At 40.0% G+C, this 62,042-nt stretch overlaps 1 protein-coding gene across 1 annotated transcript; it reads right to left on the reverse strand.

Moving 5' to 3' along the window:
• Positions 1–23,453: 23,453 nt before the first annotated feature.
• On the reverse strand, positions 23,454–60,495 carry LOC140878059 (uncharacterized). Its single transcript, XM_073281660.1, has 3 exons — positions 59,598–60,495; positions 59,287–59,546; positions 23,454–23,807 (listed from the first exon to the last, which is right to left on the reverse strand). The coding sequence occupies exons 1-3, from the start codon at positions 60,493–60,495 to the stop codon at positions 23,454–23,456; spliced, it is 1,512 nt and encodes a 503-aa protein (XP_073137761.1).
• Between the last annotated feature and the right edge of the window lie 1,547 nt (positions 60,496–62,042).

The raw sequence follows: 62,042 nt of genomic DNA on the forward strand, positions 1-62,042 counted from the left end.
TGCGTCTTCATACTTTCAAATAAAATAAATACAACATCATGTAATAAAATACTTAAAAGTAAATCATGCTAGCATTTACCACATGTAATTCAATCATGTAATTAAATCATAGCATAATAAAATAAATAAGCAAGGTTGATGACTCGATCTACCCCACTTACTATCTAACTCAGTCCAGAATTTTCTCGTTCTGATACCACCTGTTGTGACGACCCGAGTTCTAATCTCTCATTAATCAAATCTTCGTAATTAATAGTCAAATAATCAAAGACTAAACAAAATAATTTTTTTTTTTTTAAAATTTGAGCACCTCGCTCGATCGGTGAAAAGCTGCCGATCGAGCGAGCACTTTAGCCCAATTCTCGGGTGCAATTAAAATATGGCCTCGCTCGATCCGTGACATTTCACCGATCGAGCGAGCCACAATCACCAAAACTTCTGTTCCTGCAACAATGGCCTCGCTCGATCCGTGACATTTCACCGATCGAGCGAGCCCATTTCCAAAAAAACAGCAGAAACTAAATTGCTGTCAAATGAGTTCCTTTCCTTCATTTTTTTTCATCTAGCTTCAGTTCACACATGATCTAATCAAAATCAACAACTAACATGCATTCCAACATGCTATACAATTGATGGAACTAGATCATAACAAGGCCTTACAATCATAATAATAAAGGCTCACAAAACATGCAAGAAGCATTGTTATAAAATAAAGATTAAGCTACATCATGTTGTCTTAAGGATTTACACATCATCTCAAATCCTATATACATCAACAAGACAACAACTTATTAACCAACAAGTCTTGGTACAAGTAGCTATACATGACCATGTTTATGAAACTCAACACTATCATTGACAGCTCACACAAACCATCTAAAACTCGGATCATCACGCTATTCTCACATTCCTTGTTCTTCAAGATCGCTTTTGTCCTGTTCCACTTCCGCCTATTGCCATGACACATACAACACAACAATAGCCGGATAACACCGGTGAGAAATATATTTCCCAGTAAAAGCAACTAAACATGCATATAAAACATATATCAAATTCATGATATAAAAGGAAATACAATGCATGTTTAAAAACAAGGTTCTCTAGTTCATCGTTTGGGATCCCGAGAAGAAGATATCATAACTAACCACCGACTCTCCCGATCGAGGTGGGGCTACTTATCTTGCTTCTCCAGACTTTGAAGCCATTATATATGTAAATCAGACGCTAGGCTAAATCAACCACCCAGGCCATACATATACAATTCCTCAAATCGTCTAATTGAACGTTTTCGTTCATTTCGAAATCAAGGAACAAGTCTTACAAGATGAATGCAACATATATCAACAAAATAGCATCCATTAACATCAAGACTCATTCACCCATTCATATAAAAGCATATAAAAGCAAATAAGCAAATAAGTATGTGATTTAGGGAACTCGATACAAACCATCTCGAGTTATAATCCCATTCAAGTAGTAGTCCACTTTTACCTTTCAAATGTGAGGTTTAAGGTGTCTTCTAGCTTGTCAAAATCTGTACAACATCAACCAAAAGCCTAATCTCAAAATCTGCTCAAGCTTCAACTAAACTTCAAGACAAAACACTACCAACCTTGTTCTTTCTTCTATCGGTTTTGAAGTCGGAATTCTCAAGTTGATGTGCCCTGTTTATGAACTGAAATCATAGCATAAAAACCAAGAAAAGATCAGCTAATACTCAGCTCAAGCAAAAGATAGCAAAACACTTCAAATCAAAAGTTTCGACGACATATCGGTATCATTCGGCAATCCCGAACTCAACTAAGTCATTCTAACAATCATATCAGTTGTATATCAACTCAAACACAACATATCAGCAAGCATATAAGTCGAATAATAGCTGGGAAATCATAAGAACTAATCCAACAATCCATTATTCAATCCAACTTCAACAAAACACAACATATAAGTTCAACACATCAATTCATATCAACTTCTGATCTCTGTCAATTTCGAATTCCCAAACCCTGATGAACTAAGAGAAAACTTACATCAATTCAAAGGTCTTGTTGCAAGGATTCCAGAACATCTTTCGGAATCGAAATCGGATATCCGGAACTCAAGATATTGCAATTTAAAGTTGAAGAATAAGCTTGGGTTTTCTTGCTCCTTTCTCTTGATTCTTTCCTCTGAATTTCTGATGGAATATGTGAATCACACGTGCATACTAAAAGAATTAACAAGTGTCCCATTCAAAATAAGGATTTTGCACTTTGTCCTCCAATTCTTGCTTCTTTTCAATTCAGTCCTCAAGTTCTCATTCCATTCAATTTCAATCCTAAATAATTTAAGAATATTAGAATTTAAATCAAAACTCCAAATATTCCCAAATTAAATATTCTCGGATCAAAATTTAATAATTCCGGGCGTTACATTAGACGAAGTCTTGTGAACTTTAGAAGCATATAACCTTAGTACTTGTTGGTTTGAAGTATTGTATGGAATTTGAGATAGTTATGCTTTCTATTAACCTTTGAATGAACCGTTCGATGTATATATATGCATGACTTGTTGTTCGAGATCTTGTTTATTTGTTGATGCAAGTTTCAAAACTTTTAAACCATGCCTTGTATTGATTTTGGTGACAAGAATTGATAGTATATGGTTTTGACAGAAAAAATATTTATGCAGAGTTTTCTGGAGTTGGAGGCCGCTCGATCGACAAGATTTCACCGATCGAGCGAGGCCTGTATTTTGCAAACAGAGTATTTGGATTTTCTTGGTCGCTCGATCGGCAGAAGTTGACCAATCGAGCGAGGCCAAATTATACTCAGACCCGAGAATTGTGATTTCTTAGCCGCTCGATCGGTAAGATTTCACCGATCGAGCGAGGCACTGTTTATTTAAAAAAAAAATTCCTTTGCTTTTGGTTTATTTAATTGATGATTAATTAATGTTTAATTGTTCATTAATTTCCTTAAGATGAGATTAGAAACCCGAGGTTCCCACAACAGGTGGTATCAGAGCATAAGTTTCTTGGACTGAGAATAGATGAGCGGGGTAGATCGAGTTTTCTAATCTGATTTATTTATTGCATTCATATTTTTATGGTATCTGATTCATTGTTTACAGATGTTAAATTGTCACGTGATGCTGTGATAATTTGCGAAGAATATGTTATACAATGTTTTGAATTACATGCTATATGATTATTTGATTGAAGTAATAGCATGTAGTGAATGAGTATGAATCAGAACTCGATATTTTGAGAAGGCATTGTGGACTGTAACAGACTTGTTCTATTTGAGATTGAACTGTACACTAATCTGTTTGATTATCAGATATGCCTCCCCGACCAGCGCCAAGAGTTAGACAGACATTGGCCATGAATCAACCTGAACAGACGAATGCTGCACAGGTCCCAGTGACAATGTCTGAACATGGACAGGGTAGTACTTCTACTGATGAGTTCAGTGATGCTAATCCGATGGAGAAACTTCTGAAACGATTCCAATAATTCAAACCACCGAAATTGCAAGGAACTGAGAATGCTGTGGATTGCGAGAATTGGCTGGAAGATATTGAGCAGTTATTCGAGTCCCTTGATTATACAGATGATCGTCGTGTGAGACTGGTGATTCATCAACTACATGGCCTTGCCAAGAGTTGGTGGATAGCGACGAAGAGAGCGTTGGAAAATCAAGGTACTATTATTACCTGGTCTGTATTTTGAACTGCTTTCTATCAACGATTCTTTCCTATTTCTTATCGGAAGGACAAAGGAGCAGAGTTTTCAAGTTTGCAACAGGGACAGTTAAATATCGAGGAATATGTTGCAAAGTTTACTATCTTGTTGAAGTTTGCTCCACATATTGTTGTTAGTGATGAAGCACAAGCCGATCAATTCATCAATGGCTTGAATCTTGATGTGTTCACTCTTGTCAATTCGGGAAGACCGAATACCTTTGCTGATGCTCTGAATCGTGCAAAGGGTGCCGAAGCAGGAATACTGAAACAAAGAGGAGCTCAGTTTGTTCCCCAACCTATGAAGCAACAACAAGAACAACCACAGATTCCACCGCCACCTCTATTTGAAGCTGGAGGTAGCAGTAGTGGAAAGAAAAGTTTCTTCAAGGGTAGGAGCAAACAGTTTAAGAGATCAGGTGGTAGTAGCTCTTCTAGTTCAGGTAGTTCCCGACAGTCTAGAGCTGGACAGAGGTCCGATGTTTATTGTACCAAATGTGGAGGTTGACATACCAGTGAACAATGCCGAAGAGTTTTTGGTACTTGTCACATTTGCAATCAGACAGGTCATTTTGCACGAGTCTGCCCACAGCGTGGTTCTGGAGGTGCACAGAGTGCTGGATAATCGAGACCAGTGGTTCAATCAGGATCTTCTGTGCATTCATTTTAGCCACAACCAGCAGCACAGGGTAGAACAGGAGGAGGAGGAGGTCAGTCAGTGAATCAACCTCCAAGGCAGCAGGCTAGGGTATTTGCATTGACAGAGGAGCAAGCACAAGCAGCACCAGATGATGTGATCGCAGGTAACTGTTTTCTTTTTGGTTATCCTGCCTATGTCTTATTCGATACTGGTGCGTCGCATACCTTCATATCTGAACAATTTGTTACGTTGTATTCATTGCCTGTTGAGTCATTAACTACTGTAGTGTCTATATCTTCACCGTTGGGAAAAAGTATAGTATCCGTGAAGTCTGTTAGAAATTGTGTACTACAGTACGAAGGTAATGAAGTTGAGCTTGACTGTATCGTTCTTGGTTTATCTGATTTTGACTGTATAATCAGTATTGATATATTAACCAAGTACAGAGCAACAGTTGACTATTTTCAGAAGATAGTGAGGTTCAGACCAGTGATGGCTGACGAATGGAAATTTTATGGTAAGGGTGCTAGATCTAAAATTCCCTTGATCTCTGTTATTTCTATGACTGATTTGTTACAGAAGGGAGCAGAGGGATTTCTGATCTATGCAGTTGATGTACTGAAGAATAGTCCGAAATTGACTGATCTACCAGTGGTGAATGAGTTTGCGGATGTATTCCCTGACGAGATTCCGGGATTGCCACCGTACAGAGAGGTAGACTTCGGTATTGAATTGATGCCAGGTACACAACCGATATCTAAAGCACCTTATCGAATGGCATCGATTGAACTGAAAGAACTGAAAGACCAACTCGAAGATTTGTTGGCCAAAGAATATATCAGATCGAGTGTATCCCCATGGAGTGCTCCGGTATTATTTGTTAGGAAGAAAGACGGATCGATGAGATTATGTATTGACTACCGGCAATTGAACAAAGCAACGGTAAAGAATCGCTATCCTTTACCTCATATCGATGATTTATTTGATCAATTGCAGGGATCGTCAGTATATTCGAAGATTGATCTACGATCCGGATATCATCAACTGAGGGTTAAAGACGAAGACATTCCTAAGACTGCATTTAGAACCAGGTATGACCATTATGAATTCATAGTCATGCCTTTTGGTTTAACGAATGCACCAGCAGTTTTTATGGGATTGATGAATAGAGTATTTCAAAGATATTTAGACGACTTTGTGATTATTTTTATCGATGATATTTTTATATACTCTAAGAATCTGTGTGAACTTGCTGTTGGATAACATGGCGATCAGATCAATTAGGATTGATACCCGGTGCAGCGAAAGTTTAAAATTTTTGTATGGAACGATTCCATAATAGGTATCAACCTTACGATTAAATTGTGTGTGTGTAAAAATTAAATAACGATTATAAATTTTTACCTCAATCTCGAATCGAGATTTTGGACACCAACAGATTGCTCTGCTCTTGTTGTATATCCCTGGAACTGATGGACGAACTGTTCTTCAATCAGGTCCACGAACGGATATTTAATCCCTCTGATAGATTGCACTAGAAAATCTATCAGAAGTTTCTACGAAGAGATTAACGAATTTGATCCGTTAAACCAGACTGCAAATTCAAAATTCACAGGCTGGGTTTTCGAGCAGAGAGGGGAGAGGGGGCGGCGGCCACTAGGTCTCAAAACCCTAGTTAATTTCGAAAATTATGCCTGTTGTTCTTAATTTCTGTACTGCAATAACTTATTTATAATGTAGGCCACTAACAGCTTAGGGCCCATTAGTCATAAGTTCAAGCCCGACAAGCAAAGCCCGCATGTTCAGAAATTAATATAAAATTCATCGTGACTCCGATTGATAAACCGATTTCACCAATGTGCACAGAAACCATTTCTGCACCTTTTAAAGTCAAGATAAATTTTTCTGAATCCGAATTCAGTGGTTTCCAAAAATGCCCATCCCTATGTCATTTTAGGAAATCTTACTCCTCTACTCATAATTAAGAAGTCCAACTTCTTTGTTCATTAAATTTAACTCTTTAAATTTAACTATCTCAACGGGGATTAAAAATCCATTACACTGTGTGACCCTCAATGGTTCAGGGATACAGCTAGCCGTGGGCTCACAACTCCTTGTGACTCGGAACAACAATTTCCGACTTGCCCATCGAATCATGGTATGAGCGCCTAGCAACATCGCCCCATGATTCCCTAGGTATCACTGATAGTGCCTACAAGAACCAATAGATTTTGGTTAGCGTACAGTACGGTCCCTTCATCCATATATCCCGATCGAATCAACAACCATTGGTATATCGAGAGTCGTTCGAGATTCGATAACTATGCAATACATCTTGAAGATCAAATAGTGACATCGCATGTGCTACTAACAAACCATTTCTTAAACCACATCATGTACTCTGGCCAGAGATTCGTCACACTAATATCTCCTCAGATCGCATAGGATATCCACACTCGCAAGTATGTGGTGAATCCTTGACAACAAAGCATCGACTCCTATATGTGTTGTAACTGTACCCAATCCCGACACCTGATGACCCCAATAGAGTCGGTAAACGAGTCAAAGCACAGTACTAGCATATAGAGTCTCAATGATGTTTCAAGTAGTAAGGACTAATGGTGTACAACCAAAACCGCGGACTATATCCACTCGATAAGTGATAATCACTTGGAAAGTCCGGATAGGGCAGTTCGATCATTCATCATATGAATATCCATTTGCATGCTTCGAACATCTCTATGTTCCTTACCAATGAAACGTGGTACTCCGCATTGCAAATGCTAGTCTCAAACTCGAGCGATCCTTATCCTTATTATCGGACGGCTCAATCGACTAGGAACAGTTTAGAATATACAGTGACTATAAGATGTGTTTCATGATAGACATCTCCATGTTCTACCACATCTTACATACACTATAGTATATTCAAGGTCTTTATCAAAACAACAATAGTATATCACAATATAACAATATGAAGAAAGATAAAGTCATTGCCATTAATAAAATTGTAAATTATATTAAACAAAAGATTGTTTATACAAAGAGTCATCAAAGCCCTTAGCCACAAGTTGGCTCACCGGGCACCCACTCTTTCACTTGCTGATCATTTCCGAATTGTACTGAGAACATTAAGAGAAGAGAAATTGTATGCCAAGTTATCCAAATGTGAATTTTGGTTGCAGAGAGTTGTTTTTCTTGGTCATATAATTTCAGGAGATGGCATATCAGTTGATCCGAGTAAGGTTGAAGCTGTGATCAATTGGCAGAGACCGACATCTGTGCCAGAAATTCAAAGTTTTATGGGCTTAGCTGGTTATTACCGTCGATTCATTCGAGATTTTTCATCGATAGCGAAGCCTATTACACAGCTTACACAGAAGAATGCACCATTTATTTGGTTTGAGGCGTGTGAAAGAAGTTTTATCGAACTAAAGAAGAGATTGACTACAGTGCCGATTTTAATAATCCCTACAGGTACTGGTGATTTTGTTGTTTATTGTGATGCTTCTCACCAGGGTTTGGGATGTATTTTAATGCAGAAAGGACATGTTGTCGCTTATGCTTCTCGACAACTAAAAGCACATGAAGTCAGGTATCCGATTCATGATCTTGAATTGGCTGCAATTGTTTTTGCATTAAAGATCTGGAGACATTACTTATATGGCGAGAAGTTTGAAATCTTTTCTGATCACAAAAGTCTGAAGTATCTGTTCTCACAATCCGAATTGAATATGAGACAACGACGATGGCTTGATTTATTGAAGGATTTTGATTGTGAAATCAAATATTATCCAGGTAAATCTAATGCAGCAGCAGATGCCCTAAGTAGAAAAGTGTGTGCTTTATATTTGTCTACGGTAGGTGTATCTAATTTGATTGAAGATTGTTGTATTTCTGGGTATGTATTTGAGACAGATAGAAGGCCGATGCGAGTTTATGCAATCAGTACTGAGCCAGAATTACTGATTCGTATCAAAGAAGCGCAGAAATTCGATCAGAATGTGCAGAAATCGATTGAAATGATCAGATTAGGACATCAGTCTGAGTACAAGGTTAGTGACGATGATATCTTGTATGTGAATAACCGAATAGTTGTTCCCAATATTGCATACTTGAGACAGAATATTTTTAAAAAAGCTCATTGCAGTCGCTTTAGTGTTCACCCTGGAGGCAGAAAGATGTACAACGATTTGAAGAATCAGTACTGGTGGAAACAAATGAAGTCTGATGTGACTGAATTTGTATCTAAATGTTTAAATTGCCAATAGGTGAAGGCTGAAAGAAAGAAACCAGGTGGCTTAATACAGAGTTTATCGATTCCTGAATGGAAATGAGACCACATTTCCATGGACTTTGTAACGAAGTTGCCACGATCATCTCGAGGATGCGATGCTGTTTGGGTGATCATCGACAGATTGACAAAATCTGCGTGCTTTATTCCTTACCGAATGATTTATCGTCATGATCAAATGGCGGATCTCTATATTCGAGAAGTGGTAAGACTACATGGTGTGCCAAAGTCGATTGTATCTGACCGAGATCCGAGGTTTACTTTGCACTTTTGGCATAGCCTACAGGAAGCTTTAGGTACGCGCTTACATTTGAGTACTGCTTATCATCCTCAAACTGACGGTCAATCTGAACGAACTATTCAGATACTTGAGGATATGCTTAGAGCTGTAGTACTTGATTTTGGTACTACATGACAAGATTCTATACCACTCGTAGAATTTTCTTATAACAACAGTTATCAGACGAGTATAGAGATGGCTCAATTCGAAGCACTGTATGGAAAGAAGTGCCGATCGCCACTGTATTGGGATGATGTTTCTGAGGTACCTGAGTTAGGGCCAGATTTGATTAGACAGATGACTGAAAAGGTGAAGTTGATATAGCAGAGAATGAGAACAGCACAACACAGACAGACGAAATATGCGAATGTACGACGACGGCCGTTATCTTTTGATCAGGGAGATAGAGTGTTTCTGAAGATTTCACCGTTCAGGGGCACAGTCTGATTTGGCAAAGGAGGAAAGTTATCTCCACGATATATTGGGCCGTATGAGATTCTCGAGAAGATAGGAAATCTAGCTTATCGACTCGCTCTTCCTGTGTCTTTATCTGGAATACATGATGTCTTTCATGTATCGTTGTTAAGGAAGTATATATCTGATGCGTCTCATGTGATTCGATCTGATGAAGCTGAGTTGGATGACACTCTTAGTTATTTTGAACAACCTATTCAGATTCTCGATATAAAGACAAAGCAACTCCGAACGAAGACCATTCCATTGGTGAAGATTCAATAGAGTCGGCATGGAGTTGAAGAAGCGACGTGGGAAGTCGAAGAAAATATGAAGCAACGATTTCCTTACCTATTTCACTGATGTGAGTTCTTATTCAGTTTTCAGTTATACTTTATTCTTATGAGCATGCAGTTTCATATCTATACTGTTTATGAATTCGAGGACGAACTCATGTCTTAGTGGGGGAGAAATGTAAGGCCCGGGATTAATTAAATTAATCCGAACTAAATTTGATTTTAATCCGAGTATATTTAATTTGAGAATATTTAGAGTTTTGATTTAAATTCTAATATTCTTAAATTATTTAGGATTGAAATTGAATTATAATAAGGGCCGAGGACCAAATTGCAATTATTGAAGAATTGAGGGACTAAATTGCAATTTCTATTGAAGTTATCTGATTTTAATTCTATTATCAGCATGATACGTGTACATGCCTTAACAAATTCAGAATTCAAGAACAGAGAGCCGAGTTCCTTATTGTTTTTTTGAATCTTCGATTTTCGATTTGCCGTAACTTTGGAACCGGTTATCCGATTTCAATTCCGTAAATTGTTCTGGAATCCTTACAATGAGGGCTTCGATCTCGTGTAAGTTTTATGATGTTTTATATGTATTTCGAAATCAGTTTGTGGCAGAGATCATATTTTAAGCTTTTGATTATGTTTATCGACGTTTATGCGATTTTATCTCGAAACCGGATTGAGGAGTTTGTATTAAACGTGTCCAAGCATGATTCCAGCTTATTATTGTTGTTTATAGCTGATATTATGAAGAGTTTGATGATATGGTAGTTGATATATGTTGTACGAATGATTGAAGTGAAGTTAGAAATGGTTTCGGGATTACATCGGTTATCGATTTTCAATCGCTACGCCGTCAAATCGAGTTTTTAGACTGTTTTGATGGTTTATATCTGAGCTGAAGTTGTTATCTAGATGTTGTGAATGTTATAGCATTTTTATTCTTCAGTTTCAGTTAAGTTTGGAAGGCCAACGAATCAAGACGTCGACTTTGTACCGAAGAAGGTTGATTGAGGTTTGAAATGAGATTGATTGATGGTCTTATGATGTTTTCGCCTCGATTTTGATACGATAGATTGGAATGAAGTTTGATATATATATTTTGATTGTATCTTTCAGATTTGAAGAGTTCAGAATCGAGATAAACGATGGTATAATGATGACATCGCGAAGTAGGGACTTTGAAACTCAAGAACGACTATTCTTGAGTTGGCCCACAAAAACCACATACTTGTTTATGTTTTCGATTTGATTGTGATGTTTTCGATCCATCTCAGGTAGTGGATCTTTAAATTTGAGTTGATATGATGCTATATTGAATTGATTCTATGCCAAGGTTGCTGTGAACCTTATTTGCGAGTCGGTTACGAACTCGTTAGATGGATATCCATGTCAAGATCATTTATGAATCTTGATGGCCTCGAAGTTATATGAATCAGTTCTTATGCAAAGCGTTAATTACTCTATTTGTTGAGTTGAGTTTTAAATAGAGTCGATATGATTTATTTAACGCTTTCTATATATGTTGGTTATACTGAGAATCGTTTCTCACCGGAGGTTATCCGGCTGTTGTCTTGTTTTGTATGTGTGCATGACAATAAAGAGGGCATGAGCTGATCATCGATGTCATTGACAGCTGGGAGAGAGTCTAGCACGTGAGGACTCGGGTTGTAGACGAAGTCTTGTGAACTTTAGAAGCATAGAACCTTAGTACTTGTTGGTTTGAAGTATTGTGTGGAATTTGAGATAGTTATGCTTTCTATTAACCTTTGAATGAACCGTTCGATGTATATATATGCATGACTTGTTGTTCGAGATCTTGTTTATTTGTTGATGCAAGTTCCAGAACTTTTAAACCATGCCTTGTATTGATTTTGGTGACAAAAATTGATAGTGTATGGTTTTGACAGCAAAAATATTTATGCAGAGTTTTCTGGAGTTGGAGGCCGCTCGATCGGCAAGATTTCACCGATCGAGCGAGGCCTGTATTTTGCAAACAGAGTATTTGGATTTTCTTGGCCGCTCGATCGGCAGAAGTTGACCGATCGAGCGAGGCCAAATTATACTCAGACCCGGGAATTGTGATTTCTTAGCCGCTCGATCGGTAAGATTTCACCGATCGAGCGAGGCACTGTTTATTTAAAAAAAAAATTCCTTTGCTTTTGGTTTATTTAATTGATGATTAATGAATGTTTAATTGTTCATTAATTGTCCTAAGATGAGATTAGCAACCAGAGATCCCCACAAGTGACGAAGAACCCATTTAAAGAAAATGAGTGAATATCTCAATGTGAAAAGAATAATGGAGGCTGGTCGTTGTGAAAAGGAATTAATGTCATGCGGGACCATATCTTATATTACTTGCAAGTAAATGAAAAAGGACGCTAGAAGCGTGAACGACCAATTATTTCAATGAATCCAATTTGAATTATGTTATTCTTGAAGAATAGCAAGTATATAAAAGATGAGAATTCACAAATTATTTATGTAACGTCCAAATTTCTCAATCGAAACGTTACTCAAACATACATACTTAAAATTTTGGTAAAAATAAAAAAAACTTTGCGGAAGCATCATCTTCTTTATTAAAAGAGCGTATAATAAGTGCACAAAAATAGAATAGCATCCAAAAATATTTGCCAAACATTGCCATCAACTTAAAAATTAAAACTTGTTTTTCTCTCATCAAATAAAAATGTTTAAAACATCTTCCATTCTAAAGCATTCACACTCATGCATTGCCCGTTGGACCGACCCCTGCTTCTTCTTCATGTCCGCCCACATAATCATCAATAAAAGCATCCACATCATCGTTACCTGCACCATTCAAATATAGTGAGTCGAAAGACTCAGCAAGAACATGCAGAAAAAGGATTTTCTAACTTTAAAAAAGAAAACATTAACTTAAACTTTCATGCAATAAACATAATTTTGATAAAGCCATATCATAAAAATATTTGGGGTGCTGAAGTATAAGTAGTGTGGCAACCTTCATAGTGAGCCATTCATAGATTCCTGTTGATCAACAGCTTATATGGCATTACACCCGTAAACTTTCATTCTTTGGATAGCCTCTTCGGAGCTCATCCCGAAGTGCATACCCCGTATAACCATCCCGTGATCCATGTTTGGATAGCCGCTCCGGAGCTCATCCCGAAGTGCATACCCCGTATAATCACCACAAGACACATAAGTCATCAAAATAGTTTTCATACATAAAAACATTCTTCGTATCATATCATTCTTCATGCACGTTATCATTATTCTTCCATCATCATGAACTTTCATAAACAATGTCGTGCATGCATAAACCAATGAGAGAACCATTCATGCATTAAATACTTCCTACATTTCATGATTTTCATGGAAAAATAATTTTCATGAAGGTTGAAAACATAAACATGCATTACATAGTATATTTGATCCACGTGAGTCGTTCCATCCGTCCCGGACATTGAAAACATGAAAATTTTGCATAAAAATTCTTAAAAATACTTAAAATAGCTTTAAAGACCACAAATATAAAATTAGGATTTCAAAACACAACCTTAAAAAAAATTTGGACAGCACCTATGGTGCAAGGACGCAGAAAACTTGCGCCCCTGCTCCACCAACGCTGCCCCCTAGTGCAGGGGCGCTCAAAAACTGCGCCCCTGCACCGGTGGTGCTTCCTGCGCACGCAGGCAGCTGGCGCGCAGGGTGCGATTTTATATTTTTTTTTTGCTCTTTTTTGGTTCTTTTCGACTCCAAATCAAATCTATTCACTCACCCATCAAAACTTATAATCAAACACATGAAATACTTCAAAATATACGCACATCACGATCCAACTTTTCAAAGTTTTGAATCAAAACTTCTCATTCAAAATCTCTTCTTCCAAAATTCTGATTTTTACAACATAAATGCCCTAGAATCTCAATAAACTTATACCGAAAACATCAGGAACGCATCACGCTTCGCGATTTTACAACATACTCATGTAACTTTCTAAAATCATGCATCAATCAACACCATAAATCAACCTAGGGTTCATATCAAACATATTTATACTCTTGAATGGGTTTCAAAACATTAAAAACTTGCCTGAATCGTCTGATTGGGATTAACCTGGACGGCGGAACGATCTAGCCTTGAGAAGTCAAAGAACCCTACCCATGATGCAGCGTTTGAGTGAGAGAGATTTGAAAGAAAAAGAGAGCGTTCAAAATGAGAGTTCAGAATAAAATTCTGAACGCTTATTTCTTTTGTGACTAATGGGCTTCAACACGGCCCATTAGTTACACTTAAAATCCTTTAAAATTTTACCCTCCCATTTAATAAAAAAAATACACTGCATCCCTTTAAACTTAATTTAAAATAAACAATTTTTTTTTACTCAAGCCAAGGCTAGGCTTGTCCCTACGACCCAAAATTAATACCAACCTAAAAAATTTAAAATCATACATATCACATAACATTTCAGGCATTTAATTAAATCACATAATTCACATAACAATTAATTTATCTAAATAACATGCATTAATTCATATAATTCAATCAATTAATCGTGATTAAGCTAGTGGACATTTCGGACCTTACAACTCTACCTTCCTTAAAAGAATTTCGTCCTCGAAATTTGACTTACCAAACAGTTCAGGATAGCGTGCTCGCATATCCTGCTCGGTTTCCCAGGTAGCTTCTTCAACCAACTGGTTGCGCCATAAGACTTTCACCATTGTAATCTCTCTTTTTCTCAACCTACGAACTTGTCTGTCCAAGATTTGAACTGGCATCTCCTCGTATGACAAGTCTGGCGTCCATTCCACTGGCTCATGGCGAATAACATGAGAAGAATTTGCCACATACTTTCTTAACATGGAGATATGGAAGACATTGTGAACACCCTCCAAGTTTGGTGGTAGTGCCACTCGGTAAGCTCGAGCCCCAACTTTTTCTAGGATCTCAAAAGGTCCTATATATCTAGGACTCAATTTACCCCTTTTTCAAAATCTCATAACACCTTTCCATGGTGACACCTTTAAAAATACATGGTCACCTACTTCAAACTCCAAATCTCTACGTCGCTGGTCGACGTAACTTTTCTGTTGACTTTGCGCTGTCAACATTCTGTCTCTGATCTTGGCTATCACATCTACTGTTTGGGTCACTATTTCCGGCCCCAAAACAGCTGTAGTGACCCTTACCCGGATCACCTACTAAACAGAACTTAGGCATGCAATTAACTTAATAAAACAGATATCAGAATAAAACTGCGGAATCCAATAACATTATACAATCCCAAGTAAAGGAATCTGTAATTATCCAAATAATATACAACCAAATCGAATAGCTGTATAAACCCAAACATCAGTAATAAAACCTAGACGAAGCTCCAGCTGGCCAACAACTGACTAGCCCCTCCTGGATCCACCCTCCTCGTCCAATCGCAAACCTGCCCCATGGAATAGGGTGTCCAGAAAATACAGAGTACGAGACGTGAGCATAAAACGCTCAGTGCGAGAGTATGAGTATACATGCATGCAAAGTGAACTCCCTATAGACTCGAGGTCAAGGATCAGATAACAGAGACAGACCAGGCCCCGGGTATGTAGCACGCTGTGCCGTCGCTTCAGGAGGTGGCTCCCATACCGAGATAACCGTGGATACGCCGGACCCAAATCGATGGAAGTCCATCCACTAACAGGATAGGGTACAACCCTACTACAGACATCTCGAAGGAGATACAGCAAGATGCAAATGAATGCAGCATAATATCATGGCATATAAATCATGCAGTCATATAATACATGCATACTCAGTCAGGATATCTCGAACAGTACTTTCGTACCTCAATACAGTGCAAGATCTACCAACTCTAGGTCCACGCCTATAGTCTGCTCTTCACTGCCAAATGATACTACTATCATTAAAGTGCTCTAAAAGCCTTAACTAAGCTATTGCATACTCCTAAATATTTATAGGGAGCAAAAGCTATACCTTCGTCCGTCGTTAGCCCTTTGATGTCGATGCCTCCAGAACTTGGGCACAACTCCGCTACGACTACCGAACGCCTCTCCGACCTTCGGACCAAGCCTAAGAAGACTAGAACAGCTCCAAAAGGACTAGAAAGGAAAGGAGAACTCGGAATTGGCAAATGAAAGTGAAGTCTCGGCCTTCTATTTATAGACAACGATCGGAACTTCCGATCCTTGATCGGAACGTCCGAACCTCGATCGGAACGTCCGATCCTGCCATCGGAGCTTCCGAAGATCCTGATCTGCCACGTGTCAAAATATCACTTGTTGACTCCGGATAGGGGTGATCGGAGCTTCCGGTCCTGATCGGAGCTTCCGATCCAACCACACGTCATGCCTGACGTAATAACATCGGTGCCTCCGATCGCTCATCGGAGCTTCCGATCCTGTTCGGAACTTCCGATCGTGCCTTCGGAGCTTCCGATCCGTCCGATACCCAATTCAATTAATTAGCATTAATCCTTTAATTACTCAATTAGGGTATGGGCTACTACATTCTCCCCCACTTAAGATATTTCGTCCTCGAAATCAGATCTTAAGTACCGAATGCAAATACAAAAATCAGAAACATTCTTTATTCAAATCAAACGTTTACAGAGTTTGCAACTGAATACAACTTAAAGAATGAAATCAAAATAACTCAGGATAGTCTTTACGCATCCTGTCCTCAAGCTCCCAAGTAGCTTCCTCAGTGCCTCGGCGCTGCCACTGAACTAAAACCAAAGGAATGACTTTGTTCCGTAAAACCTTATCCTTATAATCCAGGATACGAAGAGGTTTCTCAACATAAGTCAAATCCTTGTTTACCTGAACCTCAGATCGCTGCAGAATATGAGATTCATCCGCCACATACCGTCGCAACAGAGATACGTGGAACACGTCGTGAATGCTGGATAGATGCGGTGGCAATGCTAGTCGATAAGCCAAATCGCCAATACTCTCCAAGATCTCAAACGGACCGATAAATCTGGGAGACAACTTGCCCTTAAGGCCAAATCTGAGAATCTTGCGGAAAGGTGACACTCTCAGAAACACTTTCTCCCCGACCTCGAACTGCAAAGGCCTACGCTTGATATTAGCATAACTGGCCTGACGATCCTGGGCAGTCTTAATCCGTTTCTTGATCTGATCAACAATGTCTATCGCCTGCTGGATAAACTCCGGTCCTTCAGCCTGTCTCTCCCCCACTTCTTCCCAGAAGAGTGGAGTACGACAACGTCGCCCATACAACGCTTCAAAAGGTGCCATCCCAATACTAGTGTGATAGCTGTTGTTGTAAGCGAACTCGATCAACGGCAAATGATCCTGCCAGGCTGAACCAAAATCCATGATGCACGCTCTAAGCATATCTTCTAACGTACGGATAGTGCGCTCTGACTGACCATCAGTCTCCGGATGATAGGCTGTACTCAAACTGAGAGTAGTACCCATCGCACGCTAAACACTCTCCCAGAATCTAGAAGTAAACCTGGGGTCCCGATCGCTGACAATGCTCACAGGCACTCCATGAAGTCGAACGATCTCCTGAATGTACAACCGAGCCATACGATCCACATTGTACTCCCGGCTATAGGCAATGAAATGCGCTGACTTGGTGAGTCGGTCCACCACCACCCAGATAGCATCACAGTTCCTCGGGGATACCGGCAAATGGGTCACAAAGTCCATAGTGATAAACTCCCATTTCCATTCAGGAATAGGCAGACTGTGAAGCAATCCTCCAGGTCGTCGGTGCTCTGCCTTGACCTGTTGACACACCAAACATCTCGAAACAAACTGATAAACACTGCGTTTCATTCCCTTCCACCAGAAACGAGTACGTAGATCCTTGTACATCTTGTTGCTCCCAGGATGAATACTCAACTTAGTACGATGTGCCTGAGATAAAATCTCCTCTCGCAACTCTTCATCCTGTGGAATCACAAGCCTACCAGACAAACACAGAAAGCCATCTGACTGATAATGAAATCCAGACGAGCTACCCTCGTTAGCTAGACGAGCTAAACGCTGGGTCTTTGAATCAGACATCTGAGCATCTCGGATCCGCGAATACAAGGCTGGCTCAGATAATATCGCAAACATCTGGATACTCTGCATACCTTTCTTATGCTTGAAGGTAAAACCTGAAGTACAACAGTCACTGATCGCACTAGACATCGAACAAGTCTGAAGTGCGGATAGTCGCACCTTGCGACTCAAAGCATCAGCGGTGAGATTAGCAGCTCCCGGATGGTACTTAATCTCGCAATCATAGTCCTTAAGCAAGTCCATCCAACGTCTCTGTCTCATGTTCAATTCTGCCTGAGTGAACAAATACTTGAGACTCTTATGGTCGGTGAAGATCTCAAATTTCTCGCCATAAAGATAATGACGCCAGATCTTCAAAGCGAACACAATGGCTGCCAATTCCAAATCATGGACTGGGTAGTTGTCCTCGTGAAGCTTCAGCTGTCTAGAAGTGTATGCGATCACATGCCCATTCTGAGTCAGGACACAACCTAACCCCTGAAGAGAAGCATCCGTGTAAACTACATACCCTCCAGATCCTGACGGTAATGCTAACACCGGCGCAGAAGTCAACCGCCGTCGAAGCTCACGGAAATTCTCCTCACACTCGGAGGACCACTCGAAATCCACACCCTTGCGGGTAAGCTGCGTCAACGGTCGAGCTAATTGAGAGAAGTTCAGAATGAAGCGACGATAATACCCTGCTAGACCCAGAAAACTACGGATCTCAGCAACTGTCGTCGGACGCGACCAATTAAGTACCGCTTCAATCTTGCTTGGATCCACAGAAATCCCCTCCCTGGATATGATATGGCCAAGAAAGACCACTCTATCCATCCAGAACTCACACTTGCTCAGCTTGGCGTACAACTGCTCATCTCGAAGAGTCTGTAGTACCAACCGCAAGTGAGAAACATGCTCTTTCGTATTACGCGAATAAACCAGGATGTCGTCAATGAAGACCATGACAAACTTGTCCAAATACTCCCTGAAGACACGGTTCATCAAATCCATGAATATAGCCGGCGCATTTGTCAAACCAAATGGCATCACTAGGAACTCGTAATGCCCATAGCGAGTACGGAATGCAGTCTTGGCTATATCCTGATCACGGACTCTCAACTGATGATACCCAGATCTCAAGTCAATCTTGGAGTAAACTGACGTGCCCTGCAGCTGATCAAACAAGTCATCAATACGAGGCAACGGATACTTGTTCTTCACAGTGACTCGATTCAGCTGCCGATAGTCAATGCACAGCCGCATCGACCCATCCTTCTTCTTCACGAAGAGAACAGGAGCTCCCCAAGGAGACACACTAGGACGAATGTACCCCTGGTCTAAAAGATCCTGTAGCTGATTCTTTAACTCACGCATCTCTGACGGAGCCAGACGATACGGTGCTCTAGAAATAGGCGAAGTACCCGGCATCAACTCTATGCCAAACTCGACTTCCCTAGCAGGAGGAAAACCCGGAATCTCATCAGGAAACACATCTGGAAATTCATCCACAACAGGAATGCTCTCTATCCCAAAACTCTCAGCAGACAAATCAACTGCATAGATAAGGTAGCCTTCCCCGCCAGACTCTAGAGCTCGACAGGCTCTCAAAGCTGATACCAAAGGCATCGGGGGTCGCGCTCCCTCACCATAGAAAAACCAGCTCTCACTCCCCTCCGGATGAAAGCGTACTAATCTCTGATAGCAGTCCAATGAAGCTCGATAGATAGTCAACACATCTATTCCCAGAATGCAATCAAAGTCGTCCATCGCCAGGACCATGAGATTCGCTAACAGAATGTTCCCTTCGAACTCTAAAGGGCAACCCATCACTAGACGCTTAGCCAAAGCAGATTGGCCCGTCGGAGTAGAAACAGACATCACTACGTCTAGTGCAATGCATGGTAACTTATGCCTCTTAACAAAACGTGCAGAAATGAAGGAATGAGATGCACCAGTGTCAATAAGTACAAGAGCAGGTATACCATAAAGCATAAATGTACCTGCGATGACTTTCTCATTCTCCTCCACAGCCTGATCATGTCTCAGGGCAAACACCTGGCCAGAGGCTCGTGGCCTCATATGAGAACTCCCAGCAGACTGTCCCTGCGACCTCTGCTGTACGGTAGCCTGAGAACCCGATCCTGTACCAGAACCACCTCCCCCAGACATTGGACAATCTCTCCGGATATGACCAGTCTCTTCACAATGGAAACAAGCTCCAGAAGCTCTACGGCACTTGTCGGATGGATGGTTCTTCCCACAGTGATCACACTTGTCCTTCTTACCATAACGGACAATACCTCCAGAACCAGAGGAAGAAGAAGATCCAGACTTCTTGAAAGTTTGGGCACGGGGACCCAAAGAACTAACAGGCCTCGACTGAGGGAAAGACCTGTTCCGCCGAATGCTGTCCTCTGCCTGATGACAACGGCTCACCAAACCCTCGTAGGACATGTCGTCGCCAACCGCCACACGGTCATGGATCTCAGGGTTAAGGCCCTGAAGAAACAGATTATACTTCATCTCTGAGCTATCAGCAATCTCGGGGCAATAGGATAGCAGATCAAAGAACCTCTGCTGATACTCATCGATAGACATGGTTCCCTGTCGCAGAATCAGTAGCTCGCCTGCCTTCGACTGTCGGAGTGCAGGAGGAAAATACCGCTTTTGGAAAGCTGTGCGAAACTCGGCCCAGGTGGCCACTCCTCTCGCCGCAACGAAAGGTGTAGAAGTAAACCTCCACCACCTGCGCGCACGCCCATCCAGAAGATAGCCAAGGGTCTCCACCTTCTGCTCCTCGGTGCATTGGAAAGTCTGAAAAGTCGTCTCCATGCGGTCTAACCAGTTCTCCGCATCCTCCGGAGACTCACCTCCAACTAAGGTCTTAGGACCCATAGCTAAGAATCGACGCACAGTGAAACGCTCGTCGTCATGATGATGATGACGCCGTTCTCGACGAGGCTCCCGGTCGGCATCACCCCAACGCCCACCAACACTGCCATGAGAACTCTGGTCGTCACGATTTGACATCTACAAAAATACCTCAAGATGAGACTAAATCCCAAGAAATCTTTTGCATGCTCTGATACCATAAATGTAGTGACCCTTACCCGGATCACCTACTAAACAGAACTTAGGCATGCAATTAACTTAATAAAACAGATATCAGAATAAAACTGCGGAATCCAATAACATTATACAATCCCAAGTAAAGGAATCTGTAATTATCCAAATAATATACAACCAAATCGAATAGCTGTATAAACCCAAACATCAGTAATAAAACCTAGACGAAGCTCCAGCTGGCCAACCACTGACTAGCCCCTCCTGGATCCACCCTCCTCGTCCAATCGCAAACCTGCCCCATGGAATAGGGTGTCCAGAAAATACAGAGTACGAGACGTGAGCATAAAACGCTCAGTGCGAGAGTATGAGTATACATGCATGCAAAGTGAACTCCCTATAGACTCGAGGTCAAGGATCAGATAACAGAGACAGACCAGGCCCCGGGTATGTAGCACGCTGTGCCGTCGCTTCAGGAGGTGGCTCCCATACCGAGATAACCGTGGATACGCCGGACCCAAATCGATGGAAGTCCATCCACTAACAGGATAAGGTACAACCCTACTAAAGACATCTCGAAGGAGATACAGCAAGATGCAAATGAATGCAGCATAATATCATGGCATATAAATCATGCAGTCATATAATACATGCATACTCAGTCAGGATATCTCGAACAGTACTTTCGTACCTCAATACAGTGCAAGATCTACCAACTCTAGGTCCACGCCTATAGTCTGCTCTTCACTGCCAAATGATACTACTATCATTAAAGTGCTCTAAAAGCCTTAACTAAGCTATTGCATACTCCTAAATATTTATAGGGAGCAAAAGCTATACCTTCGTCCGTCGTTAGCCCTTTGATGTCGATGCCTCCAGAACTTGGGCACGACTCCGCTACGACTACCGAACGCCTCTCCGACCTCCGGACCAAGCCTAAGAAGACTAGAACAGCTCCAAAAGGACTAGAAAGGAAAGGAGAACTCGGAATTGGCAAATGAAAGTGAAGTCTCGGCCTTCTATTTATAGACAACGATCGGAACTTCCGATCCTTGATCGGAACGTCCGAACCTCGATCGGAACGTCCGATCCTGCCATCGGAGCTTCCGAAGATCCTGATCTGCCACGTGTCAAAATATCACTTGTTGACTCCGGATAGGGGTGATCGGAGCTTCCGGTCCTGATCGGAGCTTCCGATCCAACCACACGTCATGCCTGACGTAATAACATCGGTGCCTCCGATCGCTCATCGGAGCTTCCGATCCTGTTCGGAACTTCCGATCGTGCCTTCGGAGCTTTCGATCCGTCCGATACCCAATTCAATTAATTAGCATTAATCCTTTAATTACTCAATTAGGGTACGGGCTACTACAACAGCTCTCTCTCCAACTTCATCCCAGTGTAGGGGAGTTCTACACCTTCTCCCATACAACGCCTCATAAGGAGCCATGCCAATAGTTGCTTGATAACTATTGTTGTAAGTAAACTCCACTAAAGGAAATTTTGATTCCCAATTACCTCAAAAGTCGATCATACAAGCTCTCAACATGTCTTTGAGTATTTGGATCACTCGTTCTGACTGAACATTTGTCTGAGGGTGGAAAGTTGTACTGAAAGCTAGCTTCGTTCCCAATCCTCTATGTAAACTTCCCCAAAAGTTTGAAGTGAACTTAGGATCTCTGTCAGATACTATCCTCGCCGGTACTCCATGCAATCTGACAATTTCTCAAATGTACAACTCTGCATACTGATTCATGGAGAAGTTATTCCTGACTGGAATAAAATAAGCTGACTTAGTTAAACTGTCAACTACCACCCAAATCGAGTTCATCCTTCGCGGTGAAACTGGAAATCCTACCACGAAATCCATAGTGACATCTTCCCACTTCCATGTGGGTATTGGCAATGGTTTCAGGAGTCCTGCCGATCTTTGATGCTCGATCTTCTATTGTTGACAAGTCAAACATTCATTCACAAATTTTACAACATCCCTCTTCATACATGGCCACCAATATAAGGATTGCAGATCCTTATACATTTTCGTGCTTCCTGGATGAATGGAATACAGAACAGTATGGGCTTCAGTCATCACTTCAACTCTCAGTGAGTCTACTGCTGGCACCCACATTCTACCTCGGTGATGAACAATTCCATCTTTGACAGTGTACAATGTACCACCCTTGGCTTCATCTCTGTTCCTCCACAACGTCAACTGTTCATCAGAAGCTTGGTCTGCTCGAATTCTCTCAAGCAAACTAGGTACTACTGTTAAGGCTGCTAGAGTGCATACCTCCATTGGTTCGAATACCTCCAAACTCATCCGTTCAAATTCAGCAATCAACTCCTGCTGGACTGTCAATTGGTTCAATGTCGCAGACTTGCGACTCAAGGCATCTGCTACAACATTAGCCATACCAGGATGATAGCTAATGTCACAGTCGTAGTCCTTCACCAATTCCAGCCATCTTCTTTGCCTCATGTTTAACTCCTTCTGAGTGAAGAAATATTTTAGGCTTTTGTGATCAGTGAAAATCTGACACCTTTCGCCGTACAAGTAGTGTCTCCATACCTTCAAAGCAAAAACAACTGCCGCCAACTCAAGATTATGAGTCGGGTAGTTCCTCTCATGGATCTTCAGCTGTCGAGATGCATATGCTATTACTTTATCATCCTACATCAAAACAGCTCCTAATCCACTCTCAGAAGCATCGGTATAAACCACAAAACGACCCGTGCCTTCGGGAATTGCTAGCACTGGCGCTGACATCAATCTTTCCTTCAATTCTGCAAAGCTCTTCTCACATTGTTCTGACCACACAAACTTCACACCTTTTCGAGTTAAGGAAGTCAGTGGTAGAGCTATCTTGGAGAAGTCTTGAATAAATCTCCTGTAGTAGCCTGCTAAACCCAAGAAACTCCGTATTTCTGTAGCATTCTTTGGAGCAACCCAATTTCGGACCGCTTCCACCTTAGACGGATCCACCTCAATTCCCTTAGCTGAAACTATATGACCCAAAAATGAAATCTGCTCCAGCCAAAATTCATACTTACTGAACTTAGCATACATTTGTTTTTCTTTCAAAATCTGCAACACTGTAGTCAAGTGCTGACGATGCTCCTCTAGACTACGAGAGTAGATCAATATGTCATCTATGAAGACTATGACAAACTGTAAGGCCCGAAAATATTAAATTATTAATTATGGGATTTGAGAATTCAATTCCATATTATGGGCTCATATTGATTTGAGAAGTGCTGGAAATTATAGATTTAATTTTCGAGCCGAAAATATTTAATTTGATAATTTACGGATTTTGAGAATTAAATTCCGAGAATTCTTAAATTAAAAGAATAAATATTCAAATTGAATATTTATGGAATTTAAGATTAAATTCCATGTTTCGGGAATTAAAGAAGATTAATTTTGAAGATACAACCCGACCAGGGACTGATGTGCACATATCGAAGTTTGAAGGGCTGAAATGCAAAAGGCCGGGATTATTTAATTAATCTGAATTTATTAATTTTAATCCGAGTATATTTAATTTTGGAATATTTAGAGTTTTGATTTAAATTCTAATATTCTTAAATTATTTTGGATTGAAATTGAATTAAAACGAAGGCCAAGGACTGAATTGCAATTTGTGATGTTTTAGGGACTAAATTGCAATTAAGCAATACATATCTGATTTTTAATCAGATTATCAGCTTGTCAACGTGTTTGCTTCAGCTTTTATTCAGATTTTTGAGAGCAGAAGCCGAAGCCTTTTTCTTTCTTTTCATTTCCGATTTTCAAAACGCCGTAACTTTTGATCCGATCGTCCGATTTCGATTCCGAAAAGTGTTCTGGAATCCTTGCAATGAGGGCTTCGATTTGCTATAAGTTTATAATTATTTTGGCATAGTTTGAAGATCGAAATATTACTGAGATCAGATTATGAGTTTATATTTGTGTTCTTGAGCTTGTATGCACTTTGATATCGAACTTGAGTTGATGAACGGCTATCGGTTGTGTTGGTTATGATTTCCAGCATGTATTCGATTGTATAGATTATGATTTCGATGGATCAGGATTGATATGAACTGAATTGAAGTTATGTATGTATTGAATTGAAGTTAGAATGGTTTCGATATTAAGTCGGTTATCGATTTTTAATCGCTACGCCATCAATTTGTGTTTTTGGACCATTTTGATAGCCTATAACTGAGATAAGATATTCTTCTAGATGTTATTGACGATATAGCAATTTATTTCTTAGTTTCAGACTACTTTTGAAGGCTAACGACTCACGACTCCAAGTTGTACCGCATAAGAAGAAGTTGAGGTTTGAAATGATTTTGAATGAAGTTAGATTGATGATTTTGAACTGAATTTGGAATTATTGAATAGAATGAAGATTGATATGAATGTTTTGATGCTATGTTTCAGATTTGAAGCGTTCAAAACAGAATAAATATGAAGGTATAATGACGACATCGAGAGTCAGGGATTTTGAAACTCAAGATCGATTCTTCTTGAGTTGTCCCGCCAAAACCACATACGTATTTATTATTTCGATTTTATTTTGATGTTGTCGATCCATCCCAGGTAGTGGATCTTTGATTTTGAGTCGATATGATGTTGATATGATGATGATACGAATTGATTCTATGCCGAGGTCGGACGACGACCTTATTTTTGAATCCGGAATGATTTCGATAGATGAATATTCATGTCAAGATCGGATACGAATCTTGATGGCAACGAAGAAGTATGAATCAATTCCTGATCGATCGAAAGAAGCGTTATTTACTCTATTTGTTGAGTCGATTGAATAGAGTCATTATGATTTATTTAACGCTTTATATGTTGCTTATACTGAGATGATTTCTCACCGGAGTTTATCTGGCTGTTGCTTTGTTTTGTATGTGTGCATTGCAACAGATGGGGTAGGAGCTAGTTTGAGATGACGTTGATAGCTCGGGAGCGAGATTTAGCAAGTGTGGACTCGGGTTTAAGATGAAGAATGGTAGTTAGATAGCATCAAACTTGATAAAAACTTTTATATTTGAAGCTCACATTTGAGTCCTTGTGTAGCTTGCTCGATAAATGTTTATTATGTTATTTGTTTGATGTAAGAATCACATGATTTGAGGTTGAGGACTTGGTATATGTGTAACGACCCACTGTATCAAGACGGGTCTTTCCAGCGTGCTTATGTCCTCACTCACAGCCCCGGGCGTCACATGCCCACCAGCTTCCGCTTGGTTCGTCCCCGAACCATATCGTACTAAGAGAGGTCGGCTCTGATACCATTTGAAACGACCCACTGTATCAAGACGGGTCTTTCCAGCGTGCTTATGTTCTCACTCACACGCACCCTTAGAAACTTCCCAGGGGGTCACCCATCCTATAATTGCCCCTAGTCAAGCACGCTTAACTTTGGAGTTCTTATGTAATAAGCTCCCGAAAAGAAGATGCACCTTCTTGATATGAGTAGTACATATGAAATATTTTAAGCTCTCCTCAACTATGTAGTCCCATACCTACACAGTCTCAGAATCCCTCTTATTTCGGCAGGATCGGTTCATTCATGTCTCCCTCCGCCTAGAAGCCTGCCAGAAGCCGCTCATTGTCCGTGCAACCTCTTGGCACCGGCGATCACTCCTTGCCTTCTCAGCCCCGGGAGTCACAATATGTCTATATGTATGTTCCCAGATTGTATACCATGTTTAGAAGTAGATTTATGTTTGATTCATGCCATGGTTCCAAGTTTTGACAGTAAAGAATGTTCTGAATTTTTTTGGAAATGGTGCCCGCTCGATCGGGTGAATTTGACCGATCGAGCGAGGCCTGGTTTTCTTGGGCAGAAAACTTGATTTTTTTTGCTCGCTCGATCGGCAGGATTTGACTGATCGAGCGAGGCCAAATTGTGATCAAACCCGAGAGCATGATTTTCTTGCTCGCTCGATCGACTGCTTTTGACCGATCGAGTGAGGCTCCGATTTTAAAAAAATAAAAAATTCTGCTCTTGATTTATTATTCTTTAATTGTTTGATTAATTGTTTAATTAATCATTAGTTGCCCTAAGATGAGATTAGCAACCCGAGGTCCCCACAACAGGTGGTATCAAAGCGTAAGTTTCTTGGACTGAGATAGAAGCTGAGCGGGGTAGATTGAGTCACATGCATTTATAGTATTGCATGATTATGCATTACTTGATTTAATGATTCGATGATTTGATAAATTGCATGTGAACGTGATCTATCATTGAAATTAAACTGTCTGATTTACTGAATTGTAAATTTTTGAATTTCTTATCGATTTGTTATAAGATTTTCCCTGGGTGATGTAAGCACCCATAATTGAATAGAACAGTGTTCTTTGGGTGACGTAAGCACCCCAGACCGACAGAATAGTATGGCCAGACTGAACAGAATGGTATGGTCAGACTGAACAGCACAGTATTGCTCAGCTGAAAGAAGTATCTCTGATTGAACATAACAGAATATCAGCGAATGAATAGATGTTATTGCAGGTAGAAGTTGGCCTGAAGAATTTGATCAGTCGTTCAGATACTTGAAAGATACAGATGAATGACGTATCAGATTGACTGTTTATCAACTTCAAGACCTAGCAACCAGCTGATAGATTTTGATGAAGAAATTCTGACAGAATTGAGGTATATTTATTTGTTGGTAAGTGCTCAGAATAGATTTTGATTAACGATTCTTTGCCACAACAGATAGAAATGATCATAAAAAAAAATATACCCATTAGAAGTCGAATATTTTGAATATTTTGAATCTTGGAGAATGCCTTAATTGATTTTCAAGTTTACTACAATTCTTTGAATTGTTGATGATGATGATGAAGAAGCTCAACATTGAATTGTTAGTGGTGGCTTGGATTCGGGGATTATGTCTGAATAAATGTGGACGACTGAACATTTTATGAAAGACATAAATAAGACTAAGAGAACTGAATTTGAATAATGAGGCAGAAAGAATGAAATTGTAGACATGCCATAGTATGTGTAACATCCGAAAATTTTTAATACGTAAAATTTGCATGCATAATTAGAAAAAATAATTATTTAAAATTTATATTTGGGTTAAATGACATTTATGTGTTATTATGTGGATTATATGCATGATTTAAATTTATGAAATCATTTAACCCGCAGTTATTGTATTTTTAGATTTTTGAGAATATTTTTGAGTCGATCGCGTAGACGGGACCGTGGACGGACGAGATGCCAAAATATTTAGCCAAAAATATTTTATGAGTTTTATGAGCCTTAAAATAATATTTTAAGATATTTTGTCAAGAAAATTTTAGTATTTAGTATATATTTATTTAATAATTGATTTTTGGCCAAAATAAGTCATTTTATGGACTTTTATTAATTTTTAAAAATCCTCTATATTATAATTTCGGGATTTTTGATTTGTTATCAGATTGTTAATATTTTAGGAGCTTAAAATTTTTATATTTAAGGTATAATATCTATATATTGATTTAATGGGATTTTAAACCTATTATCTACTCAAATTTAAACCTAAACTAAATCCCTATGACCGATTAAAAAACCATCAGCCGCCTCCAACCCCTTTCTTCAATCTTGTTCACGCTTTCTTCAGCAGAAAACACCCATAGTCGATCCAACCAAGCTCCATCTTTGAAAATTTTGGTCCGTTCGTCGTCCCGGAGACCCGTAAACGCATCAACTCTCGTCAAATAAATTCAAGGCATGTCTAAATCCTTCTCTTGGCCACCATATAAGCTACTATTCACGCATGATGGTTTTATTTCAGATTTTTATCATGAACTTTTCGATTTATGCATGTAGGTAAGGTTTTTGATGTATGTTTGATGATTCTTTCACTCATGGCTCACGTTTTTCATAGTATGGCTTGGTCCAGGACTGAGGGTTTGGTCAGGGGGTGTCCTAGGGTGCCTAAGGATCGAACCATGGCCAGGTTACAGGCTGGTTAGGGGCTGGCCGATCAGAAACTCCATGGAAGGGCTGTGGGTGCGCAGGGTTAGGGTTTAATGGAAAAGAGCTCGGCTGGTCCATGCATGGTCATGGACCAGCGGGGCGTGGGCTAGGTTAGGACCGCCCAGACGTGGGCTACGTCTGGGCGGCAGCGCTCCGGCCAAGGGCGGCCGAAGCTGGCCGACAGCAGGCCAAGAAGGCCTGCTGCTCGCGGCCGAGAGAGAAAGGGGGAGGGGGATCGGGTTTTTGGATGGGACTGGGTCTGGGTCGGGCCTTGGGGGTTCAGGTTGGGTCCGTAGTGTCTAGGGTCGGGTCAGGTGGTCCAGGTTTGGGTTAGGTGGGCCGGGCTCTGGTATTTTAATTGTTAAGTATTTAATAGTTTTAAGTATATTTTGGGCTTTAAAAATTAGTTAAAAAATTATTTGGGCCTCCAAATAATTTTATTTGGGCCTTAAATAATTTATTTAAGTTAGCCCAATGATTTTTATGGGCTTGGGAGCCCATGAGAATTATTGGGCCAGTCAGTGGATTTTTGGGCCAGTCTAGAATTTTATTGGGTTTAATTAACTTAATGGACTTAAATATTTTAGTTAGGCCCAGTTAAGTTTAATTAAGTTATTTGGGTTCAGATATGATTATTGGGTTTTATTTAAGTTTAATGGGCCTAGATGAGTGACCAGCAGTCTGGACCAACCCATGAAAAATAAATAAGTCCGAAATATATATTTAATTATTTTATGCATAAAGTTTATATTTTAAGTATAAGTATATTTATTATGAAAATAAATTAAATATATATTACGGACATATTTTCAGTGCATGCATTCATGAAATTTATTATGTATATAATTATGTAAATGATGAGCAATAAAATATTTTGGTGGAAATTGAAGTATGTGTGACATAGGGATGGTTTTTCACCATATGATTCGGTAGTTTTACTACCATAGGGGTGGTTATCCACCATATGATTCGGTAGTTTACTACCATAGGAGGTGATTTATCACCTCCATCGTACGTTGGTTCAAGAGACTGATCAGTCGACACATGCGCGTCACACTTACGGATAGGACCATCTTCAGGTTTCAAAAGCATTGCTCAATTATGTTATATATGATGAAGAAATAATATGTTTATGATTATGGTTATGATTCAGTTTATGATTCAGCAGTTTTATTATGTGATGAAAATATTTCCATGCATGCTCATGTACATGTATATGTATTAGTAATTATGTGATGCATTATTTTTAACCTTGTTATAAAGGATTAGACATGTTGAGCCCCTAGGCTCACTACGCTTATATGGTGTAGGTGAGCATGATGATGTTTATGTAGCTCCTACTGGTGGTGAGGACTTATGAGCTCACGGAGCAGTGGACCCCGTGACCGTCGCAGCTATTTAGTTTATTATGTTGAATTTTGAAACACGTTTTATTTTATTATTGTTTTCGCATATGAGATTTTTCAGCAGCATTGTTTATTATTTTAAATTGATGCATGAAACATTTTTAAGGATTTATTTATTTAATATTTTTCAGGTTATTTAAGAAAAAGTATGTTATTTTTATATACATATATGTATGGGCATGTATGTATAGTAGTATTATTTTAAAAAAAAATTCCGCATTTATTAGTAGTAGGCATTTCATTTGGTATCAGAGCGCGGTCCTTGGAGGGTGTCCTACTGCCACGTGAAGCTCAGAAATCCTACTACCGGTCTGTAAGTTTTAATTGTTTTCTTATGATTTATAAGGAGCATATGTAATGATTTAAGATTTTCATGTTAGAAAAGTTTTAGAACCCTTAAGTTATGCATTGTGATTTACGTAAAGAAATATGTGGTGGTGCAGAATGCCTCCGAGACAGGTTAACAGACGCGGGGGACCTCCACCTCTACCTCCGCAGAATCCGCTTGCAGCATTGGAGCAGGCCAATGCGAATATGATGGCTGGGATTACTGCTCTGTTGGAGCAGCAGGCGGCACGTCCTAGGCTCACACATGATGAGGATGTTGCCGAGCGGTTCTAGAAGAAGGGACCTAAGGAGTTTGTCGGCACCACTGATCCACTCATTGCTGAGGGGTGGATTCGATCACTGGAGTCCATATTTGACTACATGGGGATCACTGATGCTGACAGGGTGAAGTGTGCAGTGTATATGATGAGAGGTGATGCAGCCTCTTGGTGGGAAGGTGCGGTTCGAGGTGTGAATCTACCTACATTGACTTGGATAGAGTTCAGACGCATGTTCTATGCCAAGTATTTCACTGAGGATGTGCGCAGTCGCATGATCCGGGAGTTTATAAGTCTCCGCCAGGGAGACAAGTCTGTGGTGGATTACATCACCCAATTCGAGAGAGGGTGTCGTTTCGTGCCTCTTATTGCTGACAGTGCGCCGGATAAGTTGAGGCAATTTGTGGATGGTTTGTGGGCTGACATCGAGCATGACGTTCGCATGTTGGATGTCACTACTTATGAGGCGGCAGTTAGCAGAGCATTAAGTTCTGAGGAAGGGAGGCGAGAGATGCAGCGAGAGCAGCAGAGTAAGAGGCAGTTTCAGCCAGGGTATCAGAGGGCGACTTTGCAGCCTCCTATGAAGAAGCCGTATCCAGGGCCGTCTAAGGGCCCGAATCAGCAGGGACAGCAGCAGAGGCCCTAGGGGCGTCAGCCACAGCAGCAGCAGAGGGGCGGGGCCCCTAATACTAGAGGAGTTCCGATCTGCCCATAGTGTCAGAAGCCGCACACCGGGAAGTGTCTAGTGGGGTCCAATGTATGATATGTTTGCAAGGAGCCAGGGCATGTTTCATATAACTGCCCGAAGAGGAAGAACACCACTGGGCAGGTGTTCGTCATGCAGGCTGAGGAGGCAGACCCAGATACCTCCTTAATCACCGGTATTTCCTAAACTTCTTCTTTTAAGGAATTTTTGGGAATTTACTTCATGATTTTAAATTGCATGAATTATCTGTTTGTTTGGTTAGAGTAGGATGTTCATTTTATTCGTGTTTAATTAAGAGAAATATTTTGTAACTTGTATTGGGAGAAAAGTAAGTTTAGTATGCGATTGTTGGGATTTTCTGCGTGCAGGGAGAATTCTAGTGGGAGGAAATTCCACGTTTGCGTTGCTAGATTCAGGAGCCACGCATTCGTTCATCTCCCTAGAGTTTATCAGGTGGGTAGGCATCAAGCCTGAGGTTGCTGTTACAGGTTACGATGTCACTATGCCGTCTGGTCAGATTCTTACTACCACTAGCGTCTGCAGAGATTTGGAGATGGAGTTACAGGGACATACTATCAGAGCAGATTTTGTGGTTTTACCATTGACTGGATTCGATCTGATTTTGGGTATGGATTGGTTGTCAGTCAACGGAGCAGTGATTGATTTTCGGCAGAGGACAGTGGCAGTGAAACCAGTGGTAGGCGACCAGTTTGTTTTCTATGCATCTCCGAGCAGTGAGATCTACCTGTTATCTCTTATACACGTGCGAGGAAGTTATTGAGACGTGGTTTCCAGGGGTTTCTCGCCAGTGTAGTCACTTCATCAGAACCACCTAGCAGAGCATTGTCAGATATAGAGGTGGTTTGTGACTTTTCAGATGTCTTTCCGGAGGACGTTTCGGGAGTCCCACCAGCTAGAGAGGTGGAGTTCAGTATTGATCTGATACCAGGTACTGTGCCTATCTCTAAGGCACCGTATCGACTTGCTCCTACTGAGATGAAAGAGTTGAAGGAGCAGATTTAAGAGTTGTTGGAGAAGGGCTTTATTCGTTCTAGCTTTTCTCCTTGGGGAGCTCCAGTGTTGTTTGTGAAGAAAAAGGATGGTAGCATGAGACTTTGTATCGATTACCGAGAGCTCAACAGGGTCACTGTGAAGAACAAGTATCCACTGCCGAGGATTGAGGATTTGTTTGATCAGTTACAGGGAGCTTCGGTGTTCTCTAAGATCGATCTGTGATCTGGCTATCATCAGTTGAGGGTCAGAGATGCAGATGCGACCAAGACTGCTTTCCGGACACGCTATGAGTATTACGAGTTCTTAGTAATGCCGTTTGGATTGACCAATGCTCCAGCGGTCTTCATGGATCTCATGAACCGCGTATTTCAGCCTTACTTAGATCAGTTTATCATAGTCTTTATTGATGATATCTTGATCTACTCGATGAGCATTGAGGAGCATAGACAGCACTTGCAGACAGCATTGCAGACTTTGAGGGAGCATTGACTGTATGCGAAATTCAGTAAGTGAGAGTTTTGGCTAGAGCAGGTGGCATTTCTTGGCCATATAGTTTCGAAAGATGGGATAGCGGTGGATCAGAAGAAAGTGCAGGCAGTGCAGGATTGGAGAATTCCGAAGAATACTTCAGAGATTCGCAGTTTCTTGGATTTAGCAGGCTACTACCGGAAGTTCATCAAGGGTTTTTCTTCTATTGCAGTACCCTTGACTTCCTTGACCAAGAAAAATGCAAAGTTTATATGGATTTCAGACTGTCAGAGGAGCTTTGATCGGCTTAAGGAAGAACTCACATCTGCGCCAGTGTTAGCGATGCCTGTTCCACATGAGGAGTTAGTGGTTTACACGGACGCATCTAAGCTAGGGTTGGGCGCCGTATTGATGCAGAGTGACCGAGTCATTGCCTATGCGTCGAGACAGTTGAAGATTCACGAGCAGAACTATCCGACGCATGACTTGGAGCTAGCAGCAGTGGTTTTGCTTTGAAAATCTGGAGGCACTATCTGTATGGTGATAAGTGCAAGATTTTCACAGACCACAAGAGTCTCAAGTACTTCTTCACACAGAAGGAGTTGAACATGAGACAGCACCGATGGTTGGAATTAGTTAAGGATTATGACTGTGACATTAGCTACCATCCGGGTAAGGCTAATGTAGTGGCTGATGCGTTGAGTCGGAAGACTTCAGTGGTATCTTGTGTGACAGTTCAGTTGCCACTTCAGGAGGAGATTCAGAGATTCGAGCTGGAGTTGTACTTGAGCGGTCAGGCACCGAGTTTGGCAGTGTTAGTGGTACAGCCGAATCTTCGGAATCGTATCAGAGTTGGACAGCCTGCAGATGAGGAGTTGCAGCGATTGAGGCAGAGAGATGAAGCCAAGGGCGGGCTTCTCTATACAGTTGTTGATGGTATTGTTCAGTACCGTGGACGTATGTGGGTACCAAACGTTGATCAGTTGAGGATTGAGATCTTGATAGAGGCTCATACATCTCCGTATTCCATTCACCCCGGAAGTACGAAGATGTATAGAGATTTTCAGTCATTGTATTGGTGGCCCGGCATGAAGAGAGATATTGGCCGATTTGTATCAGAGTACTTGACTTGTCAGCAGGTCAAGGCAGAGCATCAGCGTCCTGCAGGGTTACTTAAGCCTCTACCCATTCGGAGTGGAAGTGGGAGAACATCACGATGGACTTTGTAGTTGGCCTTTCTAGGAATACTAGAGGATGTACAGCTATTTGGGTGATCGTGGATAGACTCACCAAGTCAGCTCATTTCTTGCCGGTGAGGACTACTTACTCATTGACGCAGTATGCAGAGCTTTACATCAAGGAGATTGTTAGACTGCATGGCATACCAGTGTCGATAGTATCGGACCGAGATCCGAGATTTACGTCTGCATTCTGGAAGAGTTTGCACACAGCTTTGGGGACTCGCCTATTATTCAGTACAGCGTTCCATCCCCAGACAGATGGTCAGTCGGAGAGGGTGATCCAGATTCTTGAGGATCTACTGAGAGCTTGTTTCATTGATTTTCAGGGCTCTTGGGAGACTAGACTGTCATTAGTGGAGTTTACCTATAACAACAGTTTTCAGTCATCTATAGGTATGGCTCCTTATGCAGCTCTCTGCGGGAGGAGATGTAGATCGCCAGTGCATTGGGATGAGGTTGGCGAGAGGATTTTACTTGGTCCCGAGATTGTACAGCAGACTGCCGATATTGTGACACAGATACGGGATCGTATGAGGACAGCTCAGAGTCGTCAGAAGAGTTATGCTGATACTCGACGACGAGATCTTGGGTTTGTAGTAGGTGATCATGTGTTTTTGAAAGTATCACCTATGAAAGGGGTGATGAGATTTGGTCGCAAAGGTAAGTTGAATCCGAGATATATTGGGTCATTTGAGATCTTGGAGAGAGTTGGCACTTTGACATACCGTTTAGCACTACCGCCAGGGCTTGCAGCAGTGCACAACGTTTTCCATGTATCCATGCTTCGGAGATACATCTCTAATCCGACGCATGTAGCGACCCTACCCGAATCCTCTACCTAATCAGAGTTAAGAGCATAATTAAACATGCATTAAATAAATCGCTGCAGAAGACTTAAATAAAAACAGACCGGCAGAATACAACCGGTTAAATAAATTCGATTTATACAACCAAATCAAATAAATAGCCTAAAGGCAGAACCTACAGCTAATCCTACTGTCTTCACTGGTCACTAGCTACTCCAAGCTCTTGGTGCTCAATCCTGCACCTACACCTGCCCCTTCGAATGGGGTGTCCAGATACACAGAAAAGACTGAACGTGAACTCTAAGCTCAATACGAAAGCACTGGGTAAAACATACAAATATGATGCATGCAAATGATAGGGTATCCATATCTGGGATAACTGTATATAATTGCTCAGTAATGGCGCCTAGGATATGAGTGGTACATCCCGGGGAGCAAACCCTGCGTACACTGCTCATTCCTACAGGAGGTGGACCGTGTCCCCCGATGCTAATCACCCATGACCCGTCAGTCACTGAGCACTAGACATCAACCGTCCAGACAGGGCTGAGCGGCCCTACATGGCTCATCTCACAAGATGGACAGGCACAATATGATATGCACATGCTGCATAATAATGACATACAAATGCAACATATAAGCATGCAAAACCCGCTGGCAATCTCAGTTTGTACTTGCGTACCTTACTACAGGCAGTTCCTAGCAGTCCCGCTCTAGGTTCCAAGCCTATATCAGTTCTACAATGCAAATACCCATGCATCATTCATTAAGCTCTAAAAGCCTTAACTAAACTATTGCATACTCCTAAATAATTTAAGGAGACTATAGTTATACCTGCATCCGTCGTCAGCCCGTTGATGGCGACTATCTCGCAACTAGGGGTACACCCCTGCTGCAGCTCCACAGCCTCGAGCACTGCTCCGCTACACGAGCACTGCTCCGCTACTATGTCAGACATTGTCCGACTTTACTAAAATATGTTCCTTACTCCAACTCTAAAATAAGAGTACCCAAAGCCCAAAATAGAGCTACTAGGGCGAAGGAGAGGAATTCGGAATTGGCAAGAAATGAGGATCTCGGACCCTATATTTATAGACGTCGATCGGAAGTTCCGTTCCCTGATCGGAAGTTCCGATGCCACGTGTCAATCTCAACCACATGCAACCACACACCTGTCACCGATAGTCAATCAGAAGCTCCGATTGCTGATCGGAAGTTCCGATCTCCATGCTTCCGATGTGGTTCCGATTTGATTCCGATGTCTCCAAGATCGGAAGCTCCGATCCTGGATCAGTGGTTCCGATCCCACTCGAGTCTTGGGGTCCTCTAAGCCATTTTCGAGTGTCCTGGATCCATTTCTGAACTCCGTTAACCCTTCTGGAATTTCCTTAATTATGTTTTACTTAATCTAAACATGATTACACGATTAATATACTCATTAATTGCTAATTCTGGATACGGGTTACTACATTCTCCCCCCCTTAAAAGATTTCATCCTCGAAATCTAGGGTAAACCTCGAGAACGTACAAGAAACCTTGGCTCGAGTGTCTGGTTAAAATATCCTCCGACATACTCAGACTCCCGTCGAATTCTCTGCAAAATTTATTAATGCTGAACCGCATTAACATCCTTCCAGCTGAAAATTACTTCGCTACTGGTCGACAATCGAACTTCCTTAACGCTAGCGTATCGTAACACTGATACACCTTCCATCCTGACCAAGATCTCCCTGATCACGAAGGATACAAACACCCGTTTGATCGAGATCATCGTCTCAAGGAAAAGTCTTAGACTGACGAAAACCAAGTCATAACCTGACTGGTTTTACTACATTCGTCGAATTACTTATCGAATCTAACCATCTAATGGTTCCAAAAGTTCCCGGTGCTCAACACCTCTAGTTAGGAAATACTAATCCCAACATTGTGCTGACACATTCTAATATGAATCTCGCTTTAAGATAATCCAGTTGACTCAAGTCTTTACTTCAACGTAACTGCTCACAATGTTCCCTAGACTGGTTACCCTCCCCACTCTCCCTGAAGCACAACCGGCTTCCCACGGAATACTGGGAACTTAAACCATCATGTCTAGTACATTGTGTTGTCCACGTTTCTTAGTATAACTCAACACTGTGCCCTGATGATAACTATCATCACTTGCAATTCATGGCGCTACGTCATCTCCTAGCCATTGGCCTGCAAAATCACGCATACATTGCAATGGAAGTCATCACTCCGCTGATGATCTACATCACCTCGATCATAGGTTATTCACCTCATGAATTTCAATCGCTAGAAATCCTCTGGTTAGTTATACATACTCGCAACCACTGTACACACATCAATACTAAGGCAAGCTCCTACCAATATGCTCGATTGGAACATTCCACAGTGCACATACATATGGAAACGCTTCCTATTCCGTCTCGAAACTCGACAGTCATTGCACCTGGTATAACTCAGCTCAGAGTTTTAGATAATACCATCAGCTCATACCAATCTCCAAAGGTTGAACATACTGATCCTGGAACTAAATCCCAACAAATTCTCAATAGTCAAATCGCTCCCTTGCTGAACGCATCATCCTTAGTACTAAAAAGACGAAGATTCCTGATGAACACGTCGTCCCTGGAATATCGCAATTCACTTTTTACCAAATTACTTGTCACCTAACACACGTCCAACTATTGTCCATTGCTAAAGCGCAATATCCTTGACAAATAGTCCGCACGGATGTGACTCACGGCTTGAAAAGAACAAAGTTTCTTCATCGCTACCTTGCGAAATCTTCAATTCCCACAACAATCTTGTTGGCTTACTAAGTTGAAATTCTACTATCTCTGTCATTTCAGAGACATCGTTCATCACACGCTGGAAGATTAGTGACACAACCTGCTGGATCTTGAGGATCAGATCCTAGCTAATGTCACACAGATCGGACAACTGATGTTTATACAAGTACACATTTCTCGTCAGACGACCACTGATCATTCAACCTGCATGGCTCGGTCAATAACTATGACTCAGCTGCTACAAAGAACCATTTTCAAACGGTGTCAGATCACGATATATAAGTAGTTTACTTGGCACAAGTCCTGCGCCTTTTCAGCACTACTAACTGTTTCTTCGTATTCTGAACTTAATCATCCTAACTATGACAGAGTTACCCAATAACCACTACTAGTCACTAGCACAGATCCCGTTCCATCTTAGCACTACTAATCGTTGTCTTGTTCACCCAAGGCAAACATCAAGATAAACTAAGCCAATTTCAATCCCATGGAAAATCCTACGCTCAAATTCTGAAAATATCAGACCGTACTTAGCGCAACTACTGGACTCACTATCCTTACCTCGTTCATTCAGAATGAACACCACGGCTCGTCAAGTCCAAGAAGAATAACCAAAGAATCCCAAAGATTTTCCACAATCTTCGAACACAATCTTGATTATATCCCTCGCTAAGATTGTTCAAAAAATTAAGACCGAGGTAGTCTACCACCATGTCCCACCTGGAATCACCACCAAGTGTATACTGGCATCACGCTTCCCTCATACCTCAATTAGTCTTATACAATCCTTAGCGTTTGATACAACCCCATTACTGATGGAAGACTAACATCGCTGGAAATACTCACCTCCGAGTCAACGTCTCAGATAGTCTTCACTCTCCCCTCCTAAATAAGTCTCATATCAGGAGAATCCAATCATATTTCTAATATGATACTAGTCAGATGATATCCCCAATCATCATGGTGTAGTCTTCGTATAAGAGTCAAAGTCTCGTAACAACATCCCATCCAATATCTTGGATAATTCCTATCACAAGGAAATTCTAACCACAACTCTGATGACAACCCATAGCCATCGCTGGTAGAATCCGTCCACCTACTAGATCCACACGTCTAGCAGTAATCCAAAGGTTAATACCTATATGCTCAAGGTACACACTCGTCAAAGAAATTCCTCCAAGACTGGTTCCTACAGCAGAATACTCAAACTATATCTCTGACACACCAGATGATATCAAACCATCGATATCAAACCTGATATCAATCCAAGGTCATACCCTGTCGTGACTGTCACCAAATCCTTAGACTGAGTAGCCTTCCCACCGCCATCTCCTGAAGCACGAAGGCTCCCAGGTAACACTGGCATAGGGTCGCGCCGTCTTAGTCATGGTCATAGTCCACAACTCTCGGCATATAATGGACCTGGCATCCTGATGAAAACCCATCATCGCAAGCCTCAACCTAACGAAGGTCAGACAACCTATTGTTCTAAGGAAACAACCTAGAACAAAGCCCAAATGTTCTAAACCGAACAATACCCTTATGCCCCTAGATGAGTCCACTCATCGCTGGCACTAACATAGTCCACTGACTAACCAGGTCAATCCTAGGAATACGCCTAGACTAACCACAAGTCAAACCGTCACAGTCGGCCCACTCAAATCCCATGAGCTGCAATAACTGAACACTAATCAACTTAAAACAAGCCAATCCTAGCAAAATCACTTGCAATCATTCAAGAATTGCTGGATAAATAAAACGTGTATCATTGCTTCCATTTATGTACAATTGAACTTGAAATGATACAACCATAGTATGATGATTCATTACAACTGAAATACTGTTTACAACTACAACGATACAGTATTTAAATCATCGTACTAGTCTTCATTTCTTGAGCATGAAGCTTCTAATCGACACACGCATCGATACAAGCATACTCCCGACCAAGTCTCTCTACATGTCCTCCTACGAAGAACTCCGGAGAAATGGCTCGTGATAGCTAACTAGCTATGCTCTGCGTCAGTGCATGTCAGTCGACCTCTTCTGCTCACGATCTACCATCAGTGTTCTTCTTGTAACCAAATCATGCTTCTGAACATGAAGTTTCCCGTGTGCTTACCGAACGCATCGATACAAGCATACCGGCAAAACCATGTTCTGCATGAGGTTAAAGACCTCACGCTCAAAACCTGTCATGCTTTAGGCACTCGAGGCATTCTCTGGTGAAGGTCTATCTGACAATCTCTCCATCTACGACTGGAGAATCTTCAGAGTAGTGTCATCATGGTATGGACGATACAGATGCAAGCATCAAGTGCGTCCCATCCAATTCTCTGCCACTGCCTCTGGCATCCGGTACTTGATCCAAAGCTAGGATCCACATGAGTAGAAGTCTTGAAAACTCGGACACGATCCATCACTCCTGTCCGCACTTGCTGGAATCCCATAAGCCAAATCTCCAGAAATCCTGCCGATGATGATAGCCTCTGGGCAAACTAATTGCCACATCATCACCTTTTCCAAGGTCTCATCCATCCTATAAGGATAACCCAAAGTCTCAATACTATATCCCAAGTCTCTTGCATGCATATGCTCTGATACCAATAAATGTAGCGACCCTACCCGGATCCGCTACCTAATCAGAGTTAAGAGCATAATTAAACATGCATTAAATAAATCGCTGCGGAAGACTTAAATAAAAACAGACCGGCAGAATACAACCGATTAAATAAATTAGATTTATACAACCAAATCGAATAAATAGTCTAAAGGCAGAACCTACAGCTAATCCTGCTGTCTTCACTGGTCGCTGGCTACTCCAAGCTCTTGGTGCTCAATCCTGCACCTACACCTGCCCCGTCGAATCGGGTATCCAGATACACAGAAAATACTGAACGTGATTTCTAAGCTCAATACGAAAGCACTGGGTAAAACATACAAATATGATGCATGCAAATGATAGGGTATCCATATCTGGGATAACTGTATATAATTGCTCAGTAATGGCGCCTAGGATATGAGTGGTACAACCCGGGGAGAAAACCCTGCATACACTGCTCATTCCTACAGGACGTGGACCGTGTCCCCCGATGCTAATCACCCATGACCCGTCAGTCACTGAGCACTAGACATCAACCGTCCAGACAGGGCTGAGCGGCCCTACATGGCTCATCTCACAAGATGGACAGGCACAATATGATATGCACATGCTGCATAATAATTACATACAAATGCAACATATAAGCATGCAAAACCCGCTGGCAATCTCAGTCTGTACTTGCGTACCTTACTACAGGCAGTTCCTAGCAGTCCCGCTCTAGGTTCCAAGCCTATATCAGTTCTACAATGCAAATACCCATGCATCATTCATTAAGCTCTAAAAGCCTTAACTAAACTATTGCATACTCCTAAATAATTTAAGGAGACTATAGTTATACCTGCGTCCGTCGTCAGCCCGTTGATGGCGACTATCCCGCAACTAGGGGTACACCCCTGCTGCAGCTCCACAGCCTCGAGCACTGCTCCGCTACACGAGCACTGCTCCGCTACTATGTCAGACACTGTCCGACTTTACTAAAATATGTTCCTTACTCCAACTCTAAAATAAGAGTACCCAAAGCCCAAAATAGAGTTACTAGGGCGAAGGAGAGGAATTCGGAATTGGCAAGAAATGAGGATCTCGGACCCTATATTTATAGACGTCGATCGGAAGTTCCGTTCCCTGATCGAAAGCTCCGAACGTGCAGATCGGAAGCTCCGTTCCTCCGATCGGAAGTTCCGATGCCACGTGTCAATCTCAACCACATGCAACCACACATCTGTCACCGACAGTCGATCGGAAGCTCCGATTGCTGATCGGAAGTTCCGATCTCCATGATTCCGATGTGGTTCCGATTTGATTCCGATGTCTCCAAGATCAGAAGCTCCGATCCTGGATCGGTGGTTCCGATCCCTCTCGAGTCTTGGGGTCCTCTCAGCCATTTTTGAGTGTCCTGGATCCATTTCTGAACTCCGTTAACCCTTCTGTAATTTTCTTAATCATGTTTTACTTAATCTAAACATGATTACACGATTAATATACTCATTAATCGCTAATTCTGGATACGGGTTACTACAACGCATGTGTTGGATTACGAGCCTTTGCAGTTAGCACCAGATCTAGCATTTGAGGAGAGGCCCGTTTGGATCTTAGCCAGAGAGGAGCGGATATTGAGGACGCGGGTCATACCGATGGTCAAAGTCCAGTGGTTGAATCACTCCGAGGAGGAAGCCACATGGGAGACCGAGGCCGACATGAGAACTCGCTACCCAGAGCTATTCGGGTAAATACTTTAATTTCGAGGACGAAATTCAATTTAAGCGGGGGGGAGAATTGTAACACCCGAAAATTTTTAATACGTAAATTTGCATGCATAATTAGGAAAAATAATTATTTAAAATTTATATTTGGGTTAAATGACATTTATGTGTTATTATGTGGATTATATGCATGATTTAAATTTATGAAATCATTTAACCCGCAGTTATTGTATTTTTAGATTTTTGAGAATATTTTTGAGTCAATCGCGTAGACGGGACCGTGGACGGACGAGATGCCAAAATATTTAGCCAAAAATATTTTATGAGTTTTATGAGCCTTAAAATAATATTTTAAGATATTTTGTCAAGAAAATTTTAGTATTTAGTATATATTTATTTAATAATTGATTTTTGGCCAAAATAAGTCATTTTATGGACTTTTATTAATTTTTAAAAATCCTCTATATTATAATTTCGGGATTTTTGATTTGTTATCAGATTGTTAATATTTTAGGAGCTTAAAATTTTTATCTTTAAGGTATATTATCTATATATTGATTTAATGGGATTTTAAACCTATTATCTACTCAAATTTAAACCTAAACTAAATCCCTATGACCGATTAAAAAACCATCAGCCGCCTCCAACCCCTTTCTTCAACCTTGTTCACGCTTTCTTCAGCAGAAAACACCCATAGTCAATCCAACCAAGCTCCATCTTTGAAGATTTTGGTCTGTTCGTCGTCCCGAAGACCCGTAAACGCATCAACTCTCGTCAAATAAATTCAAGGCATGTCGAAATCCTTCTCTTGGCCACCATATAAGCTACTATTCACGCATGATGGTTTTATTTCAGATTTTTATCATGAACTTTTTGATTTATGCATGTAGGTAAGGTTTTTGATGTATGTTTGATGATTCTTTCACTCATGGCTCACGTTTTTCATAGTATGGCTTGGTCCAGGACTGAGGGTTCGGTCAGGGGGTGTCCTAGGGTGCCTAAGGATCGAACCATGGCCAGGTTACAGGCTGGTTAGGGGCTGGCCGATCAAAAACTCCATGGAAGGGATGTGGGTGCGCAGGGTTAGGGTTTAATGGAAGAGAGCTCGGCTGGTCCATGCATGGTCATGGACCAGCGGGGCGTGGGCTAGGTTAGGACCGCCCAGACGTGGGCTACGTCTGAGCGGCGGCGCTCCGACCAGGGGCGGCCGGAGCTGGCCGACAGCAGGCCTTCGCGGCCGAGAAAGGAAGGGGGAGGGGGATCAGGTTTTGGGATGGGGCTGGGTCGGGCCTTGGGGGTCCGGGTTGGGTCCGTAGTGTCTAGGGTCGGGTCAGGTGGTTTGGGTCCGGGTTAGGTGGGCTGGGCTCGGGTATTTTAATTGTTAAGTATTTAATAGTTTTAAGTATATTTTGGGCTTTAAAAATTAGTTAGAAAATTATTTGGGCCTCCAAATAATTTTATTTGGGCCTTAAATAATTTATTTAAGTTAGCCCAATGATTTTTATGGGCTTGGGAGCCCATGAAAATTATTGGGCCAGTCAGTGGATTTTTGGGCCAGTCTAGAATTTTATTGGGTTTAATTAAGTTAATGGGCTTAAATACTTTAGTTTGGCCCAGTTAAGTTTAATTAAGTTATTTGGGTTCAGATATGATTATTGGGTTTTATTTAAGTTTAATGGGCCTAGATGAGTGACCAGCAGTCTGGACCAACCCATGAAAAATAAATAAGTCCGAAATATATATTTAATTATTTTATGCATAAAGTTTATATTTTAAGTATAAGTATATTTATTATGAAAATAAATTAAATATATATTACGAACATATTTTCAGTGCATGCATTCATGAAATTTCTTATGTATATAATTATGTAAATGATGAGCAATAAAATATTTTGGTGAAAATTGAAGTATGTGTGACATAAGGGTGGTTTTTCACCATATGATTCGGTAGTTTTACTACCATAGGGGTGGTTAGCCACCATATGATTCGGTAGTTTACTATCATAGGAGGTGATTTATCACCGCCATCGTACGTTGGTTCAAGAGACTGATCAGTCGACACATGCGCGTCACACTTACGGATAGGACCATCTTCAGGTTTCAAAAGCATTGCTCAATTATGTTATATATGATGAAGAAATAATATGTTTATGATTATGGTTATGATTCAGTTTATGATTCAGCAGTTTTATTATGTGATGAAAATATTTCCATGCATGCTCATGTACATGTATATGTATTAGTAATTATGTGATGCATTATTTTTAACCTTGTTATAAAGGATTAGACATGTTGAGCCCCTAGGCTCACTACGCTTATATGGTGCAGGTGAGCATGATGATGTTTATGTAGCTCCTATCGGTGGTGAGGACTTATGAGCTCACGGAGCAGTGGACCCCGTGACCATCGCAGCTATTTAGTTTATTATGTTGAATTTTGAAACACGTTTTATTTTATTATTGTTTTCGCATATGAGATTTTTCAGCAACATTGATTATTATTTTAAATTGATGCATGAAACATTTTTAAGGATTTATTTATTTAATATTTTTCAGGTTATTTAAGAAAAAGTATGTTATTTTTATATACATATATGTATGGGCATGTATGTATAGTAGTATTATTTAAAAAAAAATTCCGCATTTATTAGTAGTAGGCGTTTCAGTATGTGAGATAATCACAACTTTAGTTACAATTTCTATTTTAGAGCAGATATGAGATGAACGGTCTAGTAGTAGTTCTTTAATTATAGCGAACTGAGACAGATTAGTCTGGTTCTGAATGCAAAGTATTCTAATGATTATTACACTCATTGTGGGAGGAGATATCCTAACGATCAGTGTAAAGACAGTTCAGGCAGATGTATTAAGCGATGTTCTAAGTAAATCAGATTCTGAGATGATTTGAATGAAGAACGGTTCCAGAAATATACAGAGGATCAGAATGAAATTGCACCTGAGAACAAAATTGCAAGTAACAGATTTATTTTGTTTTAACCTATTTATGTTAATGGTGCAATAGATATATGATAGCTAGCTGTGTTATATCTTACCTCTGTATCTGAAAAGAGAATTTGAGAATTGAATTGAAGAATGGAACTATTGCTTCGATGAACTGAAACTGAACATGATTTTGTTCATATTGAAATATCTGTTTATTTTGCATGATAGATGATGATGCAATAACCTGATACAGATTAGCAGAAGATTGATGATAAGAAGCGATTAAATTAGATCAGTAAGAACATAATGTGCATATGAATATGATGATATGATATAGAATCTCGAATTAAGATTCTGTGATTTCGGTTTGATATATGATGTTTGACTATAGAAATATTCCAAAATCAGTATATTTGATGCACTAGATATGTTCAAGATCTAAATCAGCATTGATAGATATGCCGATGAATAGAGATGACAGATATATTGTGACGACCCGGTTCTTAATCTCTCAAATCACAAAATTCATCCAAGATCATGAATTAAATATAAGCAATCAACAAGCATCCGAAGCTGCAAAGATTTTTTTTTTTTTTTATAGGGGGGGTGCGCTCGGGCGGCTCTTTTCAGCCGCTCAAGCGCCCACCCTTGGGTGTGAGCACCAAAGGGTGCGCTCGGGCTGCTGTTTTCTGCAGCTCGGGCGCTGCCCTGGGCAGATTCTTGCCCAAGAATTGCAGCTCATTCTTGTTCTGAAAATTGCTTCCCAACTTGATTCTTTGATACAAAAACATGCACAAAATAAAGATCAAGTTCTAGACATGTTGAATCAAGTCCAAAAACACATCACCATATTCTAAGAAACATTAACAAGGCAACAATATATACATTAACATCTCAATACCAAAGTAACACATCTAGTTCCAATGTGATTACAAGATCAAGTATAATTCCATATTCAAGTAGTAAACACTCTAGACATAAACTCAAGTCTATCAAGTGTACAATTGAAACTCTAACATAGGATCAACTTAAAATGTAAAGTAGACAAGATTCAAGTCTACTAACTATACAACATAGCTCTTGATCTTATCAAAAAAGTGACAGAAACTCAACATCTATACCGGATCATCACGCTAATCCCTCATTCTCTGTTCCTCAAGCTCGCTTCTGCCCTGTTCCACTTTCGCCTATTGCCATGACACATACAACACAACAATAGCCGGATAACTCCGGTGAGAAACATATTTCCCAGTAAAAGCAACTAACATGCAAATCATGTCATATATATCAAACTCAATTTATAATAAAGGACAATGCATGTTTTAAAATAGGCTTCTCTTAAAGAATCTCTCATTTCTTCAGTTGGGATCCCGAGAAGAAGATATCGTAACTAAACCACCGACTCTCCCGATCGAGGTGGGGTTACTTATCTTACTTCCCTAGACTTTAAAGCCATTATATATATAAATCAGACGCTAGGCTAACTCAACCACCTAGGCCATACATATATAATCCCTCAAATCGTCTAATCGAACGTTTCCGTTCATTTCAAAACCAAAGAATAGGTTTCACAAGATGAATGCAATATATAACATCAATATAGCATTCATTAACACCATAAACTCATGTAATAATTCACATAAGAGCAAGTAATCAAATAAGTACGTGATTTAGGAAACTCGATACAAACCATCTCGAGTTTTAATCCCATTCAAGTAGTAGTCCACTTTTACCTTTCAAATGTGAGATTTCAAGATAACTTCAAGCTATCCAAATCTGTACAAAGAACCACACCATCTTGCATTAAAATTCTGCTCAAAACCAACCAAATTGCATTGTAGAATTACTTCAACCTTACTTCCAATCTCTATCAATTCGAAGGTGACTTTCTTGAGCTCAATTGCATTCAAACCAAATATGCAATGAAGTTTAAATAAGCCCAAAATCTTCAGCTAATAAACCATGGAAACACAGCTCAATACAACCAAGCAAAACAGCTTCAAATCATAAATTCGACGGCGTAACGGTATAAACTCGGTAATCCGAAACTCAACTATATCAATTCTAACAATCATTCACATCCTATATCAGCTGAATATCAATCAAACCCAGCATAACATACTATAGGGATTTCGAAATAATTGCTGGAAATTCATAAGAAACCGATACGACATCCGTTCCTCAACCCGACTTCAATATAACACAACATAGAAGTTCAACAACATCAATTCATAATCACATCTGATCTCTGCCATTTTCGAATTCTTAAACCATGATGAAAGATACAAAAACTTACATCAAATCGAAGGCCTCGTCGCAAGGATTCCAGAACACTTTTCGGAATTGAAATCGGATAATCGGATCAAAAGATACGGGCAATTTGAAAATGAAGATTGCAAAGAAAAGGAGGGAGCTCGACTTGCTCTGTTCAATTCCTCTCAAATTTCTGAGCTTGCTCTAACACTTACACGTAAACATGATGACAAGGAATTAAAAATTCTGATAACTTCATGAGTATTTTCAATTTAGCCCTCCAATTCTTTCTTCTTTGCAATTCAGTCCTCGACCAATCATCTAATTCAATTCCAATCCTAAATAATTTAAGAATATTAGAATTTAAATCAAAACTCCAAATATTCCCAAATTAAATATTCTCGGATTAGAATTAAATAATTCCGGGAGTTACAATTCTCCCCCACTAAGACACGATTTCGTCATCGAAATCTCAAGTACTATCAGCATATCATATAAAACATATAACAGAAAGACTGAAGAATATACTCACATCATTAAAACATCTCTGGAAATCGTTGTCTCATGTTCGATTCCGTCTCCCAGGTTGCTTCTTCAATACCATGATGACTCCACTGAACCTTTACAAGCGGAATAGTCTTCGTTCGAAGTTTCTTCTCCTTACGATCAAGAATCTGAATTAGCTTTTCAAAATAACTCAAGGTTTCGTCGAGTTCAGCTTCATCATATTGAAGCACATGAGATTCATCAGCAAGATATTTCCGAAGCATCGATACATGAAAAACATCATGTATTCCAGATAAGGACGGAGGAAGAGCTAATCGATAGGCAAGATTGCCTATTTTCTCAAGAACTTCATACGGACCAATGTAGCGTGGAGACAACTTCCCTCATTTTCCAAATCGTATAGTGCCTCTGAACGGAGAAATCTTCAGAAATACCCTATCCCCCTGTTCAAAAGATAAAGGTCGACGTCGAACATTGGCATACTTTGCTTGTCTGTCCTGAACTGTCTTCATTCTTCTCTAAATAACCTTCACTTGTTCAGTCATATCTCGAATCATGTCAGGTCCAATATCAGGTACCTCAGAAATATCATCCTAGTAAAGAGGAGATCGACACCTTTTTCCATACAAAGCTTCAAACGGAGCCATTTCAATACTCGATTGATAGTTGTTGTTGTACGAGAATTCACAAAGTGGTAGTGAATCTTGCCAACTCGTGCCAAAATCAAGCACTACAGCTCTCAACAAATCCTCCAAAGTCTGAATGGTATGCTCAGAATGTCCATCTGTCTGTGGATGATAGGATGTGCTCAAGTGTAACTGAGTACCCAAAGCACTCTGTAAACTGTGCCAGAAGTGAAATGTAAATCGAGGATCACGATCTGATACAATAGACTTCGGCACTCCATGCAATCTGACAACTTCTCGATCATAAATCTCTGCCATCTGATCGTGTCTATATGTCATGCGATAAGGAATAAAACACGCTGATTTCGTCAATCTGTCAATAATCACCCAGATAGCATCACAACCTCTAGAAGATCGAGGTAACTTCGTCACAAAGTCCATAGAAATATTATCACATTTCCATTCAGGCACTGATATACTCTGTAACAAACCAGGCGGTTTATTTCTTTCAGCCTTCACCTGTTGGAAATTAAGACACCGAGACACAAAATCAGTGATATCTGATTTCATTTGTTTCCACCAATATTGAGCCTTGAGATCATTGTACATCTTCCTACCACCAGGATGAATGCTGTAACGACTACAATGTGCCTCTTTCAGTAGTTGTTGTCGCACATCAGAAATATCAGGCACTACAAGGCGATTGTGTACATATAAAAGATCATCTCGAACCTGGTATTCAGATACATGCTCTGATCGGACTTTCTCAATCGAATTCTGCACATTCTGATCAAGTTTCTGCGCTTCTTTAATTCGCAACAATAGCGCTGGTTCAACTTGAATTTGATAAAGTCGAAGAGGCTGACAATTCATATCAAATACTAATCCAGAAAAACAACATTCTTCAATCAAATTTGATACACCAATCGTCGATAGAGATAAAGAACATACCTTTCGACTCAGTGCATCAGCAGCTGCATTCGATTTCCCCGAATAGTATTTAATCTCACAATCAAAATCTTTAAGCAAATCAAGCCATCTACGTTGTCTCATATTCAGTTCTGACTGTGAAAACAAATATTTCAGACTCTTGTGATCAGAATAAATCTCAAACTGTTCCCCGTACAGATAATGTCGCCAAATCTTCAAAGCAAATACAATGGCGGCCAATTCAAGATCTTGAATCGGATATCTGGTCTCGTGAGGCTTCAACTGTCTCGAGACATAAGCAATCACATTCCCTCGTTGCATCAATACACATCCCAAGCCTCGATGAGATGCATCACAATACACAGTGAAACCACCAGTACCTGAAGGAATCGTCAAGACTGGTGCACTGGTCAATCGTTTCTTCAACTCAAGAAAACTGGATTCACAAGCCTCAGACCAGATAAATGGAGCATTCTTCTGAGTTAACTGAGTAATCGGCTTCGCAATACTAGAAAAATCTTTAATGAATCGACGATAATACCCAGCCAAACCCATAAAACTACGTATCTCAGGAACAGATGTGGGTCTAGACCAATTGATCACTGCCTCGACTTTACTTGGATCAACAGATATACCATCTCCGGATATAATATGTCCAAGAAAAACTACTTGTTTCAGCCAAAATTCACATTTCGACAGTTTAGCATACAGTTTCTCGGCTCTCAAGGTCTTTAACACAGTTCTCAAATGCTCTGAATGATCAATCAGATTCTTCGAATATATCAAAATATCATCAATAAAAATTATCACAAAGTCATCAAGATATTTCTGAAAAATACGGTTCATCAAAGCCATAAACACAGCTGGAGCATTTGTCAGACCAAACGGCATAACTATAAACTCATAGTGGCCATACCTGGTTCTGAAAGCAGTTTTCGGAATATCAGAATCTCTAACTCTCAGCTGATGGTACCCAGATCTCAGATCGATCTTGGAATAAACAGAAGAACCCTGCAACTGATCAAATAAATCATCAATACGAGGCAAAGGGTATTTGTTCTTTACCGTTGCCTTGTTCAGTTGCCGGTAATTGATACAAAGCCTCATGGAACCGTCTTTCTTTCTAACAAACAATACTGGAGCACCCCAAGGAGAAACACTGGGTCGAATTTATCCCTTGGCCAGTAAATCTTCCAACTGATCTTTCAACTCTTTCAATTCTACTGGTGCCATTCGATAAGGTGCTTTAGAAATTGGTACAGTACCTGGCATCAGTTCTATGCTGAAGTCAATCTCACGGTACGGAGGTAGTCCTGGAATTTCATCTGGAAAAAAATCCGCAAATTCACTAACCACTGGCAAATCAGCCAGGTTCGGGCTAGTTTTCAGAACATCAACTGTATAAACAATAAATCCCTCTGCTCCTTTTTGCAAAAGTCGAGTCATAGATAATACTGAAATCAGAGGAATCTTAGCACGAGAACCCTTACCATAGAATTTCCATTCTCCAGCCATCTCGGGTCTGAACCTCACTATTTTCTGAAAACAGTCTACGGTAGCTCTGTACTTGGTTAGCATATCAATTCCGATAATGCAGTCAAAATCAGACAAACCAAGAACAATACAGTCTATCTCTATCTCATTACCATCATAGTGTAGCAAACAATTTTTCACCATCTGCAAAGATATAAGACCTCTCCCCAAAGGTGAAGAGACAGATACTACAACAGGTAATGATTCAGCAGGCAAAGCATGTAATGACACAAATCGTTCAGAGATAAATGTATGAGATGCACCAGTATCTATCAATACATAGGCAGGATAACCATAAAGAGAACAGTTACCTGCAATAACATCATCTGGTGCTCCCTGTGCCTGTTCCTCTGTCAGTGCAAAGACATGAGCCTGTTGTCTCGAAGGCTGACTACCTGTCTGACTCCCTCCTGGCCTTATCTGTTGCTGTGGATGTGATGGTTGAAAGGAATGAACAGAAGAGGCTTGTCTCGCAGGTTGAGCCACTGATCGTGATGACTCTGTACCTCGTGATTGTCCAGAACCTTTCTGAGGACACACCCTCACAAAATGGCCAGTCTGATGGCATATATGGCACCTCCCAGATACACCTCGGCACTGATAGGTTGGATGACCTCCACCACAACTGTTACAAAACACTCCTGACTTCTGTTTTGAGCCACTGGAACTCGAAGAACTGCTCCCCGGCTTTTTAAATTGTTTCCCTCGTGCTTGCAAATACCCCTTATTTCCACTGCCACTACCACTTTCAAATCGAGAAGATTGTTGTGGAGTCTGAACCGAAGGTTGTGGCTGTCTCTGAGGCTGTGCGGCATACGAAGCTCCTCGCTGTTGGATCAAACCAGCTTCCACTCCCTTGACATTATTCAGAGCCTCAGCAAAAGTATTCGGTCACCTTGTGTTTACCAAAGTAAAGACGTCTGGATTCAGTCCATTAATGAACTGATCAGCCATTGCCTTGTCACTATCAGCAACATGTGGAGCAAAACATAGCAAGGTAGAAAACTTTGCAACATATTCTTCAATGTTTAAATTCCCCTGCTTTAAATTAGCAAATTCAGCTCCTATATCTTTGTGGTAAGACACCGGAAAGAAGCGTTGGTAAAACTCAGTTTTGAAGACGTTCCAGGTAATTACAGTTCCTCTACGCTCCAGAACTTTCTTTGTTGTGAACCACCAACTCTTTGCAACCTCATGCAACTGGTGCTCTATCAATCTGACTCTCCGCTCATCACCATAATCAAGAGAATCAAATAACATCTCCATATCATCGAGCCAACCTTCACACTCAACCGCATTCTCAGTACCTTTCAGTGTTGGCGGCTTGTAGGATTGAAATCTTTTGAGTAATGTTTCCATCGGAGTAGCAGTCATATCAATCATGTCTCTAGAGGTACTTCCTTGCTCATTGCTAGGAATTTCTGTAGCTTGTGGCACTGTCGGTGCTACAGCTGTATGTTCTGGCGGAGGAGTAGGTACTGTTGGTCTAAGAGGTGGTCGTCCTGGTCGTCGATACATATCTGATTATCAAAATGGTTAGGATATCAAATATATCTCAGTCCTCCTCTGATCATCTTACCTCTGATCAAGACTCGGTTCTGATTCAATCTTAAATAAATAATCAAGGTACTCATATACAACATGCTTCCAATCAAATCAGATGTTCGGGTAGCATGTCATAAATAACAAAACACATGCCTCTAATCGTTTCAGATATTCCAGTAAGCATGCGTCTTAACAATCGTCAAACATACTTTCAAATAAAATTACAGAATCATGTAATCAAATACTTGAAAGTAAAACATGCTAACATTTACAACATGTCATTCAATTATGTAAATAAATCATAGCATAACAAAATAAGTAAGCAAGGAAGATGACTCGATCTACCCCACTCACTATCTATCTCAGTCCAGAATTTTCTGGCTCTGATACCACCTGTTGTGACGACCCGGTTCTTAATCTCTCAAATCACAAAATTCATCCAAGATCATGAATTAAATATAAGCAATCAACAAGCATCCGAAGCTGCAAAGATTTTCAAAACCAAAGAATAGGTTTCACAATATGAATGCAATATATAACATCAATATAGCATTCATTAACACCATAAACTCATGTAATAATTCACATAAGAGCAAGTAATCAAATAAGTATGTGATTTAGGGAACTCGATACAAACCATCTCGAGTTTTAATCCCATTCAAGTAGTAGTCCACTTTTACCTTTCAAATGTGAGGTTTCAAGATAACTTCAAGCTATCCAAATCTGTACAAAGAACCACACCATCTTGCATTAAAATTCTGCTCAAAACCAACCAAATTGCATTGTAGAATTACTTCAACCTTACTTCCAATCTCTATCAATTCGAAGGTGACTTTCTCGAGCTCAATTGCATTCAAACCAAATCTGCAATGAAGTTTAAATAAGCCCAAAATCTTCAGCTAATAAACCATGGAAACACAGCTCAATACAACCAAGCAAAACAGCTTCAAATCATAAATTCGACGACGTAACGGTATAAACTCGGCAATCCGAAACTCAACTATATCAATTCTAACAATCATTCACATCCTATATCAGCTGAATATCAATCAAAACCAGCATAACATACTATAGGTATTTTGAAATAATTGCTGGAAATTCATAAGAAACCGATATGACATCTGTTCCTCAACCCGACTTCAATATAACACAACATAGAAGTTCAACAACATCAATTCATAATCGCATCTGATCTCTGCCATTTTTGAATTCTTAAACCATGATGAAAGATACAAAAACTTACATCAAATCGAAGGCCTCGTCGCAAGGATTCCAGAACACTTTTCGGAATTGAAATCGGATAATCGGATCAAAAGATACGGGCAATTTGAAAATGAAGATTGCAAAGAAAAGGAGGGAGCTCGACTTGCTCTGTTCAATTCCTCTCAAATTTCTGAACTTGCTCTAACACTTACACGTAAACATGATGACAAGGAATTAAAAATTCTGATAAATTCATGATTATTTGCAATTTAGCCCTCCAATTCTTGCTTCTTTGCAATTCAGTCCTCGGCCAATCATTTAATTCAATTCCAATCCTAAATAATTTAAGAATATTAGAATTTAAATCAAAACTCCAAATATTCCCAAATTAAATATTTTCGGATTAGAATTAAATAATTCCGGGCATTACATATATTCCAGTAAGATTTCGACTTTAGTTTAAGTTATGAACTGGAATTTTATAGCGACTTGATGAATTGATGAATTGAATGCTGCTTTTGAGGTTTAGAAGATAGACGATGATATGAAAATCAGTTACAGTTGAGTCTTTTCTTTGATTATGCTGAATTGATTACATCAATTGGAAATATGATTCTTGAAATGATTAAATATTGATTGGCTCTCATGGCACATTGCTTTCGTTTAGAGCCTATGTTAATTCACTCATTCTGAGTTGTGCGATGCAACTGAGTTGTTTTCACTTTGAAGAGTTTGTTATCCAGAAGATTTGATTTTGGATGACCTTGATTGGGGGATTTTCTCAATCTTGATTTATTTCTTTTGATTTTGAGAATTATTGATCCGTTGATGATATTTCAGCGTATTTTAAGATTGTTGACTCGTAACTGATAGAAGAATTTGAATATGATCCATGATTTTTGGGTTAGATGATATGAATTTTCGGTATTTGGAGATAGAAATGAGGAATGAAATAGGCATCCGATGAATTGATTCCAGATTTCTGTGTATTCTGGTTTGAATATTCAGATGAATATATCACCAATCAGAATGATTTTCGATTGGAAGTAAGCCAGAACTGTTCAAAAGACGAAAGAAACACAGAAAGTAAATTGAAACGATGAGAATTCAGTAAAGAATGCCAGATTGAGATATGAATTGAAGCCTCAGATCAGAATGAATGAATTCTATTATGATTGAGTATCTGATTGTGCTTGATATTTCCAAAAAGAGATATCAGAATTTGAAGAATTGCACAACAATGAATTTAAGATTCATCCAATAATTGTTTTATCAGAAGATAAAGCAAACAGATGTAACAGAATTAGTACGTTTTTGAAGTTAAACGTATAGAGAGTTTCTGATGAAGTTGAAAATCGTTGACCAGATGAGTTCAGTGATAGTTTAGAAACTCCAGAAATTGAAATGAGATCATTATATGAAAGAGTATTTTGTGAAACTACCATGTTGAAGCATATAGATGAGGTAAACAGGTGGTAGTTATGATCAGATTGACTGAAGTTACTGGGCAAGATGATCTGTCTGTACGAATGAATCACTGATCCGTGATTAGAATTGTGTGAGATGTCACAGTAAGCCAAGAAGTATTGTTTCAAATTGAGACATTAGGTTTACTAGTGAATTGTAATACAGACGATCAGAAGACTCTAAGTACTTTTTGGATGTGAAAGTACAGACGATCAGAATACAACATATTATATTCTGATTAATAGATAGTCCAAATAGACTAATCAGAATTTTAGAATACGCTGTATAAGATGTGATACAGATATGACTAGATAGTTGTGACGAAGATAGAGATATGATGAAATTACAGGAATGGTTAAAATCTATTGGCAGGAGTAAGACTTTAGATTTATTCGACAGAATGTGGCATCGATTGATTGACTGATGTTCTGAGAGTTGGTTATATGTGATTGCATTATATCATTCCTCGATTGATGGATTATCTGAGTTGATTTTCCAGATGTTGAGAATATTCTCAGAACTTTAATACCTGATTCGGTATTACTGGAATTGATGTGTTGCCACTTGATGATTATAATTTCTGTAACAGCTATTGAGTCTATTTTGAGATAATTCTATGATGATATGATGAGAAAGAAATCAGATCTCTTTGTGTTGGAATGATAGTACAGAAGTATCCGATATCAGATCAGATGTGATTGAGATACACAAAGATTACGAATATGAATCTGTACGATGAGAATAGAAAAGAAGAAACAGAATTAGTAATTGAATGATAGATATAACTTTTGGAAAAGTTGAAACTGATTATTTAAGCGGAAAAGTTATTCTTGAAACATCATTCAATTCAGGATAGAGAAAGAGCAGAGTTTAATTTACAGATTCAGAATATGAAGTTGAATACTGATCTTGAAGCGATGAACTGCATGACAGTGTAGATTTGATATATGTTCTATGCAGAGCATGGAATAATATGGAGAAAGAAACAAGTCGTAACTGAAGCCGAATTTCACTGACTGAGATGTCAGGTAGAATTGATGATTGGATTGAACGAGTTATTCTTTTCAGCTTGATATGATGGATCTGATTTGTTCCACGTATATAAGTGAAGGAAGTATCAGAAGATTCTTCCTATGTACTTTAATTAGATGAGATAGATATCGAAAAGATTCTGAGTTAAGTCTATTAGTCGACAAATCCTTGATTGAGGAAAGAAACCACTCAGAAAGAATTCTTATCGGTTAATTAAAATACAAGAGAATAGAAGCAAATTCGAAGAAAGAATCTAATATGAGATGAAGAGAGGAGATACGAAGTTCAGAGCTATATGATTGAAGTCAGAATAACTTCAGATAATCATTCAGTCTATCAGATTGAATAGTTCGATGGAATGTGATTTCGAGGACGAAATCATTTCTTAGAGGGGAGGAATTGTAAGGCCCGAAAATATTAAATTATTAATTATGGGATTTGAGAATTCAATTCCATATTATGGGCTCATATTGATTTTAAAAGTTATGGAAATGATAGATTTAATTTTCGAGCCGAAAATATTTAATTTGAGAATTTACGGATTTTGAGAATTAAATTCCGAGAATTCTTAAATTAAAAGAATAAATATTCAAATTGAATATTTATGGAATTTAAGATTAAATTCCATGTTTTGGGAATTAAAGAAGATTAATTTTGAAGATACAACCCGATCAGGGACTGATGTGCACATATCGAAGTTTGAAGGGCTGAAATGCAAAAGGCCGGGATTATTTAATTAATCTGAATTTATTCATTTTAATCCGAGTATATTTAATTTTGGAATATTTAGAGTTTTGATTTAAATTCTAATATTCTTAAATTATTTTGGATTAAAATTGAATTAAAACGAAGGTCGAGGATTGAATTGTAATTTGTGACATTTCAGGGACTAAATTGCAATTAAGCAATACATATCTGATTTTTAATCAGATTATCAGCTTGTCAACGTGTTTGCTTCAGCTTTTATTCAGATTTTTGAGAGCTTTTTCTTTCTTTTCATTTCCGATTTTCAAAACGCCGTAACTTTTGATCCGATCGTCCGATTTCGATTCCAAAAAGTGTTCTGGAATCCTTGCAATGAGGGATTCGATTTTCTGTAAGTTTCTAATTATTTCGGCATATTTTGAAGATCAAAATATTGCTGAGATCAGATTATGAGTTTATATTTGTGTTCTTGAGCTTGTATGCACTTCGATATCGAACTTGAGTTGATGAACGGCTATCGGTTGTGTTGGTTATGATTTCCAGCATGTATTCGATTGTATAGATTATGATTTTGATGGCTCGGGATTGATATGAACTGAATTGAAGTTATGTATGTATTGAATTGAAGTTAGAATGGTTTCGATATTAAGTCGGTTATCGATTTTTAATCGCTATGCCATCAATTCGTGTTTTTGGACCATTTTGATAGCATATAACTGAGATAAGATATTTGTCTAGATGTTATTGACGATATAGCAATTTATTTCTCAGTTTCAGACTACTTTTGAAGGCTAACGACTCACGACTCCGAGTTGTACCGCATAAGAAGAAGTTGAGGTTTGAAATGATTTTGAATAAAGTTAGATTGATGATTTTGAACTGAATTTGGAATGATTGAATGGAATGAAGATTGATATGAATGTTTTGATGCTATGTTTCAGATTTGAAGCGTTCAAAACAGAAGAAATACGAAGGTATAATGACGACATCGAGAGTCAGGGATTTTGAAACTCAAGATCGATTCTTCTTGAGTTGTCCCGCCAAAACCACATACGTATTTATTATTTCGATTTGATTTTGATGTTTTCGATCCATCCCAGGTAGTGGATCTTTGATTTTGAGTCGATATGATGTTGATATGATGATGATACGAATTGATTCTATGTCGAGGTCGGAGGACGACCTTATTTTCGAATCCGGAATGATTTCGACAGATGAATATTCATGTCAAGATCGGATACGAATCTTGATGGCAACGAAGAAGTATGAATCAATTCCCGATCAATCGAAAGAAGCGTTATTTACTCTATTTGTTGAGTCGATTGAATAGAGTCATTATGATTTATTTAACGCTTTATATGTTGCTTATACTGAGATGATTTCTCACCGGAGTTTATCCGGTTGTTGCTTTGTTTTGTATGTGTGCATTGCAACAGATGGGGCAGGAGCTAGTCTGAGATGACGTTGATAGCTCGGGAGCGAGATTTAGCAAGTGTGGACTCGGGTTTAATATGAAGAATGGTAGTTAGATAGCATCAAACTTGATAAACACTTTTATATTTAAAGCTCACATTTGAGTCCTTGTGTAGCTTGCTCGATAAATGTTTATTATGTTATTTGTTTGATGTAAGAATCACATGATTTGAGGTTGAGGACTTGGTATATGTCTATATGTATGTTCCCAGATTGTATACCATGTTTAGAAGTATATTTATGGTTGATTCATGCTATGGTTCCAAGTTTTGACAGCAAAGAATGTTCTGAATTTTTCTGGAAATGGTGCCCGCTTGATCGGGTGAATTTGACCGATCAAGCGAGGCCTGGTTTTCTTGGGCAGAAAACTTGATTTTTCTTGCTTGCTCGATCGGCAGGATTTGACCGATCGAGCGAGGCCAAATTGTGATCAAACCCGAGAGCATGATTTTCTTGCTCGCTCGATCGGCTGCTTTTGACCGATCAAGCGAGGCTTCGATTTTTTTAAAAAAAAAAATCTGCTCTTGATTTATTATTCTTTAATTGTTTGATTAATTATTTAATTAATTATTAGTTGCCCTAAGACGAGATTAGCAACCCAAGGTCCCCACACAAACTGATCCAAGAAGGGTTGAAACACTCTGTTCATCAAATCCATGAACATAGCTGGTGCATTGGTCAATCCAAACGGCATTACTAAGAACTCGTAATGGCCATAGCGAGTCCTGAATGCTGTCCTCTGCACATCTACATCCTTCACCTTCAGCTGATGGTAGGCTGATCGTAGATTGATTTTTGAGAACACCTCTGCCCCTTGCAATTGGTCGAACAAGTCGTCTATTCTGGGCAAGGGATATCTGTTCTTCACTGTAACTCGATTCAGCACTCTATAGTCAATGCACAACCTCATTGACCCATCTTTCTTCTTAACAAACAACACCGGTGCACCCCATGGCGATACACTCGGTCTGATGAACCCCTTATCCAGCAACTCTTGCAATTGATCTTTCAGTTCTTTCATCTCAGTCGGTGCTAATCTGTATGGTGCCTTAGAAGCTGGCTTAGTTCCAGGCATCAATTCTATCCCAAATTCGACCTCCCTGACTGGAAGCAATCCCGCAACATCATCGGGAAAAACTTCTGGAAAGTCCTTCACTACCTCCACTTCCACAAGTTTCGGTCGCTGCACTTCCAGCTCGCCAGTTAGACTTGCAAGAAATCCTGTTTACCCATTACTCAATAACTGCCAAGCTGTTCCTGCAGAGATCATACCTGGTGAGCTCCTCTTAGATGTAGTGTGATACACAAATGGTTTTCCGTTCTGATCTTTCAAAGAGATAGTTCTCCGTTTGCAGTCAATAATAGCCTCATGCTGAGCCAACCAGTCCATCCCAAAAATCGCATCGAAATCCACCATCTTCAAAACAATAAAATCTGCACACAACACTATACTCTGCATCTGAACCTTGCGATTTCTTACCACACTACTACTTTTCAGTTCTTCTCCTGAGGGTAACGACACACAAAATTCCGAAATAGATTCTTCCGGCAAGACCCTCAATTTCATCATAAAACTAACAGACATAAAAGAGTGCGTAGCTCCTGTATCTATCAACACGAAAGCAGGTAAATCAGCAATATGGATCATACTTGTGACAATTGCAGAATCTGGGTCAACCTGATCGTGAGTCATAACAAACACTCTTCCCTTGACAGGCTCCTTTGATTGAGGGCAGTCTTTGGCAAAATGCCCTGGCCTCTTGCAAAGAAAGCAAGTATTGGTCCCCAGCATACATTGACCGGAGTGTGATTTCCCACACTTCTGACAGATAGGTGCATTCGCCGGCCTTGGAGCATTGGCGTTCGGTTGATTATGTCCCTGAGGTCGCGCCTGATTGGGGTTTTGGCGCTGCTGCTGCTGCGGTCTCCTCTGAGCTGGAGCTTGGTACGGCCTCTTTTGACTAGGCCCTTGCTGCTCTCTCCCCTGGTAACTGACTCTTTTCGCTTGCGATTCCTTGATAATATCATTCCCATATTTTTCTGACAACATAGACTCATCGACTGCTGCTCGGTACGTTTGTGCCCCACTCAATCTGACATCACGTCGAATAGTGTCATTCAGTCCCTCTGTGAAATGCTTCAACTCCTCTGCAGCATTACCCAAAATCATGGGCACAAATTACTTCCCCCTCTCAAACTTCTTCACATACTCAGCAATGGACATGCTCCCTTGGCGGAGCTCCAAGAATTCTCTAGCAAGTCTAGTCCTGGTGCTGATAGTGAAATATTTCCCATAGAACACATCTTTGAATCCATTCCAAGTCAACGTAGTCATATCCACAGCAAAACGGGCTCCCTGCCACCAAACCCGTGCATCCTCACGAAACATAAAGATGGCACACCTCACACGGTCTGCATCAGTGAGCTGCATGTAGTAAAAAATGGTCTCCACTGACTGCACTCATTCCTCAGCTACAAGGGGATCAGCCCCTCCTTTGAACTCCTGTGGCCCTAGATCCTTAAACTGCTTAAAGATCGGATTAGTTAATAGCGGCTGATTGTTGTTCCGTCCTCCCGCTTGTGCTTGGATTAACTATTGAATCTGTTCCCCTTGGGCTCTTCTCTGCTCTTGCAACAGAGTCGCCAACCCAGCCAAAAACTGGTTATTCTGATTTTCCTCATTGTTCGGATTCCTACGGTTAGCCATGATCCTGATGTCCATATAGTCCACATGCTTAATTACGTTATTTAAACATAACATCATAAACAACATGCATAATTTATTAATCGTAATTACTATCATGCATCTTAAACAATCCATAACATAAAACTTACAGACATGAAGACGAAGCATAGGGTCGTGGCGAGAATGCATGCGTGCAAACAATCCCAGAGCGAACTGCTCTGATACCAAGCTGTAACGTCCCAATTTCTCAATCGAAACGTTACTCAAACATACATACTTAAAATTTTGGGAAAAATAAAAAAAAACTTTGCGGAAGCATCATCTTCTTTATTAAAAGAGCATATAATAAGTGCACAAAAATAGAATAGCATCCAAAAATATTTGCCAAACATGGCCATCAACTTAAAAATTATAACTTGTTTGCCTCTCATCAAATAAAAATGTTTAAAACATCTTCCATTTTAAAGCATTCACACTCATGCATTGCCCGTTGGACGGATCCCTGCTTCTTCTTCATGTCCGCCCACATAATCATCAATAAAAGCATCCACATCATCGTTACCTGCACCATTCAAGTATAGTGAGTCGAAAGACTCAGGAAGAACATGCAGAAAAAGGATTTTCTAACTTTAAAAGAGAAAACACTAACTTAAACTTTCATGCAATAAACATAATTTTGATAAAGCCATATCATAAAAATATTTGGGGTGATAAAGTATAAGTAGTGTGGCAACCGTCATAGTGAGTCATTCATATATTCCTGTTGATCAACAAGCATATGGCATTACGCCCGTAAACTTTCATTCTTTGGATAGCCGCTTCGGAGCTCATCCCGAAGTGCATACCCCGTATAACCATCTCGTGATCCATGTTTGGATAGCCGCTCCGGAGCTCATCCCGAAGTGCATATCCCGTATAATCACCACAAGATACATAAGTCATCAAAATAGTTTTCATACATAATAACATTCTTCGTATCATATCATTCTTCATGCATGTCATCATTATTCTTCCATCATCATGAACTTTCA

The sequence above is a fragment of the Henckelia pumila genome, chromosome 2 (genome assembly GCF_033568475.1).
Source record: "Henckelia pumila isolate YLH828 chromosome 2, ASM3356847v2, whole genome shotgun sequence".
In the NCBI taxonomy this organism is placed as follows: Eukaryota; Viridiplantae; Streptophyta; class Magnoliopsida; order Lamiales; family Gesneriaceae; genus Henckelia; species Henckelia pumila.

Excerpts from the sequence above, each read along its gene's own strand:
- LOC140878059 (XM_073281660.1), bottom strand. The coding sequence starts at position 60,495 with ATGATTTTGGGTAATGCTGCAGAGGAGTTGAAGCATTTCACAGAGGGA. Across the intron at positions 59,547-59,597 it reads ATCTAAGAGGAGCTCACCAG|GATTTCTTGCAAGTCTAACT; the intron begins GTATGATCTCTG and ends ATGGGTAAACAG. Across the intron at positions 23,808-59,286 it reads AGGGGTTCATCAGACCGAGT|ATTTCATTTTTGGGTCATAT; the intron begins GTATCGCCATGG and ends TGGCTGGAGCAG.